We start from the raw sequence: 52,091 nt of genomic DNA on the forward strand, positions 1-52,091 counted from the left end.
TACCTACTTTTTACATTGCCATGATTCTGTCTTCAGAATCTCAACAACAACAACAAACTGCACTTGTATATCTCAGGTTCAAGTTAAGGTTGCAGGGTATTAATCACAGAGCACTATAGTTGTTCTTTCATCAAAGAAAGGGAACTTTTTTATAGAGCCTTATATCTCAAGAGTGTTATACAGAGATGGGCACGGTGACATTTAGCCAAACGTGGCAACCATTTTGAACAGAGAAGTCTTCTAACACCATGAAATTAACGATCAATTAATCTGGAGGGTTGTTGGCCAGGATGTAATTATTTTCCAGGATATCTAGGAAATGCCGTTCCAATATAGAGACCCTTCATAGGCTATGGTATTTTCATGTCTTAAATTACTATCTTAGGAACATAGCTCTTTGAGCCTGTTCCACCACTCTATTAGATCATGGCTATCGATACCTCAATTCCAACTCCTTTGTCTTACCAACAAAGGGCCACTTAGGCAGTAGGTACTTGTTACGTTCCAGAAGCTTAGCTATATCTTGAAGTAGAGGAATCGGTCAAATTTCACCTGGGTCTAGATTGAATCTTTTATATTTAGCATTTTAGCATTTGGCGAATTGTTTGATTCTGTTTTAACTTTGAAAACAATTATGTTTGAAAATTAAGACAATTTGAACATTTGACAAACTCTAGATGCTCTAAATTGTTACATAAATAGAGTAAATCTAGACCCAGATGGAATTTTTCTTTGGAGTTCGAGCTGGCATTCCCAAAGGTCCCATAAATCATACATATGCATAAGAAGAAGCAAAGTTTCCTTCCAGAGTACTGGGGGTTCTGCAGTGTCAGAATTAAAGCAATTATGGTCTTTCACAACCAGGAAGCAGAATAATCTATTAATAGCCAAAACAAGCCTTGAAGTATGGGTTTAATAACATGGTAATCAAGCTCATCAGTGAGTCATTAATGTAGTCATAGAGACTGATTCATAATCTGATTTTTGCTAACTTGTCAAGACTTTGACTGTAACCTGTGCTCAGTGGTTAGAGCACCCGTGCAAGCGAGGGACCTGGGTTTGATTCCGGCAGGGCAAAACCTTGGGCAAGTTTCCTTACTCCACAAGCCTGATAATAATCCCTCAAGATAAAAAAAAATTGGTCACTTCAATCCACGACTGTTTGTGGGATATTGCTGTGCGCTATTGGCTGCCATATTTCGCCCACAAATATACAGTGAATTTACTTTACGGCTTTGAGACGCCTAGAATACATGAAAAGCGCTATATTAAATGCAAGGATTATTATTTGCTTACAAAGTTGGGGAGTAGAGAGAAGAAACACAAGACAAAAACTAGAATGGGCTGATGGAATTCATTTTCTAGCAATAGTTTGTCACATTGGCAGCAAGCTTAGCAGTTGACCACTTGCCTTTCTTGTCAAGGTGGAAAAAATATAATTTTTATACCTAATTACATGGCCTGCAATTTATGTTGCATAAATTTATTTTAAGAAGGCCTGCAGTGCCATCTAGTGATTATCTGTTGAATCACAGCCTCAATTTCCATTTTCCTCAATTTTAGAAGTTGTGTTCTTTATAATAATAATAATCCTTACATTTGATATAGTGCTTTTCATGTCTTCCAGGTGTCTCAAAGCGCTTCACAGAATATACTGTGAAGTGAATTGACTGTATATTTGTGGGCGCAGTGTCTCACAAACAGTCGTGGATTGAAATGACCAATTTATTATTGTTTTGTTTTGGAGGGATTATTATCAGAGATGTGGAGTAAGGAAACTTGCCCAAGGTTTCGCCCTGTCTGGAATTGAACCTAGGTGTCTCACTTGCAAGGTGAGTGCTCTAACCACTGAGCTACAGAACTCCACAGTGAGCTATAGGACTCTTTAGTGAAAGGCTATTATGGAGTGAATTTTCAATAATAAAATACTAGTATAAATAAATTACTTAAAATTGCTTTAACAATCAAAATATATAACAGTGATAGTCACATATGCATCGAGTGCCTCGGTGATTATTTCCAGTGTAGAAATTTTCCTTTTACCCTAAAAATATTCCACGACCGTTCCTCCCTTTGTGGACCCGAAACATTGACTCACTTTCCTTTCTCCATAGATGCTGCCGGACCTGCTGAATGTTCCCAGTGACTTCTGTTTTTGTTTTCAGATTTCCAGCATCTGCAGTATTTTGTGTTTTGTTTACAGATGAGTTGAAGTTTTGAGAAAGCATGATGCTGGGATAGAATGTTTTTCTTTCATTTTCTTTGTAACAAATATTATTGGAAGAAAAATGAATACACAATTGGATGTATGGCTTCAATTCTACAACAGTTTAATTCAATAAACAAACTGCAACTAGTTCTACACATTAAAAGCACCAAAACTATTACCTGTATATACCTGAGATTTCTGACAAGAGCTTCACAATGAGCAGACCTGAAAACTATTTTAACTGAGGAAAAAAGCATCAGTAGCCTCTAATAGCCCCACAAAAATAAGAATGAGAAACATTTCCATCCAGGCTTCAAACCTTGGTTCAAGGAATGAGATAAGTGATCCCTATCTTAGTATAATTGGGAACCCCTGATCTAGACATGCAAGAAAATCAAATGACAAACTTGAACCTCCTGTTATTTGCTCACCAGGAATAGTATCAACTGTGTGCAACTATTAATTTGTTTAACACAACATGGCTTGTCTTTCTCTAAAGCACAAATGATAACAGAAAGCTTGTTACTCCTTTCCCCAGCTACTGTTAAAATATTTTATTTTAGTGAGTACTTTACAGTGCACATAGAGCATTGGTTCTAAAATAAAATAATCCTCATGGTGGATTATCCAAGCTAGACTTGCAGTGCCAAAAATATAAACAAAACACTTTTTTGTGCTGTGCCTACAGCTGCTTACCCATGAGCCGGGCCAATAGAAAAGTGTGGAAATATTTGCCAAAAAATAAATGGCCCAACCATTTTTTAAGCATTTCTCCTGTGCTTGTGTGTCAAGATGATCCTCTTGCAAGACTGCACCATCGCATCACTAATGCTGTAGTGCTTTTCAAGGATAAATAACAATTTATATTTCTTGACTGGGTAATTTAGATCCTTTGTATTAAGATAAAACTAAACAATGTTTCCCTCCCATGTGTTGTATAGAGGCATCAAAAATATAATCTTTGGAGCTCAGTAAATCTGAGGTGATATTGTAATGAGGACCTATGTATTAACTTGCCCTGCCACCAGAGGTAAATGGAAAAAAACAACCAATACCTCTTAATCTAGTGCACAACATAAAAACATACAAAATATTAAGTTAGTACAACATAAGATAAATTGCAAACCTTCACTACAAAATGTACAAAATAATTGCATTGGGGCAGTACCCCAAAATGTGAATGAACCAAAATAGCTGAATACAGTATAAATCAGAAATTGAAATTGACTTCAATCCCAGAAGAGAAATATAGAAATGCATAGAAGTAGGTAGCAAATTAATATATTTAATCCAAAAATATAAAGTTCCCCTTTAAATCTGAAATCAATGTGGCACAACAACTTAAACATTAAGCAATAATCTAGGCATAAAAAATCTGACTAATGTGATGTTCTATTCAAAGTTTGGCCTTGAGCTATTGTTTGACCTGAATGTGCATTTTGGAGGGTGTTATACATAGCTTGATGTTTTGAAATGTGATTTCCATTAGGTTCAAGCAGTGATCTGTAAAACGTTGCATCTAGATGGCAATTCAGTGATAATAAATTATCACCTAATAGAATAAACATTTTATCCTCAGCTAACTCATTCACGTCAGTTTCACAATTTCTTCATAGAATCATAGAATCGTACAGCACAAAAAGAGGCCATTCGGCCCATCGAGTTTGTGCCGGCTCTTTGAATAGAGCAATTAATGTCAATCCCACTCCCCAGCCCTTTCCCCATAACCCTGCAAACCCATCCTCCTCAAATACCCGTCCCCTCGTTTTTAAAAGTAGTTATCGAATCGACCTCAACCACCCTTTCAGGCAATGTGTTTCAGATTTGAACAACTCTCTGCGTGAAAAAATTTCTTCTCACCTCCCCTCTGCTTCTTTTAGATACTATTTTGAATCTGTGACCTCGAGTCACCGACACACCCACCAATGGATACAGTTTTTCCTTTTCTGACATATCAAATCCCCTCATGATTTTGAAGACCTCTATTAGAGCTCCTCATAACCTCTGCTCCAATGAGAATAATCCCAGCCTCTCTAGACTTTCCTCATAATTAAGGTCCCTCATTCCTGGTACCATCCTCGTAAATCTCCTCTGCACCTCTCCAATGCCTTAACATCCTTCCTATAGTGGCTGTTGTAAAATAAAGCTGATATTTTGTATTAGGGAAAATCCAGATTGAGTACTTCTATTCAAGCTGCAAACAAAACCATTAGTTCACTTGTTGTGAAGAACCTCCGCTTTTCTGTATGACATGGGATCCAGAATCTTCCAGTTATTAACAAGGAAAAGCTAAGTGAGGAAGCTGCCTCATTGTATAAGCAGGGAAAAACCCACAGAACCTGCAGCTCAGGATGTTTGTTTTGGTTCTGACATCCAATGAGAAAGTTAAAAATACATTGGAGGTTTAAAATGATTTGATGTTTTTCAGTGCAGCTTTTGCAAATATTTTGCTGGATTTGGCTGAGGATCAACCGATGATTACAGTTCACCACCACCATGCAACCACAACAATAAAGAGCCGCCTTTTTTGAGCAGACCACAGCTGTACCTGTTTAACTTGTCTTCTGCTCCTCTGCCTTCAAACATGCTGTTGTCATTTCTTATGCACAACCTTTTAAGTAAGGTGTCACCAGGAACAGCACAGTAAGCTAAATGTGTCAGCCTGGCTTAGTTGATAGCACTCTCGCCTCTGAGTCAGAAGGTTTGGATTCAAATTCCATGTTGGGACTTGAGCTCCTGGTGCAGTGATATTCTAATGTTTCAATTGCAGTCCTGGGGATTAATGCTGCATTTCTGGAGGTCCTGCCCTTCAGATGAGACAGTAAACTGAGGTCCCATCTGCCTGTTCAGTTGGATGTTAATGATCCCTTGACTCTATTTCAAAAGAGAAGGAAGTTTCTCTCAGCCAACACTTTTAAAAACATTTGAAGGGCGGTAACAGTATAAAGAGATCCATTATATTTAGGTTATAGCTACAGAAAGGGTTGAACATTTTTTTATTCAGCCGCATTTCCTCAATTGTTTCTGTGTTTAGTACTTAGCACACTGAGCATTGGCAAACCAATTTTGTTTTGTTTTAACTAAAGCAATTTATCTCTTTCTTTGTTAATAAATTATATGGTATTTAAACAATGAATCATAGGATGGTTTGCAATTATGCGGCTGACCACATATGTAATTTCTATGAGACTCTTATAATTGAGATTTTCTTAAATACCCCTTTGTTTTATACTCTTCCCTTAACCTCCATTTAAAATGTTTCCAGAGTTTACAGTTCATTCATTTGTATCCCAGTCAACTGTGAAGAATTATATTCTTGGACAAGGATTTCTGGGCTGTTTGTGGGGCAGTGTGCTGCCGCATTTGCCTAGAAATACATTGTTACTCCATTTCACAGTTAATCCTGTGCAGCACTTTGAGACGTCCTTCCGACATGATAAGGCGCTATACCAAATTTGGCAGAAGGATATATTGGCCTTGAAGGAAGTTCATCAGTTGAAACGTGGAATGAAAGGATTTAACTGTGAATAGAGGCTGAGTAAACTGAGGTTCCAGTCATTGGCGTTCAGAGATGCAAGGTAATCCCACTGAGGGGTTCAAATAATGACTGGGACAATGCTTTATTATCCCCTTTGAGACATTTTAATCAGTGCATCTGATATGAATATATTCAAATGTGCATGGCACTCTAAATAGAAAAGATCAACAGTAAAATCTAGAATAATTAACAGGAGGGTAGACAAAAATCTGAATCATAACCTTGAATTTCAAAGATCGCAAATTAGGGTACACCTAAAATGTGTGTGAAGAATCTATATATTCCACATACTTTTTAGGTGCTTAATTATTTCCTTTGGAGGCAAAGCACTTTAATTAGATTATCAGTCCCTTTAACCTCCTGATGTCCCATAAACCAATTGACTTTGAAGTGTTGTTATTGAAATTCGAAAACTAATTATCAGCAAGAATTATGAAGGATAATTAACCACATGTAGGATTAATCAAATAGAAGCTACTCTGCCGGAGAACATCTCAGAAAATGCCAATAATCCTGTGTTGCTGCCGTCCATAACACTTAAACAATTACAAAACATCCCAATCATTTAATACAACAACGTATTCCTCTTAAATGCAGATTTCCTAAATCTTTAATCTGATTTGGTGTTGGATTGAGTTTAAAACTTGTCATGAGTACAAATGTAGAACAAACTGATAGATTTGTAGTTTTATCTATGATTCGGAAAATGGATGGTATACAATGTGTCCTTTTTCATTTCTTTGACTTGTGCGTCAACATATTACAAACAGAAGAGTGAACATAATTTCCCTGATGAGAGACTGTGAGATGCAATACATCAGATGACTATAATTTGGGTTGTAAACCAGCTGAGATAGACAAATATGTCAGTTGCTCTTTTTTTCCTTCATGGTGGTTAAAATCTATGTTATTGTTAGAATTTCTGGATTTGTTGTTTGATGAAATTTTGATCTCCACTGAACAGTATTTTGATCTCCTTGTTTTTTTACACCTATATAGCATAGAGTGGTAGGATGCATATTTTTATCTGTGGTATTCCATTTCAGTTGCTTCTACAAAGGCATTTGGTAAAGGCTAGGCAGTCTTCCCATAGAGGGAAATAGCAAGATGGAATCAATGTACTGTCAGTGATTCTGCTTCTGGCATTCCAACAAACCACAGGTAGGTATAAACTTAACAAAGAACATGTGTCAATATTTCTAAACCAACATAAAATACTTGTTGTAAACCTATTTTAATATTCTTTAAACTTATTCTTAATAATTAAGCTAACGTGCATTATTAAATGCAAGGTTTATTATTATTATTAACATGGAAACCTAATTTTCATTCTTTGTTGCATTTCAATGGAAGAATTTCAATATCTATGGGTTGAATAGGGTTTTTGATGATATGCCAAAGGACATCTTCATTGTAGAATCATAGAATCATACAGTACAATTGCATTTTTTTTGTAATTATGCGGAGAAAGGGCAAAGAGAATGAATCCTGAATAACTTGTATATCACAATGTAATGGTCATTTGTTTGTAAAGAAGTATCCTTAATAAAGATCCTTAAATAACTGCAAAAATGATTCACACTGCCTAACGATTATATCTGAGCTGCGTTTCTAACAGGTTTCAAAAGCTTTTGAAATGATGTGGCTTCTAAAGAATGGCGAATTAACCCTAAAAGGAAAGGAATTTAGACCTTGATGTTTCAAATGAGCCACCAGCCTCTCAGCTACTTCCATTAGCTGTCGATGATCTCCATTCCGTTAACTGATTCAATTTCCTAGGAATTCTGTAGTTACTGGAAATGTTGCAGTTGTTGTATATCAGAAAATTGCAATCAATTTCTATCATTGCTGGTGTTGCTTTGTGAAAAAAAATGTCAGTGTCCCTAAAGGAATTCATTCAAGATGAAAACATTTATTTTTCTTTTACAAATGAATTAATGAAACCAAATATCGATTGGAACATTATCGAGTCGCAACACTGCCAGTAGCTGAGTGTGAAAGTGGAAAATATTATCCTGAGGGTATTAGATATGACCTTCAGTTAGCAGTAGTTCCACCAGCTTGTAACACGCTAGCAATTAGTTTTCCATTAGTTTTACAATGCTCAATGCAGACGTTTAGTTCAGTTGTCTAAGGCTCCTGGTAATAACTGTGAAATTCTGGTGTAATGCTCTCACCAGCATAAATTCTGGAAGCCTATCTCTATAAAGCTAAGCGGTTGAATGCTTCAGTTGGTTAGGACGCTATCTTTTCATCTTTATGTCCTCAGTTTGAATTCAGCCCAGACAAAATTCATCCATCAAATCCATCTCTTTGATAGCTATGAGGGTGCTAAGTGAAATTAATTTGAGGACAATCAGTATAAAGTTCCTGGTTAATGTGAGGACAGCACAAGCTGCTGTCGAAATGTTACATTGATTGATGTAGCGAGGAGAACTGTGAGATTGAGGTTAAAGCATATTGGAGAATGGGCAAAGCTTTACCTTACACTTAAGCAGCGCTTATTGTTGATAATTACACATAAAAAAGTAATTTTAATCAGTTTAGAATGCATAAACTCGCAGTTTACAACTGTTTAATTATTTACTAATTATTTGGCTTTCTACCTGCAAGGAAATCCATCTGGTCCTCCTTGATGCTTCTGCTTGACTGGTCCACATTGTTTTGAATACAGACTTTCTTGATGATTAGTCACACGCACCTATTAAGCAAACCTTAAACAGAATCCCTTCTTTATAGTTCTACGGTACTTCCCACGTTGTTCTCTTTGCTCCTAAGTTTGCATTCTTCATGTCACGCACTTCTTACGTTTTAGACATCTTCCTGTTTATTATCAATGTGCATTTATCTGTTGGGGGTGGGGGGGCATTTATTGGAACGCAGATTTTTTTTGGGAGGAATTAGTTAAAATTGAAAGCACACATTTCTGCACAAAACTTAATGATCAAAATGATTTATGGCACCGAGCAACAAAAGGACCAGTTAAGTAACACCAAACTCCAAACTCCAGTAGTGTGTCAAATGTAAAATAAAATGGGTTCAGCTACAGATTTGCAGTACGTCTCCAGCCTGGAATTGTCCAATAGACATAACATGGATTGAACGCCCTATAGGGCATCCCTCCCCCTCCCCCCATCTCCCCCTCTCCCCCCCCCACCACCATCACCAAGAGTGTCTGACGTTGGCCAAAAGTAGTCGGTCAATCAGTAGCTTCCATTTTATCAGATAGCACTTTCAGCCAAACATCTGTCAGCAGCGGAACTAATCCCTTATCTGTGGAAGACCGATCTGCTGCTAAACTCTACGTTACTTTGGCGAGGATCAGGGAGTGGGTGGGTTGAGAGTGGGAAGACCCACAACTGCTGTGTTAAACATGAACGTTCATCCCATCAGGAAAGGGATTTCGTGCCCCCCTCAGGATCCCAACTGCAGTAGGATCGTTGAGTCGATGGTCGCGTGGAATGATTCTGGAAGTGCATACAAGTTGGTAGATCTGTCTCCATTCAGACCCACGGTAGGAATTATCTGCTCAGCTTTTTAAAAAAAAACGCCACTAATATTCAGTGTCTTTAAATTCAGGAATGAGCGAGTCCTCTTGCTGGTGATGTGCTCATTGCACTTGATTTCGTTGCTTTCTCTTGAGTTTGTCTTGGGTTCAAAACAAAACAGTTGTCTGTGTATTCATGTGATATAATCTTTTCGATGTCACCCATTAAAACTACAACTCTCTAATTCAATGTTCTGCCTACTTTTTCACGCAATCTCAGTTATCTGACGAAGTAAATTGAAACTGATATATCTACACACTATTCCTGTATCTGTCCACTCATTGTCTGTGTGCTTTCTGTGTCTAATGTTCCATATGTTCCCAGGGTCACATCCATTCATTCATTTCAAACACTCAGTAATTTCAAATCTAGTTCCATTTTTAATCCGATTAGATGTCTATCTATCGACTTCTGTGACAGGATATTTATCTGACTGTTTCTTCCTATCCATCTTTTCACTTTTCTTAATACGAGATTCGTGTCTGCCTGATTTTTTAAAAAAAAATAGCCCTTGGTCTCGGTATTATTGGTGTCTGTATATTTCCTTACTTATCTTGTATGAATGTTTAATCTGTTTTTTATCTGTATCCTTCTGAACCCCCCCCCCCCCCCCTCCCCCCCCTCTCTCTATCCTCCCCCTATTGCCTTTTACAACATGAATTAATTGATTGGTCCAAACAGTGGAAAGCAGCAATCGATTCATTTTGGTCGGATGTACCTATTTTTCATAATAAATGAATCCTCACGATTTTTATGAACTGCACAATGTCTAATGGATTTATGCTGCTCTTTCCATGGACATTAGTGTCAGTTCAATACGACTGCTCTTCTAAAACAAGCTTCCTAGCAAGAACTAAGCTTTAAAGCTTCATGGCACCCATGGCAGAGCTTAAGCAATATTCATTCCTCTGGAACATGACCTACTTTGTGGATAATTTTTTTTTCTCTCTCTGGTTTACAGGCGGTTCCAGTGACAGATGGTCATCATTACCATCATGCTTTCCCCACAGTGGATGTACCAGATCATGCCCATTATACCATAGGGGCAGTCATTCTAGCAGTGGGAATCACGGGTATGGTGGGCAACTTACTGGTTGTCTATGCCTTCTGCAGGTACTGTATATGCAACAAACTCCCTATTATTCAATGCAGAGCATGTTTCCATTAGATACAAGGTTGCTATTCTGTCTTTCCAGTTCAAGATCCTAGTCCTCACCTTTAAAGCCCTCCACAGTGTTTCTCCACTCTTCCTCTGCCATCTACTAAAACTTCACCAACCTGTCTGCCCCTAAGCTCTCTGCAGGCACCAAGCTTGCTCCACATCTCCTGCCCTACCTGCTCCACTATGGGAAACCGGGCCTTCAGCCTTTCTGCCCCAACCCTCTAGAACTCGACCCCCATTGTCCGGCACCTTTGAATATCTTCTTAAAATAAAAGGTTCGCTATAAATGTAATGTGTTGTTGTCTGTACGAAAAACTTCTTAGTATGCCCCCATTGCATTCTTCAGGCATCATTTACTGAGGTCAGTGTTTAAAATATATTGCTGTTTCGAAAAAAATGCAAAGTGGAGTAAAATAACATGCTTTATTCCCCCAATCTAGATATACTTTTTGTGATTATTGTATGTTATGGCTCTTGATAATTGTTAGAATACCAAAGAGATTAGGCAGGATAGTCAGTTGTTACACCTTCATTATTGAGCAAATAAATCTTGGACTGGAATAAAGCCTCTTCATTGTTAGCTTTGTCTATGATTTTAGATTTTGGATAGACGCAACCCAATTCTCAATCGATGCGAGTCCAGAAGCACTAATTATTGATAACGTAACACTCATACCAATGTGACCTTCCTACTCACAGCAAACACAAGGATGGTTTCTGTAGAAAAAAAAATATCACATTAAGTCAGTACATGGCACCTTTCCGAGTTTGACGTTAATGCATGTTATTCAGTTAAAAACAAAGCGAGATTCACTTTGCTTCTGACATGTGATGTTACGGCTGATCACAAATACTCGATGGGATGCTGAATATAAACTATGGTCATTGTTCCAATCCTGAGGGCTGGCCTCTTTAATTTAGGTGAACACAAAAGAAACCCTTTCACAAAAGAAATACAATATACGACATGTGTTTTTTCTGAGGAAAACTCGGTCAAATTAACCCGCTCTCGTACTCTGTACTGTTTTCTGCAACTTGTTGATTTTTTTTTGTCCGTAACTTCCTGAAGAGTATCAATTACTTGCATATGATCATGTATGTTTTAAACATATTTGTACATTTATTCTGATATAATTCACCATTATACCCAGTAAAGAAGTGGAGAGAATTTCTGATGTAACTCAGCAAGAGTGTTCCAATGGAACATTGTTGTGTCTGTCATCAGGGCGAGAAAGATGCTATATATATGTAAATTTGTATTGTTTAGAAGCAAGAGCCTGCGAACTCCAGCGAACATGTTCATCATAAACCTTGCCATCAGCGATTTCTTCATGTCTGCCACCCAACCTCCAGTATTCTTCGTTACAAGTTTGCACAAACGTTGGATCTTTGGTGAAAAAGGTGAATATCAATTTTCTGTCCATGTGACTTGCATTCTAGTACTTGTATCTTCTGCTGCATCATAACAGTCTTTCAGGCTTAGTTAATCAAATACTGTATATATTAGGCGCATTCAAACAATCGTATGAACAAATATATTGTTGGCTAAGCATTTAGGACTTGCAAATGAAGGAACTAGGAACCCCATTCACCTAGTCAAGCCTGCAACTGGAACAGACCGTAAATCAAACCTCATAGATTCTACCCTCTCCACCAAATAAATCTTCTCTATGAAGCAATTACTCCCAAACAGATAAGGCGATTTTACTAATGGGTAATGAAAATCTTGGATATGTTTTACAATTCATTAGTGACCAAATATGATGAATTTTTAATCTATTTACATGTTGGAGCTATGGTTACGAGAAGGTAATTGTGCTAGCTCCTGAATGATTTTACTACTTTTGCTTTGTTCTTCCCAAATTTGTGATGCCGTGCTCTTTTTTTGCTCTGCAGCCTGTGAACTGTATGCATTCTGTGGTGCTCTCTTTGGAATCACCTCCATGATCACTTTGATGACAATTGCTCTAGATAGGTATTTTGTTATCACAAAACCTCTGGCCTCCATCGGAGTGATATCGAAGAAAAGAGCCATGGTAATCCTTTTAGGAGTTTGGTTGTACTCAATGGGCTGGAGTTTACCTCCTTTCTTTGGATGGAGTAAGTATGACAGAACAAAGTATTATGATCAGGAAATGAATACAGAAATTCAGAATTATATTCCAGGAAAAAAAATCACCTTCAAATTTAATGAAGCTCTCTTGGTTTCATCTTTACAAAATAAATGAAAATGATTCCTACTTAGGACCATAAATTTACTGACAATGGGTGGGAGAATCTCACATTTTGTGTACTATAATTGCAGCCCGCACCACCTACTCCCCCACCCACCCCCCACACACACACACATAGCAGGCTTCTGATCTCTGCCACTGTTCCCTGTTCCCCACACTATTTGTACGTTTTAAAAGATATGCAAATAGCTAATTTGTAGGATTACTAGATTGGAAAGAAATAAGATGATTAATAATAAATGAAGACCTATATCATATTGCTAAACATGTTGGTATCTCAGCTTTACTTGAAATACAATCATTTTGAAAACCAAGGCTACCATTTAAGAATCAGATGCAGCCTTCAAAACAAAAATGTTGTATTATTTTTGCATGCTTGTTTTCAAAATCTCTACAGATTATGAGTATTGATTTTGATAGCTAAAGCTGATGAGGTATAGATTTTACAGAATGTTGTTGCAGTGCTGATTCTGGATGCATAGAAATACTTCTGTTGCTAATAGATGGTCAGTATGGGGCTGTTCAAATAATTATATTTCTATTTTTCTTCCTATTCAGGTGCCTATGTACCTGAAGGATTGTTAACCTCCTGCACTTGGGACTACATGACGTTCACACCATCTGTCCGAGCCTACACGATGCTTCTCTTCTGCTTTGTCTTCTTCATTCCATTAGGAGTCATTATCTACTGCTACATCTTCATCTTCCGGGCCATCAAATCTACCAACAAGTCTGTTCAGAATCCATTTGAACCCAAAATGGGCAGGATTCAATTTCTATTAAAATGATTTCTCCCTTGCACTTATTGGGTGGGGGGGTTTGAAATATGAGATGTCCCCTTCAATGCGTCATCAATAACTCTCTTGCTGAACTTTGCATGAATTAATGTTTTATTTAGCTACTCTGAAGGTTCTGTTGACAAAGACACTTCCCAGAATGAACCTGAATTAAGGAAGTCTTGGGTTCAGTCGGCATTCTACATTTAGTTCGCTGACAGGGAGAAGGTCAGCCAAGGTTCCTGAGGTCATTTAAGAACTGAATTCATATTATGTTATCTAGATTTTTCAAAAATATGAGTTGTATGAAGGGTGCCTGCAATGGTCTGATGGTTTCTGCTGTTATATCTGCAATGCTTAAGTGATGAGCAAAATGCCTTAGAAACTATGCAGAGTTACATGTTGCTCTTATCTTTGTAAATTGTATCTATAACTGCTGTGGAAACAATCATGTTCTGTTCTCAGAAATCCATTCAATTTGACCCGGTCATTCTGCTCTTTAAATACATATTATTTCTTTGCACAGTGCTGTACAGAAAATTGGAGGAGAGAGCAACAAAGAACACCAGAAGATGAAAAATGAGTGGAAAATGGCCAAAATTGCTCTTTTAGTGATCCTTCTTTATGTTTTCTCATGGTCCCCATATTGCGTAGTGGCTCTCACTGCCTTTTCTGGGTAAGATCACTCAACATAATAATAATACTAATCCTTGAATTTGATACAGCGCTTTTCACATCTTTTAGATGTCTCAAAGTGATTCACAGGATATACTGTAAAGTGAATTGGCTGTATATTGTGGACAAAACGCGGCAGACAATTGCGCACAGCAGTGTCCCACAAACAGTCGTGGATTGAGTTACCAAATTATTGTTGTTGTTTTTTTGAAGGGTTATTATCCCCAGAAAAGTGATACACCAATAGACTAACAACTGGGTTCCTACTTACTGCCAGGTAAACAGAGATGTGTGGAGTAAGGAAACTTGCCCAACATTTCACCTTGCCGGGAATCAAACCCAGGTCTCTCACTTGCGAGGCGAGTGCTCTAACCACTGAGCATATGCTGTTTCCTAATGTGGAACCGATTTCTAAGATTGGGTCCCCAAAACTGGATATAAGTTTATCATATACTTTTATAATGTCTGAAATTGGCACATACAACAAAGCAAATTTGACAGTCAAACCAATTCAGTATGCTGTGCAGATGACTTCCTTCCCATGCTATTATAACAGCTAAAAGACAGTATGCATAAAATAGGGAAATCAGGAATCCTGCCTTTCTTTATTTTACAATCATAGTGCACAGAAACTTAAAAATATTTAAATATCCTTAAATCAATGTTTAATAGCAACAAATTAAAGTCATATTGATTAAGATATTAATTCAAAATCTGAAATGAGGAATGAAGCCACAACTATCATAGATTGGGTACATATATTGGATAACTTCAGATTTAGTAGATTGAGATGATCAATATTTAACTTAAGTTGAAATACCCCTGATAATCCCGTGTCCTAAAGCTTGGAGTGAATTTCACTTATAATCTGTATTTTTCTGCCTATTTTTAGGTACGCTAGTATCCTTACTCCCTACATGAATTCTATTCCAGCTGTGATTGCCAAGGCCTCCGCCATCCACAACCCAATCATTTATGCCATCACTCACCCTAAATATAGGTAAGATAATTAATTCCTTGCAACGCTCTAGGATTTGTTTGTTCACGTCTTATTCTATACGAATAGTTTGAGAGAGAGATATTCATTTTCTTTGTTGTTCTTCATTTACAGAATGGCGATTGCTAAATACGTTCCTCTCCTTGGACTTTTGTTGCGAGTTTCTCGTAGGGACTCCAGGACATCAGGCCAGTATTATTCTACTCGACGTTCTACTTTGACGAGCCAAACATCTGACTTAAGCGGATATCCACGGGGCAAGGGTCGCCTCTCTTCTGCTTCAGATAGTGAGTCGGTAAGAGAGCATCTTATACTGCTTAATCAAACGTTGACAGCTGAACCTTTTCAATTAAAATAGCAAGTTGGTGGTAACAATAGTCATAGTGTTAGATTCTAAACCAATCCCTCATTCAGTATCTTCTCAGGAGCGCATGACACAAGAATACAAGACTGGTTTGGTGTAAGGGTCTTTGTACATTAATCTCCTAATACTTCCGGAATACCAACCTTGCAATCTTCCCGTTATCAAGTTCAGTCTCCAGTCATTGATAATGCTTCCTGGTAATCCATCTCTGCTGTTGATTAAACTTTATAAGGAAGCTTCTTGGTATCCAAGCAAAAATTGTCCTTCACAAATCTTAAAACAATGATCTTTTGTGCTACAGGCTTGTTATAACATGAATTATTGTTCTCGGTTTATTTTCTCAATCCCATTTAGCATCATGAATATTTCCAGAGTTTCCTCTTTTCAAGACTGAAGAATCCTATCTTAAATAATTGTTTCTCATAGTTCACTCTCTAAAACGGAGGGATTAGCATCAATGCCATCCCAACAAGAGATGTGTGCTGTTATTTGATTAAACTTGGTGAAAATAATTTCATTTTCGGTAATAATTGAGAATTGTACACAAATCCTTCAACTTCTCCATCTTATTAATGAATACTTTCACTTGCATAATTATTTTATTATAACATGCATTATATCACATTTAGCTACAATAAAATTTACCTGCTGTTCTTTCCTGCTTAATTGGTTAAAATCTTGTTATTTATCCTTATATTCATCACCTGTCCACACAGTTTGGTATCATTAGCAAATATTACGAGAAATAATCGTATTCATCTCATTAATAATGAATGTAAACAAAGTGTAACCAGAACAAACCCTTGCAAAACTTCACTGGTTACTGTCATAAACAGAGCTCGTTCAGTTCTCATCACTTTCTGATTCCTATTTCTACCTTCACTTGCCTTGACTATCATCTATCTTAGCTATTGACCATAGCTCAGTTTTAATGCCAACACACAATTACTCTTTCTAAATAAGCTTTACCAGATACTTGTTTTGTTGTATTGCTTGGTTCTTATTATCACTTACCTTTCAGCATCTAGTGTACCTCCAATGCTTACTGATAGTGAATGGTCTTTGTCCTAGGGTTGGACTGACACTGAAGCTGATGTCCCTAGTGTGAACTCCAGGTCTGCCAGCAGACAAGTCTCCAATGAAATCAACAAAGATTCAACTGAGGCAACAGACACAAAGGCCAAGTTGAAACTAAAAAGTTATGACTCCGGTATCTTTGAAAAGGTACACTATGTTTCCTCTAGTGGTCAACGAGGGTGAGATTATTAAAGTAACTTTTGTGGTGCACACAGACTTAGCAACACAACGACAAGATTACATTTGTATTGCACCTTTCACATTGGGAGGAGGACGTCCCAAGGCGCTGGACAGTGTACAGCATTTCAGACCCGAGCAGGGGTCAGTGGGGGAGAAGGGAGCGGAGGGGAAGGAGGGTGGCCGATGGCATGGTTGAAGAGGAGGGTCTTGAGGCGGGACTTGAAGGAAGCTAAGGAGGGGGCGAGGAGGAGTGATTGGGGGATGGAATTCCAGAGGTTGGGGGTAGAGTGGCTGAAGGCTCTTCTGTCTAACACCTTTCCAATGGAATGACTTGGAGCTGGTATTACCAATTATTATTATTATTTGTACTCCAATGACAAATATTTCCACTTTCAATGACATTATATCCATCCCAGCTGTATGAAGCAGTCACAATTTGAATGCTGTACTATCTGCTAATTGGAATAATCTCAATTGGTTTATCTGTAGACATATGCTGATGTGGATGAAATGTCAATGGTGGAAATGAGCTCTGGAGATCGTGAGGGAACTCCTCCCAGCGTAAGTAAAACTATTTCAAAAGTATAATAAGTAGAAATGCAAACATTAACCTGATGAACTGAATAATAAAAGTCAATTAGGTGAGAAATTCCTTGACTCTTTAAAAATAAATGACATGTTCCCATCATAATCTTAGATCAAAGTTGCTGTAATTTTGTGGCAGGAAACATTTGAAGCATTTGACATTCGATTATCCACTTATCATTCTTTTACATTGTTGCTGATTATCTAATTCCATGTAAAATTCTTTATGTCACCCTAATTTATTTTGTATATATCAATGCAATTCTTATACAGTATAAAGATTGCAGTCTCAAGCGGCTCCTTTTTGAGAGTATTTGATTTGCAATGTTTCTTTCTGGCAATTCTAGAACAAATCCAACATCTGAACCTTTATGTTTTGCATGTGATGGATAATTGGTGCTAGTGTATTAAAGGGACATTGTTGCTATAATGGGAGGGGAGGATTTGGGGTAGATTCTTGTAGTCTGATTCAAAATTCTAATCAACCATGTCATTATTAGCTGCCAGAGCAAGATTTCATTCCTGTTATGTTGGAATATTTCATATTATTGACTATTTTTTAGTTGAAATTTACCTTATGATACAAACATTTGACGACACAGTGGCAACATAGTGAATGAAATAAATACTCTATCCAAGTAAATAATTGGATATTGTTCCATATCCTTCTACAGCTAAAGCTAAAATGCCTTGGTACAATATAATGTGTTCCAAGGCATTTAATACTATCTCTTTAAAGTTGTTGTAGTAATCTGCCAATGTGGTTTTACAATGGGGAGATAACTTGATGAATGATGTAAAGTGTAGTTATAGATTTCAGTGTAGACAATGCTTTAAGATTTATTTTGAATCACTCATTGATTTGCAATGAAGCACTATGTTTATTTCATGTTTAACTTGTTGCATGTTCAGGCAGTGGAAAGCCTAGCTGATGCTGGATCAAAGAAGGGAGATTCCACATTGGCAAAGGCAGCTTTGATTCCCAGCATTGTAATCACTTGCAGCCACAGCCGCAGGAGCAGCCAGCCTTCTGAACTCAGCTCCAGCCCCACGTACCCTACTGTCTACATTCAGGAAAAGAATAGCTACAGACAACTCAACCCTTCCTGTCAAACCAGTAACAGCACAGTTGCTAGAATTGCCATTGAAACAATAAACCAACTACAAGGACAGCCTATTCTTACACCAGTGTCCTCATGCAGATAATGCAGTTCTGGGAGAGCTGTAAGAATAGGCTATCCTTATAGTTCAGCGAACCAACTATCAGTATTGGCAGTGTGACATTAATGCTATCTCTACATTCATACTCAATCAGCCACCTGGCAACATCATGCTTCAAAGTGAAAACTAAAGCAAATTTGATAAGTAATAGATCTGTCATTATAATTGATAAAGTTTTAAATTTGGGACCTACGTGTAATAATTTGGGGCTCCTCTTCCTTCAATGAATTGATGTCATCGCTTACCCACTGTCCAAGCTGTAACTTGACCTTTCTTTTTTCAATACATTGGACACTTCTGCTCATTAATTATACACCTCACCAAAGTCTGTTGTTACCATTCTACCAAGTGGAGAATTTCCACCTGTGAATCTTAAAATATTGTGGGATTGTTCACTAAAGCAGACCAGAATTTTTCAATTTCGTGGGAGAATGGTGAGAGAATGCTGGGTATCCTTGCTGGCTCTTGCTTCTCTATCTTTAATTCTACTTTATAATATACATGATTCGAAATTTGAAGGAAATACTTGTTGCGTCTCATCTTGCAAGGATTACTATCCTCTGTGATGCTGTAAGATTTAAAAATGATAACAGATAAGATAGAAATATGCTAGAACAATCCTAAACACAGAAATACAATAAATTAAGTGTTTTTTTTAAATATACAAAGGTAAAATTTACTTTTTAAAAAAATGAAACATGTTGGATGAATCCAAGTGGCTGTAAACTTAACTGGTGATTAAATCATTCCCCTTTATAATTGCAGGGTTTAAAAATAAATACAACATTACACACCATTTTGGAAACTACAAAGTGAATACAGACCTCAAGGGTTAATGCCGATGAGATTCACTTATGAACTGGATGCCACAGCGAAACAATTACAGAGAAAAAGAATTACATCTTCCATCACTTGCTCACGATTAAAATAAATATTGTGGCACTTTCAGCAAGTTTGAATTGCAACCTTCTTTGAACTGATATTACAATGAAACATTGAGAGCTATCTATTCTGTTGAGAGTGCAGAGTCAGTTCAGATATGATTACAAGCTCTCATTCCCCCCCATTTTTAGGGAATAGTAAAATATCTTTCAACATAACTTACATTGTTCAAGCTGGTTCAGTTGTAGTTCTGCTTCTTTAAAAAAACTGAAAGGAGAGGTCACAGTTTATTTTGTTGTGATGCAGCACTGTGTGTAAATAATCAACAAATGCAACTTAGAAAATCTTTGGTCCATTCTCTTAAGTGCCTGAGGTTACAACTGCTGTTAGATCTGAGCACTTATAATTAACTTCTTCTGACTCTAAATCTTCCATATAAAATATTTTAATCATCTTAACTAATCTTTAACAGTGCTTGAATCAGAGCTTCTTGATAACCAGAGTTACTTGACTTGATTGGCAGACTTTTAGCCATTACTCCGTGTACTGCTGAAGTATGCAAATTAACGATCAGTGAACAACAATAACAACAACAGAATTACATTTATAGAGCGCCTTTCACGGGAGGACGTCCCAAGGCACTGAATCAATAAACCAGATCAATTCTCTCTTTCTACAAGTAAAAAGCAGAATTGGTACAATGTGAGCATCTCTTGAATGGCCGCAGGTTAGAATGTGAGGTTCTGACTTTCCTGTCATGGTAAGCGTTTCAACCCTCTTTTAAAATAAGAATAAACAGCATAATTAAAAGAATAGCAAAACTCTTCTTTATGAATTTGTGGAAGTAATTCAATCCTGGTGTTTGCCTAATATCCAAAAACATTCTCTAAATGGATACTGACATTGGTGGGATTTTCTTAATATAAATTCATGATGCCACAATTGGTAAATTTCCCCTTCTGGTATAGAGATACATCAACCCACTGAAATCGGTAAATTTACCAGTGATTAGAGAATTACCCTTTAGTTAGATTAAATTATTGCATTGCGTCTCATTCCCAGTTCCTGTTATTCTCAGGTCTATATCGCTATTATAAATGTGTGGAGTCCTGTAGCTCAGTGGTTAGAGCACTCGCTTTGCAAGTGAGAGACCTGAGTTCAATTCCAGGCAGGGCGAAACCTTGGGCAAGTTTCCTTACTCCACACGTCTAATAATAATCCCTCCAAAACAAAACAATAATAAATTGGTCACTTTCAATCTACAACTGTCTGTGGGACATTGCTGTGCGCAATTGGCTGCCGCGTTCGCCCACAAATATACAGTCAATTCACTTTACAGTATGTTCTGTGAAGCGCTTTGGGACGTCCTCCTGCCCTGAAAAGCGCTATATCAAATGCAAGGATTATTATTATTATTTATAAAATGTTGCTGATTTCTGCAAAGTAACTCTGCTATTTAGCACTTCACTCATTATGTGCCAGATTTTTCAATATGATAAGCATTGATGTTTTCCTTTTTGCAAATATATAGATATCAAGTTTGCAGACAAAAATAATGAGCTTTTAGTTTACCTGCTGGAATATTCTATCCACTGTAAAGTCTTCGTTTATAACAATCCTTTCAGCATGTCTTGCTGTGACCTCATTTATGAACAAGTTATACTGTGACTGGTGAGAGAAATAATTTATAATAAGGAATAAAAACATGTGTCTTGGCATCTTGAATTGTGCGTCTTTGATCCTCTTATTGTACAGTATCCATGTCAATGTTAGTTGCTATACCATAGTGCCGACATTGAAATGATCAGGAACCTTGTTGAGGATATCTGTGGCTGGCATTAGGTGATAATATAGTATGGTCTACCTGAAATTTCAGGGAAAGATTTACCATTGTTAGGTTGAAGTTAGCTAACAAGCATAACCTGTGAAAAGAAAGTGCATTGTTCAACAGCAAAATTCTCCTTTTAACAGAAATCACCTGTTCACACTTCACTCAACAGAACACAGCTCCAGAAAAATAACTGTAACGTTTAGTAAAAATGCAAACATAATCACATATTTAGCTGGCAATAAAGGCATTCACTTATACAGAACATGCAATTCCCAAATTAAAACCTGCATCAGAAAATTGTCCAATATCTCAATTACCTTTTTTTTGTAGATTGCACATCAACTAGCATAGTGTTTCTAATACAGCCTAAAGTAATATTTGTCAACATTATGTGTTTTAATGGTTCAGGATTCTGACAAATTTCAAAGAAAGATCAATTTGTAGTTCTTTCTAATCTAAAATAAATGTTACTAGTTTATAACAAGAGTGGCATTAGAAAGAGAGCAGTTATTTTGAGAAAATCAAATAATGTCTGAAACACAACACCCCTTAATGTTTACTTACCAAGATTTGAAGAATTTGTGTTCAAATCCATTTGCTGCTCATCCCTCGCACCCTCCACCCCCACTAACACAGGTCCCGCTTTCAGCCACTATGCCCCGAAACTCTGGAACATTCTCCTTCAATCCCTCTGCCTTGCTCCCTCCCCCCTTTTTCAAGACCCGCCTGAAGAACTTCCTCTTCGACCATGGTTACGGCCACCTCCACCCACTCGGGAGTCAGGCTCTGAGACACTACCCTGTGTGGAGGCTGTCATATAAGTGTAAGTTGTTGTAAGAAATAAATACATAATAATAATAATCCTTGCGTTTGATATAGTGCCTTATCACGTCTTTGAGACATCTCAAAGCACTTCACAGTATATACTGTAAAGTGAATTGACTGTATATTTTGTGGGCAAAATGTGGCAGCCAATTGCACAAAGCAGTATCCCATGAACAGTCATGGATTGAGTGACCAAAACTATTTTTTTTAAAGCGATTATTACCCCCGGAAAAGCAACCTACCAATAGACTGACAACTGGGTTCCTACTTAATGCTAGGTGAACAGAGGCGTGTGGAGTAAGGAAACTTCCCCAATGTTTCGCCCTGCCCAGGAATCAAACCTAGGTCTTCTTGCTTGCAAGGTGAGTGCTCTAACCACTAAGCTATAGGATTCCAAAGAGAAGTTAAAAAAACAATGAATTTGCAATTATTTTAGGTTGCAGTGTAAATACTGTACTGAAGATGGCAGAATATGTCTAACATTGCTTCAGAAATTTGTAAAATAAGTAATACATCTGTGTTTTAAATCCAATCTTATTTTACTGGCAGTCTAAAGATAATGTACTTTTATGTGCTTTTTAGAACATTTGGAATTCTAATTTTCATGCTAATTATTAAATGGATTCAATTCAATTCTATTCACTTTGGAAGTTTTGCTGAATTATCTATGGGGTTTACAGAATAGCTAGGCAGAATCTTTTTCCAGGAGGTGGGGGTCAGAATTTCAGTGCATCAGGATAAAGTTATTCATACAAATCTTCTTCTAAAACATTTTAGGATAGAATTCCCATTGGGTCTATATGTACTCTCTGTATCTAGAATTTGGGAACTTTTTAAATGCAATCTTAATTTTCAAGTCAGTTTTTTGTAAGTTTTTTAACAACTACACCAAACCAGCATCAAAGTTAAGACTGAATTCAACAATTTTCCAATTTCTGGATGCTCTGAAATGTGAAGGAATTAGACCTAATGAAATTTTTCTTCATCCATTTATTTCCAATAGGGGACAGAATGTGAAAGAAAATCCCATTTCCCCAGAACACTGGTATTAAGCAATTAAACTCCTGCAGCTTTAAAATGGTTCACACTAGCTGCAGCAATGGACTACTGCTGGGATAAGTAACGTAGCTGCAACAGAATCTGCAATAAACAAGAAGATTCATTACTGCCTGAAATTTTAAAAACGAATTAGTTAGTTGCCTAGCAAAGGAGCTAAATATAAAAGCAATCCATATAAACAGAGACATGTCTTTCATTTCTACACTTGTTTGTTCTATAATAAAAAAGATATTGTGATAATGATCACAAGCCAATCTTCTCAGAAATAAAATNTTTGTTTGCATTGGGAATTTGAATCAAAATTATAGAAGAAAAGCAAAATAGATTTTTTTTTAGCAAAATAGACTTTTAGGAAATAGAGTGTGAGGGAATCTATAGATGTCAAAGGTGACGATTTTCCCCCCTTGTACATAAATTAGTAATTGTTGCAATTATTTAAAAGATAAAAATATAAATATGTCCAGGAACCCTAATTTATTATCAAGAACTTTCAAAAATATGTAACCTGTTGAATGGTGGCAACATTTCAGTAACTGGAACATTTTACATTTTTTATCTGAAGTAATGGAATTTACAAAGACCATGAATCTATATTAATTCATGAGTTTGTTGTAAAAACATTTCTGGCTCATGCAATAATTTTTAGCTCAAGGACTTGCCAGAACTTCATACTTACCTGATATTTTGATGAGCTACTGATTCTTGGCTTCATAGCAAAGTATTTCAAGAAGTCTGAAAATCTACCAGGTCTACCATGTGAATAAAGTAAGTGTAAAGTAGGCCATTCACTACTTTCTCCACTGAACTCAATGAGTATCAAAAAGCAGCAAAAAGAAGCATACAACAGCTTGAAAGAATGCCAAATAACATAAGGCTGATGGTTCACACATTCATTCATATAGTGTCCTGTAGCTTAACGGTTAGAAGCCTCGTCTCGCAAGCTTTTGATTTGATTGCAAGGTTTGATTCCCAGGTAAAGCGAAACGTTGGGCAAGTTTCCTTACTCCACACTCCTTTATTCATCTAGCAGTAAATAGGAACCCAGTTGTTAGTTGATTGGTGGCTCGCTTTCTCGCGGGTAATAATCACTTCAAAAAAAATTATTTGGTCACTCAATCCACGACTGTTTGTGGGACATTCCTATGTGTAATTGGCTGACGCAAACTATAATAATAATAATAATCCTTGCATTTGATATAGCGCTTTTCACGTCGGGAGGACGTCCCAAAGCGCTTCACAGAACACACTGTAAAGTGAATTGACTGTATATTTGTGGGCGAACGCGGCAGCCAATTGCGCACAGCAATGCCCCACAGACAGTCGTAGATTGAAAATGACCAATTTATTATTGTTTTTGGTTTTGGAGGGATTATTATTAAGCTCTGTGTGGAGTAAGGAAGCTTGCCCAAGGTTTCGCCCTGCCTGGAATTGAACTCAGGTCTCTCGCTTGCAAAGCGAGTGCTCTAACCACTGAGCTACAGGACTCCACAGTCAATTCTCTGTACGATACATTCTGTAAAGTGCTTTGCGATGTCTCAAAGATGTGATGAGGTACTATATTAAATGCAATGATTATTCTTATATAATTTCATTTGGTGTTATTGTCTTCAAATTGTAGTATGCAAGATTTCTTATAAACTTATTAAGATAAATGCTAATAACAAATACAGAATCAGATTAAGTATAATTATACTGCTGATGGGCAACAATGGTGCAAGTACACCGACAACTGATAACTATAAAATATTAAAAGGCTCTCATTATGTAAAGGTTTTCATAATATAAGACATGTATATCTTAGAATTGTTATTGTTTGCATTTGTTTGATTTTCCACTGTATCTAGTACTGCAGAGAATAAATAGTATTACAGCCTCTGCTCAATGCATCTCCAACAGTTGTTATTTGGAAGTGGTCATGTATGTAATCATAAGAAAAAGGTTCTGTCATACCACTCGGCTGCACAGTAAGTCATTATCAATTGAGAAACATCATTGGATCTCGCTGGTAAGTCTTCAATTAAGATTAAGTTCATGTTTGTTCAATGGTTAATGCAATAACTCTGATTGACTCTATTGGTTCCAAATCTATTTCCAATGTAAGTACAGTACCATATACAGTCTAATGATTCCCACACACAAAGCTGTAGTCTTTTTTTTTTAAAAAAAGCTTGATCAAAAATAAATCAACAAATATTAAATACAAATAGATTTTTAAAATGAAGTTAAAGCAGCCCAAATGGAACATGCCTTATAACAAGCCACTCCGCAGCCCAGACGCATTTCCTGCATTATATGCAGTAATGACCCTGTTAACTGCTTATTATGGAGATATTTAATGTTTCACATCACACTACATTTTACCGATTAGATACTTAAATCTCCTATGACCCTCATAAGTAAGACAGGTTCAATGGCAAATTGTACTCATCCTGCATTTGTTAATCGAGCACATTTAGCGCTGGATTTTTTGTATCTATGGTCATAGTGACCAACAGAGAGAGAGAAATATTTTCTGAATGCTTTCCGGTATCTTTACAAGTCAATCATCCGTAATATTTAGTACCAAAGCTAATGTCCCCGTAGCTGCATGCAGATGAAGCAATGATATCAATGCTATTGGGAAGCGTTTGGATTAATTTGGCTGTTTATCTGCACGCAATGCACGCTGTAATGCAAACACAGATAACGAGAGAGAGAGAGAGAGAGAGAGAAGTTTCAGCAGATGCATATTTTAGAATTTACTGAAGAATGAAAGCGTGCTGAATGCCTTGAAGCTTTGCCTGTTTAAGATTTTTGGCGTGTAAAGCAATATAGATGCCTCGTGTCTTCACTGATCTTTTAATAAACCCGAAATAATTCTAATAACTTTGCATTTCGAGAGAGGGCACTCTTGTATGGAGGCTGAGCAGACACACACACACAGAGAGAGAGAGACAGACATACAGACATTTACATACGTATGCAGTGTGTTCTGTTCGTCCAACACGGTTTCAACAGCACATGGATCTGGAGAAAGATTGGGTGTCACCGATCACAGCTAAACCCAATTGCCCTGATTGCCTGCAATTGCTCCTGTGTTCCCCAGAAGAGATGACGGGGCAGCTGGACCATTCGCTTCACATACAACACTCCACCAGGACATGGAACAACCTCTTCGTTTTCCAAGTAAACACCGAAGCAGCGATTGAGTCCTTGCAATGCCACGAAGAGGATGATACAGAGCTGTTTGCGCTGTTTAATTGATCGATTAAGAGCTCCAAACCAAGTGTTTCGGTTAATATTTAACAAGGACCCAGTGAACAGCACCGACTCTGCATTAATCTGCTGCTCAGGACGGGACGAGGCACTCACTTCAGCAAAAAAATCAAGTACAAGTGACTGTGATGAATAGTCGGAACTATTGGGCACTCGGGACTTACAGATTTTAGGATATCTGATATTCTGGAAATGAAGTCTGAATTCCGAATCGTATTATTGTGCCGTATGTACAAACTAATGTATACTGTATTTTCAATTGCAGGCATTAAAGTCTGTTCATGTATGGGTCAGTGATTGAAATCTTCGCTTCTCGCCAATAACCCAGAAGGTACTGTGATTTATTTTCCAGGTGATTGTACAGTCAGTTTTGCTGTCAACCCTGAGATGGTGTCCGGGGTTGTAGGTACAGCTGTGCCCGTTCAGTGATGGTTTCAGACTGACACCAGTGTTCGCCTGTCCCAACTCTCTGCTTTTCCCAACCTTTTGCTTGTACACTATTTCGAACTCGCGTAAGTACCTCTGGACAGAAGGTGTTAATGTGCTGACATGGAAGGTGGTCCCGTTCTCCGGTACACTAACTACTCCGTTCCCTTCAATGCTTCAGATTTGCAGAACTTCTTCGAGAATCCCTGGCGAACGTCAACCGCACTCACCTTCTTCTTAGTGGTGTCTTACTGCACCGTGATGGCAATGGGCTTACTGGGAAACATCTGTCTGATTTACGTGATAGCAAGACAGAAAGAGAAAGCCAATGTCACCAACATCCTCATTGCCAACCTGTCTTTCTCAGACATCATGGTGTGTACCTTCTGCCTCCCTTTTACGGTGGTCTACACGTTGATGGACCACTGGATCTTCGGTGAAGTCTTCTGCAAGATGACTCCTTTTATACAGTGTATGTCAGTGACAGTATCCATTCTTTCCTTGGTCATGATCGCCCTGGAAAGGCATCAGCTCATTATAAACCCTACCGGCTGGAAACCCAGTGTGTCCCAAGCTTACCTGGCGGTGGTGATCATCTGGATGCTGGGTTGCTTGGTTTCCCTGCCTTTTGTGGCTTTCCACATTTTAACAGATGAACTTTACAAGAACCTTTTCATTTTCAACACATCTCTGGCCGACAAAGCAATCTGCGCAGAGTCGTGGCCATCACGTAAAGAAAAACTGGTCTACACCACTTGGCTGCTGGTTGTTCAGTATGGGGCACCACTGGCTTTCATTGCAGTGTGCTACATTAGAATATACATGAGGTTAAGGAAAAGGAGGGACATGATGGACAGAAGAAGTGAGGACAATCGTAGGTTGACAAACAGCAGAAGAATAAATATGATGCTCGTCTCTCTGGTTGTTGCATTTGGCCTTTGCTGGCTGCCATTGAATGTATTTAATACCATTGTGGACTGGGATCTCGAAGTAGTGCTACACAACCAACATAATCTCATCTTTTCTTTGTGCCATTTAGCAGCCATGTCGTCTACTTGCGTGAATCCCATTATCTACGGTTTCCTGAATAACAACTTCAAAAATGAAGTGAAATCAATCATCCTGCGATGCAAATGTAGAAGTGCTGACGAGGATTACGACCATTTCCCATTGTCCACCGTGACTACTGATGTTTCTAAGGCGTCTTTACGACTGAATTGTAGGAACAATTTAGTGTGACAAGTTATCACAGAATGAGGAGCTGAAAATCCACATGGAAAGTTCGTTGAAACACAATTCAAACAACCGAAAGACCAGCAGGGTCTCTTTGCTGGCTTTTACATTATTGTTTTCTATTTAGAACAATAAATATCTATCTCCTTTACTGAGAGTTGGCAAGAATGAGAATATCAACTCTGATTTTGATAACGAAAGAGCATTAACAAATAATTTGTGTGTGTGTGGGGGGGGGGGGGGACTGTAAAATGAAACAGAGATCAATAATTGATCTGTAACTATTGACAACAGTGATATGTTGGTAGCTTTCAAGTTAAATTTGATAATTCTTATATAAACCATCCACAAGCTAACCAAAACGATACGAGAGCTTTGAAAGCCCCCCAAAACTGTATTGGTTATATGGTTCTTGTCTACATGTTTAGAATGTGTTGACACAAGAACAAATTACATTTGTATAGCGCTTTTCACATCATGAAGAGGTCCTAAGACACTAGATAGTCAGGAATCCGTATCCGAGTTGGTGGCAGGGATCAGGAGGGTGGGGAGGAGAGTGAACGAAGGCACAGTCGAAGAGGAGGGTCTTGAGATGGGTCTTGAAGGAGGCAAGGGAGGGGGCTAATTGGAGCAACTGCGGGATGGAGTTTCAGAAGGTGGGGGCAGAGAGGCTGAGGCCTGCCCTCCAATGGCAGGGAGGGCAAGACACGGATGTGAAGCAGACCGGAGCTCACTGAGCGGAGGAAGCAGATAGGTTGGTAGAGGGTTAAGAGGTCACAAAGGTAGGGAGGAGCAAGGCCATGAAGGCTTTGAAGGTGAGCATCAGGATCTTGAACTGTATCCTCTGAGTGATACAGTTCAGGAGTCAATGGAGCCAGGTGAGGATGAGGATGACAATTAAATGTTTATTCTTTGAGCCAGAATTTTTAGTATTGATCTTTTTCCATTATAAATACTTTTCATATCACAGTCTCCTTGCAATATTTTAATAATGTATGGAGATAATCTCACAATTAAAAATAGATAAGAATGAAAAAAATGTTTGACAGTGATATCACCAGAAGCATCTATTTGATTATCATGTAATCATTTTATCTAACTTTAACCATTTAATTTTATCCCTTGGGATAAATAGGATGCATAACCACGAGCCATATATATTAGATATTGGAATTGTAACAGTATATTATAGTTTTTCAATGCCAATGTTTTTTGCTTGTTCTACAAAATATTTATACTATATAGTGATACAAATTATACATCATAATTTTAATGTTTTCATTTTTGAATAGCGCTTTATAGCAATGTTGGATTTAACTGATGTAATATTTATCAACAGCATGCATGAAATTATACTTCATCACTTTTAATTAAAACTCATTTTTTATTACAGTACATGACTAAATGAAAATTAAATAACTAAATAACAACTAATGTGTAACAAGTTGCATCATTAATACTTGCACTATACCTATTGCAATTGCAATTTATTACAATTATATCATTGGCCTATCACTTTAATCTAAGGGGGGTGGGGGTGGGGGGAGACTTAATCAAGTAGACTGCTCTCTGTGATCATTAGATGTCTAAATGTATTTTATAATGTTCTGTGGAATGATGACCCAATGATGACTGACATGACCCAATCGATTACTGACTCCAATGTCTATAACAGTCTATGTTAAGAAAATTGAATTAGTTTGGTAGTGGTACGAGTATTATCTTGAAGGTGAAAGCACAAAGTTACACTCTGTACCAGCAGCATTCTGATACAACCACAGAGCACACCAGTACAAGTTTGAGGGGTTTGAGGAGGCTTAACTACCTATTAGAATGTTAACGTTTTCAACTTTGAATTTAGTAGATGAGCATCATATGGTAAATCAATTCTCAATGTAAGCAGAAGCCTGAGTTTATATAGTTATGTAGTCTATTACATTACAACCACACTCTTCCAGCGTGTACTTTTATGTGGAGGTGGGAGGTGATCTGGATTAAATCCCAGACGTCAATTTGTATGACTGAGTCCAATGGAAAAACATAACTTGTTGGTGATTATGATTGATATGCATTACTTATATAGTGCTGGGTACATTTTATACTGTGTATAAACCAAGCGTTTATCTTATTTATTCTTATGGTTAAGTGATTTTATGTGCCAAGAGAATACGTATTTAATTCCAGTCCATAAAAGGTGAATTACTGGATAACAATGGACTGGACTTCCACCATAAAATTCATAATAAAAAGGTATTTGAAGATGATTACGTTTTTTTTAGAAAATCTTATTAAAAGCCCAGAAAAAGTGAAACAAATCGGTCTTTGATGCAGGTATGAATATTAGATTGGATTATGCAAAACTCACATTAACCTAATTAGTGCTAGAATAACTATCATTGATTTCATCATTCCAAGGGAAAAAAAGTGCAATTGGTCTAACACAGAGCAGCAAATAAAAACATTTTACAAGGTTGTTTAATTAAAGATTTCATGTAGTGCACCCATTAGTATAAATGAGCCCTGACAAAATACATTTTTGCAAAGTTGTCATATTTAGATCAGAATTTTTTAGTTTGCTGAAAAAAATCTATTTGCAATATTTGTACCCCAGTCCTTTCTTTACATGTGTACATTTACAATATTATAACATTATATTTTGCAAAATATGATTTTTACAAGAAGATTGTTGATATGCAAAAGAGAATCCATAGGTGCTGTGAGGGCAGTAGATGATATGGTGAACAAAATAATAATGTCAGGACAGCACTTTCACAGGTTATTGCCTGTATTATGATTTAATGATAATCATTTGCATAAGGAATACTATTTACAAAACTCGAAATTTGCATCTACCTGTACATGCAATAACATTTTACTAATATAAAAATAGCATTACATACTGCTTTACTATAACTTCCATTTGGAATCTAAAATTGTGTTGCTGTGTTTTTTTTAAACTTGCTTATTCCCAAAACAATATTTTTAAATATTCCAGTTTAACAGAATAATATATGAACTCATGGTTGTAAAGGCCAAGTTTCTAAAAGGCACCAGGAAGTATGTTTTTACACAACATGTAAACATGAGCTAGAAGGCAGGAAAATTGATTAATTTAAGAAACAGATTGATGTGGCAAAGGGAAGTATGAATGATTAAACATTCTGGAGGGTTGAGCTTCACTTCATTCAAACTTTATCTTATGATCTTAATAATGATGGCTTGAACCACAGCTTTAATAGTGTATTTTACTGCCTCTGAGAACGCTGTGCAATATATATGAACCAAAAAATGCTGATTCATATTGATGGTACATCTGTCTGTCAAGTATTGCATACAAGAATTTATGAATATAGTAGATTTATCAAACATTGAATTGTGATCATTTTGCCTAAAATATTGAGTCTGGATTTTATGGGATGTTTGCATATTACTTAAACAACATTAACTTGCTTTATGCTAGCAATATACATGATTTATTTGGGAATCTGAGTGAAATCATTAAGATGTGATGAAATGTGTTTGTTTAATTATAATGGTTTGCTGGTGTTCAACATAATAAAAGTATGATGTGAATGAAAATCCTGTTTCTGTATTTAATATAATGTAAATGGATTTACTTATCATAGAATCATACAGAACAGAAGGAGGCCATTCGGCCCATCGTGTTTGTGCCGGCTCTTTGAAAAGAGCTATCCAATTCAATCCCACTGCCCGCGCTCTCCCCACAGCCCTGCAAACTTGTCCTCCCCAAATAATTATCTAATTTACGGTGATTTCATCATCGTCGTGTTTTCTTTCGATTGATTGGTATCTAACTCTAACAATTAGCTGTAAGTATATAATGATTGGTGTAGGCAGTGCCCATGTATGGTACTCTGAAGGCAAATATAGAGGGAAAAGTTTGTAGAGCATTTTACAAGTCCCCAACTGAGTCATAAGGCAATCTTAAAGATCATGGTCTGTGCATGCTCAGCAGCTAACATTTCTGTGAGCCGAAAGCTACAAAGCTCAAGTTGAGCAAATCAAAAATGAGTTCATGACAGAAACTTGACACTTGAGTGCTTCTCCACTGGGGATGATAACAGCAATGATTCTAAGTTGCTGTTCTTGGTATACAGCACAGGCACATTTCAAAATTTGTGCACCTTTGGCCTGCTGAGCAGTTTCTCATAATATTGGCTCAGTATTAGGCCTTCCACAGGATTTCTTCATATATCATTGCCTTTTTTTGTATTCCTTGTTTCCAGCTGAGACAAAGACCATGCCAACTCGGTCAAAGATAAGAAAAGGCTGATAGCTTTTCATGCAGTACATTCATTGTAGTTACACTTGTACATTTGGTGTGTTGTTTTCATCTCTTTTAAAAATATGTAACCATCATATTTTTATTTTTCTCCTAACTTCTCAACCACTGTAAATTCTCCTTGTAGTTTGACCTATTAAGTGTTTGTGAAGAAGAAAGAGGTCCCCTCCATCCACTTTCCCTGCCTTCCCTAAAAGACTCAGCCACTCAGCCAAGACTGATGAATACTATCCCTAGGGGAATCTAAGTGCAAACATCAGCAAAGACTGGGATTCAAACACAGATCTTCACTGAGACATTCAACCCTCTGGTGCCTGCCTTATCAAGTGATTTGTTGAAGTCTAATAAAACTACATTTCACATAAGACATAGAATCAATAGATGAGTAGATTTCATGATTAAAATATCAGTCAGTATCACAGCAGTAAAGTAGGATTGAAAGTGAGGCAGCTAACCTGCTGGTAAAAGTTAAGTGGCATTAACTTCTATGTATTCCATTATTATTTAGAACATGTGATAATTAAAAAAAATTCCAACCTAAATTAAATGTTACTTTTGCCCCCCACTTCCCGATTTTAGTTGACTGAGTTACAGATTTGGTGGAAGAATGTGGAAGAAATGCTTTTCTTGCTTAGTTGATCAAGCTGTATCCAGGGCACCATCTGTACTTAGTTAAAAGAGAAACCTAATTTATGCTTGTGCAGTGCTGAGGGAACGCTGCATTATCAGAGGTGCCATGCTTCAGATTGGATGTTAAAAAGCAATCCATCTGCTTGTTCATACGAACTTTAAAGAACCCTTGACACTATTTGAAAAGAATAAGGAATGTTTCCTGATGCCCTGGCCAACAATTCCCCAGAATAACTGATCTTTACCACCTTGCTGTTTGTGGGACACTGTTGTATGCAAATTAGTTGCTTTATTTACCTACAAAAACAGTCACCACACTTAATAATAATTACCCTAAAGTGCTTGGAGACATTTCTACGTTATAAACACTAAATCAAATACAAATATTCAGGAATCCTATTAAGAATCACATTACAAATTGCCGGACCACTGTCACTTGGCAAAACAACTTTGCCATAACTATTACACTTCCCAATACATTCCTGAAAATTGTAATTGCAAGCATACTTTGCATCAAACATCAAACTACCTACCTAAAAGGAAAAATATTAAATGGAAATCGAACATTGTTACAATGTACATAAGATAATGATCCATCTGTACCCCAGTATCAGGCTCTGCCACTAACAAGCACTTCAGGACACTACCCTGTTTGAAGGTATAATATAAATGCAAGTTGCTTTGCTGACACCATGTGTAAGCGCAGCTTGTTCATATGGATTGAAACATGGATTCACATCTCAATGCAAGTAACATTAATATAGTCATTAAATCCATTAAGAATGGTGCCATTGGCTGTTTGGGTTATTTGTTAAATCTTTCCTTTGTTCAGGTTGCAGGTCTTCTATATCAGGTACAAAGACAAAATGTTGGGCGAGAACCTTGACTTAGGCTGTTACCACATCTGTGAATTGATAATGGGGATTACCAAACTGCAGTTGAACTTCAGAGTTTACAATCGAATAAAGATGGAAATCAGAGTTGTACAAACAGTATAGTATAACTGGCCCTCAAGGCACTTATAGCACACCTGCTATCAAATTTCATATCAAATTTAACAGATAATTGTAAAGAATGTAAATATAATTAATAATAATAATAATAATAATCCTTGCATTTGATATAGCGCTTTTCACGTCAGGAGGACGTCCCAAAGCGCTTCACAGAACACACTGTAAAGTGAATTGACTATATTTGTGGGCGAACGCGGCAGCCAATTGCGCACAGCAATGTCCCACAAACAGTCGTAGATTGAAAATGACCAATTTATTATTGTTTTTGGTTTTGGAGGGATTATTATTAGGCTCTGTGTGGAGTAAGGAAACTTGCCCAAGGTTTCGCCCTGCCTGGAATTGAACTCAGGTCTCTCACTTGCAAAGCGAGTGCTCTAACCACTGAGCTACAGGACTCCAAATTGATTGATCTTTTACCAGGAAGCAATTGTTGAATATCCTGTGGATGCACTTTGATTTGTTTTTAGTCACATTTAGACAAGGTTATTATAATATTAGAAAGTAATTGGAATGAAATAATTTTTTGTTCATTCTCATGTCCAATAGAGCTTGGAAACTGCTTAATTCACTGACTCATCTGGTGACATCATGAGGACTCACAAAGGTATTTAATTTGACATGTTTTCAGTGTAACAGACTTAATGTGCATTGCATTTGTAGATACAGGTGCAAATATTAAATGGAGAAATTAACTGTAATCTTTACAAATGGAATCTGTTAGAATCCTTCTACAGTGGAGCTGTCAGTTTCCCCAGGATAAGAATGTTATTTGGATTGAATGTTGCACAAAACGAAAATGTGCAACCAGTGGGGAGAGAAAGCCTTTAGAAATAACCTTGGTGTGAAAGATTGTCAAAGAGCTGAAAAATAAAAACTAGAGATATAAACCATGAGAACTAGAGACAGACCTCAGCATTACAAAGTATTACAAAGTAGACATCTCCAGGTGAAGTGTAAGTATAAACATTTGTACAGAAGACTACATGTAAATTGAAGAGTTTTATTTCAATAGTGCTCAACCTACATTTAGGCCAAATTGTCTTTCCAACTACAGTAAATTTACTCTTTTGTAAATTCAAAAGGATAGATTGTAAAGTGACCAGAGATTTGGGGATTCAGATTGGATGATTTGTTCACAGTAATAATTCCTAACATCTTTGTGATCATTTCCTTTGGCCAGGATGAACTCCTGTGATGACCCCTGGCAGCTTAATGATATTCTTGGAACACTGAAATTCAGATATTTTGTAAATGTTTTTTGAAACATTGATTTTTATTTTGGTGGTAATAAAAAAGCTAGGCCAAGTCAACCTTCTGTAGTTATTGTCGCCATGAGTAGGGCAATCCTTTGAGTGTTGTTAGTGTTGGAGTTGTATCAAAAAAAACTGTCCCAATGCTTGGCAAGCTGCTTGATGAGAATGAATCATTCCGGCTCGGAAAAATGTGGCTGCTTTCAACTCCTTCTGGTTTCAATTTTTCTCAGTTACTTGCCAGTAAAGTGCGACGTCACATTCATTTGTATTAACATGCCTTATTATACATAAAATGCACTCAGTGGGGCCTTAGATTTGAATAATGGCAAATAGGATCAGATTTGATACCTTAACTTATCGTCAGCAGTAAACTAAGAACTAATTTGTAGCAAATGCTTGAGCAATAAATCAGATCATCACTGACAAAAAACAATTAAATTGTTGTTATCATCTGTAATATATAAAATAATAATGCTGTTGATTCTGTGGGACAAGCCCAGAGAATCTCAACGAAAGTTCTGTGATCAATGCTAAATCAGTTTTCAGACAGATAGTACTTTCCTATGAGTTATTTTGCACAAGAGGCTTCACATATTAATCCAGTGTCTAACAACAATTTTGAACTATGTGCAACAAATAGGCAAGCTAGGGGTTCTTCAATCTTGAGAGAAGACAACTCAGAGAGGACCTCATAGGGGGTATACATTTTTTTTAAGTGGGATTGAAAAAGTAAACCAGAACATTGGTGATGATCCTCTCCTCTGCATTGACTGGCATGCACTCCCTCCCACCTTCCCCAGAGCTGTACACAGTACACTAGGTGTTGCCTGACCAGGGAGTGCTGTATAGTTTGAGTATATCTGGTGGAATCTCAACTTAACTGACTTCTCAATTCCACACAGTCTTGTTTATTGCTGCCTTACACCATTTTGACATGGAAAACATCTAACACCCTTAGATCACATTCAGCTTCCCTTTGGCAAGTTCTATCAGGCATGACACATTATGTTGATCTTTGGTGAACAGAATCATAAAATCCATCAAATGAAGCTGAATTCCTTACCAGTTTTATATGATTTTAATGCTTTTATAATTAGGGATTAAGGTTGCAATTTGTTTTACAGCAACCAAAGATTTTTGACTATCTCTGGACCAGCCCCAACAAATGTTCTTCCAGTGTGGTGCAGTCCAAGGTTCAAACAAGCATTGATGAAAAATTGTTTTATATGCATTTACTACCTAAATATAAAAGCAAGATTTGTATCTGTTTGTTTTTCTAATACACTAAGTATGCTTCAGATTTATGCATTTTTATTAACCTTCATTATTTGGTAGTGATGTGTGATTTCTTGTATTTTTAAAAATCCTGTGCCAAATATTCATTCCATATCTATGTGGAAATTATTTAGACTTCCACTATCTCAATCTTATTCAGTAACACATAACATCTGTCAGATTTTTTATTTCTCTGTCCCAAAATAGTACAGCATTTAACATGCAATTTGGAAGGATTCTAAGCCATGACTGGCACAATATAAAAGCCATTTCTTTCAACTTCCGTCATTCTGAACTGGACAGTTCATGTTTCCTTGCCTTGATCCATTTACTTGTGGACTTGGGAACTTTATAATTAAGCCATATGCCATCACTAAAGATGTCAAAGCACTGGCTTGCATGCAAAGCAATTTGTCTTTTTCCACTTCAGGGGTCTATAGTTACTGTTATTTTAATGGTCGCTGTCATCCTTAGATATAAATAAGATCTTACTCAAAGGCTATTTTGTTCGGCAGTAAAATATGTTGTGAAGCTACATTCCACTAAAATTAGGAATACTGTGGATAGTGTTTGACTTGTGTGTTGGCCAATATTAACATGAGAATAATTTTTTTGTATTGCTACAGAATATTAATGTAGTACTGTATACAATAAGATTTACTACACATTATGCAGTATGGATTTTGAGTTACTCTCAGGAAATCGCTGAATGTTACAGAAAAAAATAAAATAAAATAATGGGGTCAAAATTCTGTTTGCCAAATGTTACTGGAGTAAAAGGGTTTGGACATCGTCTACAGATTTTTGTGTGTGTGAGAACCTAAACACAGCAAAATTGTGGTTTGTGAGTGTTAGTTTCTGGAGACTAATTTTCCAAAACTAAAGGCACAACAGTCAATCACAAGCTGTTTTCATATCAAGGCTCTGTTGCCTGTTTAGCAGATATTGAGGTGATAATCACTAGCTTGCAGGTCTGTCTACATATATCACGTCATGAGGCATCTCAAAGCACCTCACAGGATATACTGTAAAGTGGATTCACTGTGTGTTGTCAGTGACATGATAAGGGAGATTGAGGGGCCTAAGGCCAAGAGTATTGATAATGCAGGATGGCCTTTGGGGGACAATGTTTTTGAGCTTCATGACCTGTTGCAACCAGGTGACAAAACAGATCAATGCGACAGTCCCTGCAAAATGTCCATAGTGCAAGTGAAGGGGATCTTTGAACAGATTAAGGTGAGTGTGTAAAGTTAAGATCAATACAACATGATCATGTGGGTGGTATCCCCTTTGAAATAGAACCTATCATTGATTGCCTTTCCAGAAATGTATGAATGTATATGTTTGCTTCTCAGATGAAGATTCTAGAGAAAAGGAGGTGTAGGGAGGCCATAAGCAGGGCCATACTTTTACCCTCGTAGAGCACAGCAGAGGCTATCAGGATACCTCTTTTCCCCACTTGCAAGAATGAGGAGTAGTTTGGGGTTGGGGGGATCTTGCCACCACTAGTCGTGGAGTTGCTACTTGTTGAAGGCGTAACTGTTCCTGTTCGGCCTAGTAAAGTTCAATAGGAATGAATGCTTTGCGAATGTACTTTACATTTAATAATATTTGTTTCTTCCAGCATCGCACTGCCATCCACTCCCCTGTCCTGTCTGTCCTGCCAATCCCTCCTCTTGTCCCATCCCACCCAGATTTCCTCCAACCTGGCCCAACCACGCCCTAAATTACCATCTCAAATTTGCATGACATTTTTCAGCTAGATGGGCCAAACCAGAATTCAGAATAAGTCATCTAAAATTGTTAGCATGTAAAACCACGTAAAAAAAATTGTGGAAAAATCTTCAATTCAATCTTAATTTGGAAGACAGTTCTACACAGTTCTTAAAATAAGCTAACTTCCACACTAAAAATGCATTTAAAACTTTCCACAATTCTGGGTGATCTTAAAGACAACATTGTCTTACAGGCTAAAACTTGGCAGAAAATGTTCTTCAGATGGCATGGCATTTTAATGAATAAGGAAAAAATACTGTTTTTCTCATATCTTAATGCACTTCAAGTTTTAATAGTACATTTGTTGACTTGAGCATGCTGTCAAAATTCCTGATCCCAGAATGACCTTAAGAGACATTTGTGTTTACTTTTTTCTTCTGCTATTGTGCAATTTGGGGATTGGGAAGAGGGAAAAAAGATGGCCCTTTAACCCATGGAATCATTGAAAACATATGTGTTTTTCCTCCTTAATGCTGTCACACAACATGCAGACAGTGCTGGGGTATAAACACAATAATATTCAATTAAGCTGGGTATAAATACCATCCAACAATCCATAATACTTAACTGAACCACCAAAACATTTATACACATTTTCAATTGTATTGTGCCAAGATCTTATGCTAAGAGTTGATCAGTAGAATTGACCATTATTTCAGTTTAATATTTACTGGTCCAATGCCATAGTTTGTGGAAAGGAAGAGAGCCCTTAGGAAAGACAGATCAGATTTGTTTCATCAAGACAGATTTGACATTCAGAGTTTATGGAGATTGACATTCAACAAGCAAATAGTTTTAGATTTGTTTGAGATTATAAAGGAACATTTGGGTTTTCATTATGAACTGTACACTTCTAATGCCTGTAGAAGTGACTGCAATGTTCAGTCCATACTAAGTACATCTTTTCCGATCTCTGTTGAAAATGATCATATTGAATCAATCATTTATCTCTAAAGTAATTTCTCATGCCACTCTCAACTTCTCTGCAGCAAATGTATTACCTGCCCACTCCCTCCGGCCTGCTTCAGGTCCCCCCGCCTCGCCTACCCCACCATTGGCGGACAGGCCTTCTGCCACTCTGCGCCCACTCTCTGGAACTCCATCCCGCAGTCCGCCTACCTCAGCACCTTCCTTGCCTCCTTCAATTACTATGCATTGGTTGAGAAAATAGACTAATCTGAAATAGGATTATAGACACATGTGCCTACAATGAGACATGTTCGCTTAAAATACATTGAAATTCAGTTTCACATCTGCCCTCATCCACTTTCTGATCCAGTGGTAGTATCAAACACTACCAATCAACTTAAAGTATTATATTAATGCGCTCTATATCAGAAATATCAGAACAGAAATCAAAACTACACTTGTCATGTTTCCCACCAGACATTTTTGAAGTCAAATTATAGATTATTTTATGTTAGCATTCTTTACATTAGAAGCTAGATGGAGACTTTCATCACTTCTCTTTGGGTTAGAATTAAACATTAAGCCTCAAATTGAAAAATGATCATTCTAATTCACTGTATCATCTAATCTCCATCTACTTTTAGTCAACCAGCATGTACTGTTTTGCATGATATCTCTGGTCATACCTGGATAGTTTTGTATGGGCTAGTGACAATGAGAAATCTTTAAAGGATATTTCAACAAATTAGCATGGGTTGATGTTTTGGTTAGCAGGTCTGCAGGATATCAAATGCTAGTTCTATATGTCAGTTGAATGTATCTCAAGTTTTAGATACATTCAACTGACATATCTCAACCAAGTTTTATTGCAGAAAGTGATTTTAATGTACACTAGAGTGAATCAACTCTCTGGTGTTGCTCCAATGGGTTATCTGTTGAGGCTGTCACCAACCATATAATAATGGTGGCTCTATGAAATAGAAAACAACTATCCATGGTCCCTTAGAGCTATGAAAATGATAATAATCCTTGCATTTGATATAATGCCTTATCACTTCTTTGAGACATCTCAAAGCGCTTCACAGAATATGCTGTACAGTGTAGTGACTATCTTGATGGGCGAAATGCAGTAGCCAATTGTGCATAGAGGTGTCCCTCCTGTTGTTAATGATCTGTAATTGCAACTTTGAATTATATCTAATTAGGTTAATATAGAAAATAGAATTTGTTCTAATTGTTTTAGGGTGTGAGATAATAGACATGGTGAATCAATTATTATAACATGGTTATCCACAGCAGGATTTGATGCTCTTTGCATTTTGTAAAATTGGCAAGAATCAAGTGAAACCATGATTAAGATGCAAACTTAATGTATAAAATACCAGGTCCTCTCCAGAATCTAGTTATTTCTTTAATTTAATATTCATTTAATGAAGAAGGAAAAAGTAGTTTCATTTTATAGCAAACTTAAAAATAACTTGTAAATTCTTATTTACCTACAAAATGTAATTTTGAACATATTTTAGTATTTAATATTTTAATAGACAATAGGCCTTTTTTTTAATCTTTGATATTTTGATCAATCAATTGTTTTTGGATATATCTAGAGGAGTAAATATTAGCCACTGATTTTCTGATGTGGAAACTGAAAGGTAAGATTAACAGATGGGAAAGACATGAAATGAAACTAGAAATCCTAATTTCTATGCACGGCAGTAGTCTCATCAGATTACACAGCAATTTCATGCGAGAATCACTTTCAGTAATTACTAAATTTTGACAGCAAGAAACCCTGGAGCAACAAATAACAACTGAATAATTCATGAATGCAGCCTAGCACCAGCAACCTGCAGAAAATCACTGAGAAGAAAGTAAATAAAGCAATTGCTATGCCCTGGAGAAATGCCAGTCAATTACAATAAGCAATCTGTCCTTTTTCCATTTTAACCAATGTCATTAGTATCTGACAAGACAAAGTATAATTTGTGTGACATAGAACCAAAATTCAACCAATAGTTGAATTCTTATATATAATACAAGTTGGAATAAACAGTTTTGATATAAATAACTTTTTTTTTACAAAATCCAACACAGTATAAATGTTTACTGCTGGTTGAGAGGCTGACGCTTGCATAATCATGAACACACTTAGAAGTAACAGAGGAAGTTCTTATATCCAGCTGAAGCATCTGGAGATTTTCTTTCTGAAGTGGAGTTGAAAAGATTTAGATTGAAAGAGCTAAGAATACATATGTTCAACACAGAACATATGTACTTCTATCAAGTTTCAGTTTAAGATAGAAACTACATTCAGCAAGAGATCAACATGTATCCATTGTTACTTTTTGATAACTAACCATGAATTATCACTTGATAAACTTTCTCTGATTACTTCATAATCTACAGTCATTCCATATGGAAATCATCAACATTAAACACAGCACACTGCATGACATCCCATTTTGAAATTAAGATGATAGTTTGTGACTTCATTTGACCCTCCCCCTTACTGACATTACTGCCTTTCAATCACTCTGATGTGCAGTAACAAGGCTGCTAAACATTCAATGGGTTGGATAATACACTGAATTGTGCGTCTTACAACTGCTGATATTAATACCTGTGTTCATTAAAGAACATTTTTACCAAGTAGGTCTCAGTAAGTCGATACCATTATTTAATACCGCACACTGACTAACAGCCAAGGGTTATGAAACAAACAAAACTCTCTCAATATTTCTTACAATTTCACCAGTAACAGCCTTGAAAAGATATATTCTTAGGTATTTCAAATTAGTAAAAATTAGTAAGAACTAATTTTTGTGTAGTATACGTCAATGTTTACTTGTTAACTGAGTTCATAACATCTAAAATAACTCAACCCTTTTACTTGAAAAGTCATTGTGCTGCAAAACATTCATATTCATGTAAAAGTGTTATTTTAAACCATCAGATTTATTATAACAATAGATTGATATTCAAACAACTGAAACAGACTATTATTAAATGGATGTCAGGTGCATGATTCATGTCTCGACATTAATCAATTCCGTAATTAAGCATTTAACAATGCTGAAATTTGACGTTTTGGTTGAATACTCAGTACAATATAGTATAAAGGTTATTTCCCTACATGACCTTATTTCACCAGGTAGCACAAGACCTTCATATATCTCCTACTGTTGCCTCTGTAATAAGCAGTCTCCACTATTTTGGAAATTCTAAGCACATTTGTGGGCATTGCTGCATGAAAATACTGAAACGAATTTGTAAGATACTTAATGGAAATGTGAAATGGTACATTTGGATGTCTTTGGTTGGCTGAGAAAATCAAAGGCAATGATCCTGTTCCAAGGTTCAGATTATATTGTAAATAGCTAAAATGAGATTCAAGTAGTTTATTAGTCACCAGAAATTGGGTTGCTACTCGTGATCCATTTCAGATATTTGATTTATTATGTGTATTGTGCATATCCGAGGTTAACAGTATATAGGTTGAGGTATGTAAAACACAGAATGTGAATGACAAATGGATTTACAGGCTAAGGGGCATTACACAGGGGCCTAAGGATACTAGTTGAAAGATGGATCTTATTTTCTTATGCGTGAACCTTTGTTTTTATACAATATATGGTACAGAACAGCAAATAGCATATTTGTTTGCTTATATATGGAATTTGGAACTTATATCACCCATATTAGAGATTCTAAACAGAACCTCTGTCTTGGAAGTCACTGCAGCTCAAAGATAAAAAAGAAACAAAACAGCCAAACAAATCTCACCATCAGTAAGTGCTTACTATAACCATGGCAACCTTCTCATTATTACTGTCCCTAAGTATTTGGCTCTTCAGCAGTATGAAGTAAAAGCTCAATGCTCCTAGACACTGATCTGTAAAATAACTTACATAAAAGGCACAATAAACTTGTATAGTCAGCATCTAAAGATAAGGCAAAACATGAAAAAAGTACATAACAGAGCTCACATTGATGGCTGCGAGCCAACCACCAACATAAAAAACATATCTTCCACCTCATGCTCTTCATTTGACAATTGCAATTCCACCCTACCTCTATGACCTCCTAACCCCCTACCAACCCGCCCGCTCCCTCCGCTCAGCCGGCTCCGGCCTGCTCCATGTCCCCCGACCCACCTGCCCCACCATTGGCAGGAGAGCCTTCAGCCACACTGCCCCCAACCTCTGGAATTCCATACCCCAATCACTCCGTCTTGCCCCCTCCTTAGCCTCCTTCAAGTCCTGCCTCAAGACCCTCCTCTTCAACCATGCCATTGGTCATCCCCCTTCCCCTCCCTTCTCCCCCCGACCCCAGCTCGGGTCTGAAATGCTGTACACTGTACATTACTTTGGGACATCCTCCCGATGTGAAAGGCGCTATACAAATGTAATCTTGTTGTAATAATGTATTGCATTAACTGGTAGAATTGAACTGTATGATTTATTCCAATAATGTATTTAATCCTTAACAACAACTTGGATTTATATAGCACCCTCCATGTCGGGCGGTGTCTCAGAGCACTTCACAGTAACGGATCCCGGGGCCAAGCCAGGGGGAAGAAGGTGACCAAAGGTGCAGTCAAAAAGAAAGGTCTTTAGCCGAGACCTGAAAATAGGAAGAGAGGGGACAAGGCAAAGGGAGTGAGGAAGTGAGTTCTGGAGCCTCGGGGTATCGTGGCTGAAGGCAAGGCCGCCGATGGTGGAGTGGAGGATTCGAGGGACAAGGAGGTCAGACCCGGTGCACCGAAGGCAACGGGCACTGTTGTGAGGAGAGAGGAGGTCAGAGAGGTAGTGGAGTGCAGAGGAGTGGAGGGATTTGAAAGCAAGAGTGAGGATCTTGAAGTCAATCCTCTCTTAAGGCATTCTTATTCCACCCCATTCAGTGTAAGCAACATTTTGTTTAAGGCTTTATATTTAGATGATCTAGGGCAATATTATTGTGTAATGCAGCATGAATATGCTTCAACTAAACATGTGAAATAAATGGAAAGCATTTTTTAGATAATTAGATAATTATTTGTGGAGGACAATTTGTAGGGCTACAGGTAGAGCGGGTGAGTGGGATTGAATTGGATAGCTCTTTTCAAAGAGCCAGCACAAACTCTATGAGCTGAATGGCCTCCTTCTGTGCTGCATAATTCTATGATTTTATTACATTTTTATGAATTTAAAAGAAAATAATAAAATCAAACAGTTGTCTACAAAACAGAACTACTGTACTGTGCGCATACAATTATATTCAAACTACAGTTTATAGTTTATATTCAAACATTTAGTATTTATGTACTTTGTAAAACATATACTGAGATAATTACTATGCAAAATAATATCTGTGGTGATAAGTATTCAAGAAATAGAAGATTAAGCCAGGTTTCTCTGCACTATCGTATCTGATCCCATGCCATCCATCACCACCATGTTGTTTGAACCAATTAGATAGCAACATCTTGAGACCTAACAGCATGAATCAAATTCAGATTTGTTTACTCCTTTCACTAATAAATCTTGATACACACTGATCACATTATCACTAAATAAAGAACAAAACTGTTTACATGACACTCATGTGGGGAGTATAAATCATTTAAGTACAATTTAATTTCCACGTTTACAATGTTCCAGTGACTCAAACTACCCATGGATAGTTTGTATTTCCTTTCCAGGCTAAACGAATACTTATCGTTAAGCAAAGCACTATAAATGTGGTATAAAATAGCACTTCTGTCATTAATCTTTTGGATTTCGACAGGTGATGCTAGCTAAATTTGATTTCCAAACATATTTAGTTTGGAAATGTTTTATGTTGTTCAGGTATTCCAAACACCCGAACAACATAACCAGTTTCTCACTTTACTTTGAGATTTCCTAAACATGGTCACCACTCGCCTGTATTCCGCCTGAATGTTAGGCTGAACAAGATATGTTGAGTGATTTCAGCCAACTACAATAAACTGAATGAACGTAAATCAAAATTAAACAGTAACCAGAAACGCCGTGTCAACATTCTGAAATTGTTCACCTTTACTAAATATACACATCTATTACAGTTTATATTTACTGTCAAAAAAGAGATTACAGCGAATGATAAACTACACATTTTTTCAATGCAAATATGATATCTTTAACCTCTTAATCTCAGTTAGAGCTTTTCCCCATAAAACCTATATATTCAATGGAAATGTTTGGTTCGTCTCATGAGAGCAATGGGTTAAGAGAGTATACACTGAACATAATGGCTGTTTTGTAGGATAAAAGCATTTTACGTTATTCCCGGCTATATTACATTTACAGAATGGCGTCTGGAATATTTCTGCTAAATATCAAACTTCAAGGAATCAGCGACCCTACATAAGAAAATACAAGATATGCACTTAAAATAGAGGTAAGAGTTTTTTTTTAAAAAAATGAGCCATCATTAATATTTTTTTCTGTGTAAAAAGGAAAGGCACCAGAGTATCATTTTAAAATTAGATCAAAATGTTGTTCTGTGAGAAACTAAAGACCTTACAGTGAAATAACTCCACCCATCCCTGATATAAACAAGGTCCTGAGAATTGTCACAGCAAGAGGCACTTCTGCGTCATTCAACCCAGTTACTGCTTTTCTTATTGGAAGCTTCATTGTCAAGTTAGTAATACATTCAGGCTTTACTAGTTAAAACATTGCAGCATAAACCGCTTCCAGGAGTTTTTCTTATAATATGCAATATTATATAACATAATATACAAAACTTATCAAAATAAAACTAATTGAATTGTGCGCCTGAAACAGTACAACTGCTTTTGAAAATGGCGTTGGGTTCATTTGTATGATTTACGAAGGAGTTTGATATCCTTATTCGAAATCTTTACAAAGCATTTATTGCACTCAAATCTATTTAGCAAACTGCATCTGGTGTAGTGCTATAATGGCTAATGCAAAATCAGTGCTGTGTTTATACTATCTGTTTGGTGGCAAATTGCGATGATTTGAGTGATGAGTCACCAGCAAACATGCACTCTGATCAACTGTTTGGGCAGCATACATAATGCTGGAATCATCTGAAGGAGGTGGTGTCAGGGGCAGCTGCTGCAGTAAAAACAAATGCAAATCACATTCAGCTCACTTCCTCCAGACTGGGCTCAACTTTTTCTGGCAGAGGTCGTTTATAAAATGACCATTTTTTAAAAATGTTATTAAGAGCTGATTACATGATTAGCTGTTTCATAGCATTAAACATTGAACACTGATTCTTGTGTTTAACTTTTAAAAGTCGGAATCCAACCAAACCAAAGTGGTCTGAGCTTGTAAATGTTCAGTAATATTACTTTGGGGATCAAAGATAATAATAATAAACCTAGCATTTGATATAGCTCTTTTCATGTCTTCTAGAAGTCTCAAAGCACTTCACAGAATGTACTGTAAAGTTAATTGACTGTATATTTGTGGGCAAAAGGTGGCAGCCAATTGCACACAGTAGTGTCCCACAAACAGTTGTGGATTGAAGTGACTAATTTTATTGTTTTTTTCTTCTTGAGGGATTATTATTAGGAGTATGGAGTAAGGAAACTTGTCCAAGGTTTCGCCCTGCTGGGAAACAAACCCAGGTCTCTCGCTTGCAAGGCGAGTGCTCTGACCACTGAGCTACAGAAGATCATTAAATCCCTCTAATTGGCCATTTCTTGTTGTTTTGATGCTGTTTTAATTCAGTCTAGTCTGACACTTCAAAGTTGCTGGGAGAGTGCTACATTGTTGGAGGCCCATTTATCGGATAAGATGTTAAACCAAGATCCCATCAGCTTGTCAAAAAGTGATGGGAGTGTCAATACAAAATTACATTTGGATAGCGCCTTTCACCTCATTCACCTAAAAATAGTCACTGCACTTGACAGTAAACTCTGGAAGAAGTTTGAGAGGTCCTCAAAGCGCCAAATACAAGGATTATTATTATTATTAATAATAATGAGCGAAGGGGAGTTTAATTCTTTATTACTTGCTTAAATTACTTTATTAATTGCTTTATTATGACTTAAAAGTTATACATAGTCTCAATTGATTGGGCACAGATGAGCATAATCTCATTTTATTGGGGGCAGATGAGTATAACTTCAGATTATTGGGTCCAAGTGGAGCAAAAAACATCTATCTGATTTCTCTCAAAAACTGCATTCTCATTTAGCAAACAGAAAGTGCTGGAAATCTACAGCAAATCAAATCTATAGCCAAAAAAGATAGGTTGCCAGGACAATATTTCACCATGATTCATATTTTATTGTACAACAAATATTATGCTTAGTAGAAATGAAATCTGCAGATGGCTGAAATTTGAAATAAGAAAGGACATGCTGGAAATCCACAGCAGTTCAATGAATAACTGATAGAGAAAGATGCATTAATATTTGCAGGCATGACCCAAGGTCAGAACTGAAGTTGTGTTCAATTATCTTTCCAGCACTTTGGGACATCCTGCCAATCTGAAATAAATGGAATTTGTTGTTATTATTCCAGTATAAATCCAACTTTCCTTCAGAAACTAGACATCGCTATAAGAAATAATAATAATCCTTATATTAAGCAATATTGGGTGACTTACAATAATGCAATGTATTCCTGTATTCAATATTCTTGGCTCATAATCTGTTTCTTTATTTCACCACCATCAATTTTCTCATTTCTCCCCTGAGTTTTATTACAATACAGAGTACTTATCATTCAAGAACTTTAATGAAGCAAAACATAATCCTTTTATAGCCTAGTGATTCTTTCACTTCAAAATGTACAGGGTTAGAATACCAGCACTCCTCTTTGAGATTATGACATTTTGATGTAACGTTTTAAAATTTTGTTTGATGGTGCACTTTTGCACCTCTCCAGCATTTGAAGTTTGTTCTTTTTCAGATCATCAGTATGCTAGGAAATATGGTCCTAAAAAAGGATGATTATTAGCTTGTGACACCTCCAAATGGCACCTTTTTAGACTAGCTACAAATTTAAGTTTACTTTGAACTCTTCTAGGATGGATGTGTTTCAATAATTTGACACCAAACACTGTGAATGCCACAGGCAATGGTGTCTATGTGGGGAAAAGCTATCTATGAAGGCGTTGATGAGTCTTACTGAAGTATATTCTGACTGAGCATCTGCCAGGTCTTGATCTCAAATGTCTTTGAGAAACTGAAAATCAATGACAAATGTCCTTGAATTATTGATAAGATCTAGACATATTTCTAGCACTGAGAAAGCCAGCAATCAAACTTATTTTTCCAGGAAAGAACAGCACTTCCTAATATAGGGCATGATGTTGAATTTTCAGGTTATCAGTTCAGTAACTATGCCAGCAGACCCAGACATCTCCAAATTATTTTGGCAAAGATTTTAACTAGAAGATAAATAGATTAAAAAAAAGGACAAAATGAATAAGTATGAGAGAGTGGGATGAATCATGAGCTGTTATGCAGGGTAATGAACTTCAGCTCTCACCCCAGACTATCCCATTCAGCACAGACTACCAGTTTGGTTGCCTAGCCATCAGTGTCAGGCACTTTCAGATGTCTTCCCGACATGAAAGATGCTACGTAAATGTAAATTGTATTGTAAGATTTTACCTATTTCATAACAGCACTGAATATGTTGGTGCATTTGCACAATACTAAATAATTTCAGTGGAGTTACAGAAAAAAAAGTTTATTATCACTAGGTTTAGTGGACTAACACTTGGATATGGATAGAGATATTTGTTTGTATGCCACCATTTTGAAAGAAATTGTCCAAACCTGAACAGGTGCAAACGTTTTGTTAAAAACTGAAAGAGGGCACAACTTTATGTAAACAGGAAACAAAGAAGTTCTAGATGGTATGAATCTAGAAATGAACAGGAACATAGGAAGGTAGAATGGTTACTCTGAATAAACCATCTGTCAATTTGAGAGAAAACTCGCAAATGTGGAAAACTAATTATTAAACAAGAAAAGGCCATCAAGTCCTGCTAGCCTCTCCTGAGGCTGCATAAAATGTACAATGAACTCTGCTCAACTAAGTTAGCCTCTAGAGAAAGGCAACAGACAAAGTTCCCAAGAAGATAAAGCAATGTGAAATTGCTCCCTAAATCTGTAAAGCATTCAAGATACATTATTGAACCCTCATTACAACCCATACTTGCTTGCTGAGATATTTAAAGGCTTCAGGAGTCTTGAGAAAATACAACAACAAGATTACATTTGTACAGCGCCTTTCAAGTCGGGAGGACGTCCCAAGGCGCTGGACAGTGTACAGCATTTCAGACCCGACTGGGGTCAGGTGGGAAGGGGGGTGATCAATAGCATGGTCAAAGAGGAGGGTCTTGAGGCGGGACTTGAAGGAGGCTAGGGAGGCACGAGGCAGAGTGATTGGGGGATGGAGTACCAGAGATTGGGAGCAGAGTGGCTGAAGGCTCTCCCGCCAATGGTGGGGCGGGTGGGTCGGGGGATGGGAGCAGGCTGTAGCCGGCTGAGTGGAGGGAGCAGGCGGGTTGGTAGGGGGTTAGGAGGTCACAGAGGTAGGGTGGGGCGAGACCATTGAGGGCTTTGTAGGTGAGGACCAGGATTTTGAACTGGATCCTCTGAAGGATAGGGAGCCAGTGGAGTCGGGCGAGAATGGGGGAGATGGGGTCACGGAGTTTGGTGCGGGAGAGGGCACGGGCTGCAGAGTTCTGGATTATCTGCAGCCTGTGGAGGGAGGAGTTGGGAAGGCCGACAAGCAGGGAGTTTGCATAGTCAAGCCTGGAGGTGATGAAGGCATGAACAAGAGTTTCAGCAGCCTGAGGGGTGAGGTAATGGCGGAGTCGGGCGATGTTTTAAACAAAAGTTTTTACTCATGCAAACCAATGAATTTCTTAGAGGACATTCAAAACCTACAACACCTAAAATAAGCTTTGTATTCGATATGTCAGCATGTTAGATTGATTGACCTAATTGCTCTCACTCTCCCAGGTTGCAATTGTTTACCCAGGTACCTGCCTTGCTCCTGGCTCAGTAAGTTTATATTCAAAGTACAAAAGACCGGCACATGTACATCTTTATTTTGAAACTTTTCAAAACTGTTTATTTGAAAAAATGGAAACAGTGACGAGGCAAATAATGTGGGAAAAGAAAACTATTAGGAAGTTCAGCACATTACGAAAAGGCAAAGATTTTGAGACATGGGCTATCACTGTTTGCAGGGGCTAGGAATATAGCATCGGAATGCACATGCCTCTGAATTTGCACAAGTCTTTCTCTTATAGCAACTTTGTTGACCTGGAACCAATTCGTCATTTTACTTTAGATATTCGATCGAATTTCAGCACATTTTACTCCTGTTTTCCCCATTAAAAATCATGTAAAATGAGAAGAGATTACCTACTGTATCTGTTTATTACTTCATGCACTTTGAACAAATGGAAACCTTCACTTAAAATGAATACTAATTTGTTTAGGGCGTTAGTTTAATTTAAAATGCAGTTTGATGAATGTTATAAATACTGTAGAAACCATAGGATATTACTGAGTTATTCTGTGCAGTTTGAGTTGGAAGTACACTATGAATTAATAACCATATCAAAATATATTTATCTCCAGACCTTTGACAATATTGCAATACTACTTTTTTCAATTTTTATTTACTTTGCTTCCTTTATTTTTCCTCGTTTTTGATCAACACTATATTGTTTAACCACCCCACTTAAAAAATATTTTTTATTACATATTATCAAACTAGAATTTTCAAATAAACAGTTTTTATTGGAATAATTCTTCCAGCTAAACTGGCTACAATATGTAGTTCCTTATGCTTTTTGAATAGTTTTGTTGCAGAAAGCATGTAATAATACAGATGTATATGTCCTTTGTTCTAACAGCGAAAACATTTGACATCAATAATGATTTAGCACAAACAAATGGCTTTCCTTGCATAGTGCAAAGGAGAATGAAACAACCCTATTAATGAAAAATGTGTCACAAGTACCCATTGATAGTTTCAAACATTGTTGCCTGGACCCATTACATTTCAATGGGAATCAGCATCATACCACCATACAGATTCAGAAAGCTCTCTAAGTCATGAAACTCAGTATTTCCAACCATTTCTACTCTATATATTGTTGTTTACAATCTAGTGAGACTTTCTTGGTTGCAATTCATATTTTGTAAGGATAAATTGACAATCCACTCAATATTGATTGAATGCCATCAACCAAGGTAAGTAAAATGCAAACTGAGTGGCATTAGAAAAACCTAGGGGACAGATTCTGCCAACCAAATAGTCAAAGAGAAAAATAAATGTACGGGTTCTGTCGGTTTTGACAGCACTACCACATTGTTTTTATGCTGAAAATTTAATTTTTAACTCTCTGCTGTGCCTTCCCAATTTTAGATCCTTGATCTCCTAGGGAAAAATTCTGCAGAAACTAAAGTAATAATTTAAAATGAAATCTCCAGGCTTATAGAAAAAAAATAAATGAATAAACATGGCAATCACATTTATCAACCTGATTTTATCTTTACAAGTCAACAGTTTACAATAAGCATTAAATGTTTCTTCCCAGGCTTCAGTACCTCAAAAATATTAATAAGAAAATACATTTACTTTTTTTTAGTAGAAATGTTCTTTGAAGAAGGATTGCTCACATTACAAGTATATGTAATTTTGAACTATAAAGAGAGCATGACGAATTAAAAATAGGAACATGTAGTGTGTGCTTCATATGAATTCTTAATACAATCTATCTCTGCAATGTAGGTTACCATAGTACCTTGTTCCGCAGTTAGAAAACATTGTTTAAAAATGGAACTGATTCAAAAACGTTAGTCTGTCCTCTTGTAATTTCAATGGTTTACTGTACATG

General features: G+C 37.0%; 2 protein-coding genes across 2 annotated transcripts; both read left to right on the plus strand.

Moving 5' to 3' along the window:
• Nucleotides 1–9,052: 9,052 nt before the first annotated feature.
• Nucleotides 9,053–19,514, plus strand: LOC103181145 (melanopsin-A-like). The gene is given in 11 exon segments (NM_001292428.1): nt 9,053–9,261; nt 10,257–10,408; nt 11,725–11,858; nt 12,354–12,557; nt 13,250–13,421; nt 13,994–14,143; nt 15,035–15,142; nt 15,254–15,434; nt 16,575–16,727; nt 17,250–17,321; nt 19,332–19,514. Coding segments are annotated over 11 exon segments (1,518 nt in total). The 5' UTR covers nt 9,053–9,120; the 3' UTR covers nt 19,383–19,514.
• A 7,453-nt stretch (nt 19,515–26,967) lies between these two features.
• LOC103181138 (neuropeptide Y receptor type 1-like) lies at nt 26,968–28,083 on the plus strand. The gene is given in 1 exon segment (NM_001319865.1): nt 26,968–28,083. A coding segment is annotated over 1 exon segment (1,116 nt).
• The last annotated feature ends 24,008 nt before the right edge of the window (nt 28,084–52,091 follow it).

This window comes from Callorhinchus milii, unplaced genomic scaffold, assembly GCF_018977255.1.
Source record: "Callorhinchus milii isolate IMCB2004 unplaced genomic scaffold, IMCB_Cmil_1.0 Scaffold7, whole genome shotgun sequence".
Taxonomy (NCBI): Eukaryota; Metazoa; Chordata; class Chondrichthyes; order Chimaeriformes; family Callorhinchidae; genus Callorhinchus; species Callorhinchus milii.